At 38.8% G+C, this 72,089-nt stretch overlaps 1 long non-coding RNA gene and 1 pseudogene across 2 annotated transcripts in view; one reads left to right on the top strand and one right to left on the bottom strand.

Annotated features, from left to right (window-relative positions):
• Positions 1-21,426: 21,426 nt before the first annotated feature.
• Positions 21,427-48,073, bottom strand: LOC309664477 (large ribosomal subunit protein eL31 pseudogene; annotated as a pseudogene). The gene has a single exon. The product of its transcript is annotated as a large ribosomal subunit protein eL31 pseudogene (transcript).
• A 12,814-nt stretch (positions 48,074-60,887) lies between these two features.
• The window catches only part of LOC309664543, an 18,790-nt gene continuing 7,588 nt past the window's right edge, over positions 60,888-72,089 (top strand). Inside the window, exons 1-2 of the long non-coding RNA XR_014265911.1 lie at positions 60,888-71,111; positions 71,162-72,089. The exon at positions 71,162-72,089 is cut by the window's right edge and continues 7,588 nt beyond it. This is a non-coding gene — a long non-coding RNA (uncharacterized lncRNA). The remainder of the gene's footprint in view (positions 71,112-71,161) is intronic.

The raw sequence follows: 72,089 nt of genomic DNA, 5'->3' as shown, positions 1-72,089 counted from the left end.
AAAACTAAAAGTTTGTTCTTTGAGAAGATAAACAAAGTTGATAAACCTTTAGCCCTACTCATCAAGAAAAAAAGGGAGAGGACTCAAATAAATAAAATTAGAAATGAAAAAAGAGAAGTTACAACTGACACTGCAGAAATACAAAGGATCATAAGAGACTACAAGCAACTATATGCCAATAAAATGGACAACCTGGAAGAAATGGACAAATTCTTTAAAAAGTACAACCTTCCATGACTGAACCAGGAAGAAATAGAAAGTATGAACAGACCCATCACAAGCACTGAAATTGAAACTGTGATTAAAAATCTTCCAACAAACACAAGCCCAGGGTAGATGGCTTCACAGGCAAATTCTATCAAACATTTAGAGAAGAGCTAACACCTATCTTTCTCAAACTCCTTCAAAAAATTTCAGAAGGAGGAACACTCCCAAACTCATTCTATGAGGCCACCATCACCCTGATACCAAAACCAGACAAAGATATCCCCCAAAAAGAAAATTAGAAGCCTATATCACTGATGAACATAGATGCAAAAATCCTCAATAAAATACTAGCAAATCCAACAACACATTAAAGAGATCATACACCATGATCAAGTGGGATTTATCCTAGAGATGCAAGGATTCCTCAATATATGCATATCGGTCAACGTGATACACCATATTAACAAACTGAAGAATAAAAACCATATGATCATCTCAATAGATGTAGAAAAAGCTTTCAAAAAAATTCAATACCGATTTATGATAAAAACTCTTCAGAAAGTAAGCATAGTGGGAACCTACCTCAACATAATACATGCCATATATGACAAGCCCACAGCAAACATTATTCTCAATCATGAAATATTGAAAGCATTTCCTCTAAAATCAGGAACAAGACAAGGGTGCCCACTCTCACCACTATTATTCAACATTGTTTTGGAAGTCCTAGCCATGGCAATCAGAGAAGAAAAAGAAATAAAAAGAATCCAAACTGGAAAAGAAGTAAAACACTAACTGTTTGCAGATGACATGATACTATACATAGAAAATCCTAAAGATGCCACCAGAAAACTACTAGAGCTAATCAATGAATTTACTAAAGTCACAGGATACAAAATTAATACACAGAAATCTCTTGCATTCCTACACACTAAAAATGAAAGATCAGAAAGAGAAATTAAGGAAGCAATCCCATTTATCACTGCAACAAAAATAATAAAATACCTAAGAATAAACCTAACTAAGGAGGTAAAAGACCTGTACGCAGAAAACTATAAGATACTGATGAAAGAAATTAAAGATGACACAAACAGATGGAGAGATATACTATGTTCCTGGATTGGAAGAAACAATACTGTGAAAATGACTACCTAAAGCAATCTACATATTCAAAGCTATCCCTATGAAATTACCAATGGCATTTTTCCCAGAACTAGAACAAAAATTTTTACAATTTGTATGGAAACACAGAAGACCCCGAATAGCCAAAGCAATCTTGGGAAAAAAATGGAGCTGGAGAAATTAGGCTCCCTGACTTCAGACTATACTACAAAGCTATAGTAATCAAGATAGTATGGTACTGGCACAAAAACAGAAATATAGATCAATGGGACAGAATAGAAAGCCCAGAGATAAACCCACACAACTATGGTCACCTAATCTATGACAAAGGAGGCCAGAATATACAATGGAGCAAAGATAGCCTTTTCAATAAGTGGTGCTGGGAAAACTGGACAGCTACGTGTAAAAGAATGAAATTAGAACACTCCCTAACACCATACACAAAAATAAACTCAAAATGGATTAAAGACCTACATGTAAGACCGGACACTATAAAACTCTTAGAGGAAAACATAAGCAGAACACTCTGATGTAAATCACAGCAAGATCTAAAAACGAAAATAAACAAATGGGACCTAATTAAACTTAAAAGCTTTTGCATAGCAAAGGAAATCATAAACAAGATGAAAAGAGAGCCCTCAGAATGGGAGAAAATATTTGCAAATGAAGCAACTGACAAAGGATTAATCTCCAAAATATAGAAAGAGCTCATGCAGCTCAATATGAAAAAAACAAACAACTCAATCAAAAATGTCGACCTAAACAGACATTTCTCCAAAGAAGACATACAGATGGCCAAGAAGCACATGAAAATATGCTCAACATCACTAATTATTAGAGAAATGCAAATCAAAACTACAATGAGGTATCACCTCACACCGGTCAGAATGGCCATCATCAAAATATATATAAACAATAAATGCTGGAGAGGGTGTGGAGAAAAAGGAACTCTCACACATTGTTGGTGGGAATGTAAATTAATACAGCCAATATGGAGAATCATATGGAGTTTCCTTAAAAAACTAAAAATAGAACTACCATACGACCCAGCAATCCCACTACTGGGCATATACCCTGAGAAAACCATAATTCAAAAAGACACATGCTTCCCAATATTCAGTGCAGCATTATTTACAATAGCCAAGACTTGGAAGCAACCTAGATGTCCATCAACAGACGAATGGATAAAGAAGATGTGGCACGTATAGAGTACTGTTAGCACAGTGTATCTTTCTCCATCCCTTAACTTTTTACCTATGGTGTTTTTCAATTTAAAATGGGTTTCATGTAGATAATATACAGCTGGATCTTTTTTTTTTTTTTAATTAATTAATTAATTTATCTTTGGCTGTGTTAGGTCTTCGTTTCTGTGCCAGGGCTTTCTCCAGTTGTGGCAAGCGGGGTCCACTCTTCATCGCGGTGCACGGACCTATCACTCTCGTGGCCTCTCCCGTTGCGGAGCACAGGCTCCAGATGCGCAAGCTCAGTAGTTGTGGCTCACGGGTTTAGTTGCTCCGCGGCATGTGAGATCCTCCCAGACTAGGGCTCGAACCTGTGTCCCCTGCATTGGCAGGCGGATTCCTAACCACTGCGCCACCAGGGAAGCCCTGGATCTTGTTTTTTGATCCACTCTGACAACATCTGTCTTTCGATTGGTGCATTTAGATCATTGACATTCAGAGTAATTATTGATATAATTGGATTAATATCTACCATATTTTTACTGTTTTCTATTTGTTGCCCTTGTTCTTTGTTCCTTATAGTCTTTTTTTGCCTTTCCTGGTTTTCACTGAGAATTTTGTATGATTCCATTTTCTCTCCTTTGTAAGCATATCAGTTAAAGTTCCTTTCATTAAAGTTTTTAGTGGTTTCCCTAGAGTTTGCAATATATATTTACAACTAATCCAAGTCCACTTTCAAATAACACTATACCCTTAGTGTTATGTGTACATAAGCATACATAATTGAATACACACTTACCATTGTTATTTTGCACAAATTGTTATCTGTTAGATCAATTAAGGATAAAAAAAATGAAGGGTTTTTGTTTTACCTTCACTTGTTCCTTCTTTAATGTTCTTTCTTTATGTAGACCTGAGTTTCTGTCTCTATTGGTTCCTTTCTCTGTAAAGAACTTTTGTTAACATTTCTTGCAAGGAAGATCTACTGGCTACAAATTCTCTGAAGTTTTGTTTGCCTGAGAAGGTCTTTATTTCTCCTCACTTTTGAAGGATAATTTCAGAGAGTACTGAATTCTAGGTTGGTGGGTTGTTTTACTCTCAACACTTTAGATATTTGACTCCATTCTCTTCTTGCTTCCATGATTTCTGAGGAGAAGTCAGGTATAATTCTTATCCTTGTTCCTCTATAGGTAAGGTGCTTTTTCCCCTCTGGTTTCTTTCAGGGTATTTTCTTTTTGTTGTTGTTGCTTTTCCTGTTTTTTTTTTTTCTTTCTTTCTTTTTTAACATCTTTATTGGAGTATAATTGCTTTACAATGGTGTGTTAGTTTCTGCTTTATAACAAACTGAATCAGTTATACATATACATATGTCAGGGTATTTTTTTAATCTTTAATTTTCTGTGGTTTGAATATGCAATACCTGGGTGTAGTTCTTTTCTTGGCATTTATCCTACTTGGTGTTCTGAAAGCTTCCTGGATCTGTGGTTTGGTGTCTGACTTTAATTGGGGAAATTCTCATTCATTATTGCTTCAAATATTTCTTTTGTTCTTTTCTCTTTTCTCCTTCTGGTATTTCCATTACATGTATTTTGCACCTTTTGTAGTTGTCCCACAGTTCTTAGATATTCTGTTCTTTTGTTTTTTTCCTTTTCAGTTTTTGTTGTTTTTCAGTTTTGAGGATTCTATTGACATATCCTAAAGCTCAGAGATTCTTTCCTCAGCTGTGTCCATCAAGAGCATATTTTTTTTGTTATTTCTTTTTGGTTCTTTCTTAGGATTTCCATCTCTCTGATTATATTGTCTATGTCTTCTTGCATTCTGTCTACTTTACCTATTAGAGTCCTTAGCATATTAATCATAGTTGTTTGAAGTGCCTGGTCTGATAATTCCAGTATTCCTGGCATGTCTGGTTCCATTGTTTGTTCTGTCTCTTCAAACTGCTTTTTTTGCCTTTTGGTATGCCTTGTAATTTTTTCTCGATAGTTGGACATGATATACTATGTAAAAGGAACTGCTATAAAAAGACTTTAGCAGTGTGGTAGTAAGGCATGCAGGGGAATTCTGTGTATGTGTGTGGTAATCACTGCCCTGTGATTAGGTCTCAGTCTTTTAGTGAGCCTGTGCCTCTGGATCGTGAACTACACAAGTGCGTCTCAGTTTTTTTCCCACCCCTTAGATAGATTGACTACAGTTTGCTGGATTTGGATTTTTATTTCCCCCCAGGTCAGTTAGGCTCTGATAAAATCCCAGCTGGTTAAGCTCTTGTTAAATAGTTTCTCCTTGCTAAGAAGAACAGAGTACTCTGGTATATTTGAAATGGTTCATTTTTCTTTCCTCCTTCCAGAAGCATGAGGTAATTTTTCTCTGATATTTACATGGGAACCTAGTGGAGCCCCAGGAGGTAACACAAAAGTGACTAGGTTTTTATCTCTGCAACTTGTCCACACTGAGCCTTGAGCAATTCATCATTTACAATTCTGGTTTTCTTACCTGGCCCTGGTTCCCAGAGATATTTCAGCTCCTGAGTTTTTGCTCCAGTAAGTTGTGATTTTTCTGTTTACCTGTTGGTTCCTTCAGTTTTGGGGGTAGCAGGTTGCCTTGTAACCTCACTTCTTTATGTATCCAGGAAGAGTTGTTGATTTTTCAGTCTGTTTAGCTTTTTACTTGTTAGTATGGAGTGGTGACTTCCACACTTCTTATATGCAGAACCAGAAACCAAAACTACCTGACAAGCATTTTACAGATTTTGTCTATTTAATGCTCAAAGCAACCTTACAATGAAGATGTCCTTGTGCTCTTGTTACTGATGAATAGACTTCCCCTTGGAGCAGACCACGGTCTCGTGGGGGGTTAGGGATGGTGCCTGGATATTAAGCTGGTCCACTGGCCCTCAAGCCAAGCTGTGTAGTGAAGAAGGTCTGGAAAAGCATCCTAAAAGCTCTGACCTTTCTCCTCTCCTGGTCTCAGTGAGGTTACACTAACTTTCAAAGGGAAGAGTGGCTGGTCATTTCTTTTTTTAAAATTAATTAATTAATTAATTAATTAATTAATTAATGGCTGTGTTGGGTCTTCGTTTCTGTGCGAGGGCTTTCTCTAGTTGTGGCAAGTGGGGGCCACTCTTCATCGCGGTGCGCGGGCCTCTCACTATCGCGGCCTCTCTTGTTGTGGAGCACAGGCTCCAGACGCGCAGGCTAAGTAATTGTGGCTCACGGGCCTAGTTGCTCCGCGGCATGTGGGATCTTCCCAGACCAGGGCTCGAACCTGTGTCCCCTGCATTGGCAGGCAGATTCTCAACCACTGCACCACCAGGGAAGCCCCTGGTCACTTCTTTTTGTTCACCATCAATAGGTAACTGACTTATCTGGTATCTGGCTTAACAGGCAAATGGTGAAAGTCTTTTTAGATTGGCAAGATGAATCATTTGTTTTCAAGCTGACGTTTTCTCTCCTTGAAGCTTCCCAACCCCTTGTTTTATAGTCAGTCAATTCTGCTGAGAATTTTCAAGAAAGATTTCTTCCTTTATTATTCTGGAAATACTGTATCAGTCTCTCCCCCTAAGCACTTCTGAACTCACCAGGGACTGACAAAAATTAAACTTCTTGAAGACAGAAGGTAATTAAGTTTCTCCTCTAGTGCCAAAAATGTAATTGAAGATTTTAGACAACGACTTACATTTTTTTTCTTTTCAGTCTACCTACAACATCTATAGAAACATAGCTTGTTTTTAAATAGATTATCACATGACGCCAACCACTTCTAGTACTTTAATGGAAAAACATTCTAGATTAATATGCTTAAGATTGTTGGCTATGGTATTTACTGAAAGGTGTACTGATAGAGTAAATGTGTTAAGTCAATAGCATCAACCAGAAGTATGAAACAAAAATTTGTAAAAATCTAATGGTGTTATTGTTTATAAATTGATCAGGTACTGGAGCAGGGATCTCCAGAAAAGAGCTCTCAAACTTACTTAAAATAAGTTTTATGCCCATAAGCTAAATCAAAATACAGTGGAGAAAGAAATGGTTGAGGTCAAGTATCAATCAATTGCTTATAAAATCCTAAGCCTGTTGAAGGAGATACTTTTAGTTTCTCACATTATAAAAAAGGGAAGCTTGGAACACAGCAGAGATGAGCAATGTGACCTTAGTAAAACAATGAGGTGAGAGACCAGGAGCAGAGATATAGTGTGTAGTTTTCTGAATTAGTGAGCTATCATGGGAACAAGCTAGCGATATGCACCAAAATGCCTTCTGTGCACATTGGGGTCAGTGTCTCTATGGTCCCTCTTCTGAATTCCAACAAAGATGTTAATGCAAGATATTTAGTTGGTTTAAACTTGAAGCTGTCATCTTCCTCTGTGTCTTATTATAAAATAATTCTTATGGGCAAAGAGAAGCCCATAAATAACCCCTCAAAATCTCACTATATTTCATCCATCTTTTCTAGATCAAATTTGACTCCTACTGCTTTTTCCATGGGTCTGTTTGGTATGTATGATGGCAAGCAGAGCATGTTGTCTTCTGGGCTATCACACTGGAACTGGGTTGTAGATTGCACTACAGGAAGGAAAATAAAATACATTTTATGGTGGCAATACGGTGCCCTTTTGGTCTGGCTATTGGGACAAATCAGGGCACGTCTATGTGGCTTTACTTCTGAAAGACATCTTAAATTCGTTATATGGATTGATAAATTATTTAACTTACAACATGAACTGACTACTATCAATTTTTATGGCTGAGGTGCTCTGGAGTGACATATGTCTGAAGTCTGAAAAACTTGAAGTCATTAACTGGCAACCTGAAAACTGTAAAGGTATGTTCTCAGCCCCAAGAGAGCCTGAACTCTTCATAAGATGCAACTTTACTTTGCTCTCCTTGATATTCAGTGTGGCAAAGGAAAATGGCACATATAATTCACACAGTGCTGTAAAAATTCCCACCTTATTATTTTTATTTTTTTATTTTGTTTATTTTTATTTTTTAAGAAGGCACGCTTCAAGGCAGTTTTCTCAGCATTTGAAAAGGTTGGTCAGCATATCATTTCTCCTTTACAACCGAGTGAAATATATTAAGATTTGTTCCACAGCATGAGAGACAGGGTAGCATAATGGGTAAAATCATGGATTCTGGAGTCAGCCAACTGAGGTTCAAATTCCGGCTCCACCAGGCACTATCTCTGTAACTTTGGGCAAGTTCCTTTACTTCTCTGTGTCTCAGATTAAATGAGTGTGTGTGTGTGTGTGTTTGTGTGTGTGTGTAGTAGTCAGCTCATGATAAATACTATGTGTTTGCTATATATTTCATAAGCCAAAGTAAAGTTTTGCATGTTTAGTTCAGAAATTTTAAAGACTGACTTTGAGTTACTGTACATAAATTTCTGAGCAAAATCAGTGATCATAAATGAAACATAAATGACTCTTAACTGGAAGATAAACAAACATCGGAGAAAGAATTTCAATGTCCTATGTATGTTGGCAATTCACTTCTGATTCCTTGAAGAGATCTGCTCATTTCTGATCTATTTATCTTCTAGAGGAGTTAAATCTTTTCTAAGTATAGATTCAGCGAACTCAATTATAACATATAAAAACTTTGCTATAATAAACAAGTTTATCTTCTCTTCCAATTGCTACTCATATTTCTTCTCCCACTTCAGCAAATTAACAGATCTTAAAATTTCATCATGTTTCTCTAACTTTGTTTCTTAACTTTGCAAACACAGAACTACTAAAAAAACAAAACAAAACAAAACAAAACAAAGAAACAACACATTGCCACAAAACAAAAACAAATGAACTTTTAGTGCTTTCCATTCACAAAACTGTATTTTTCTCTTTCTCCATTCACTCTCTTTGGTGTGTTAAACACCTAGCATGTTGCAGATGCTGACCAAGAAGCTACTACAAATGTTTCTCATGAGGCTTCTTATAGAGCTCTCAAGCTGAGAGATTACCTTAGGAAAAGAAATATGGGATTTAATTTCTCCAAGAAGCCTCAATTCCTGGAGCATACCGTAAGACACCAAACAATTGATATCTAGTCTCATAGCATTGTGGTCAGAAAAGATACTTGATACGATTTCAATTTTCTTAAATTTACCAAGGCTTGGTTTGTGACCCAAGATATGATCTATCCTGGAGAATGTTCCATGAACACTTGAGAAGAGAATACATTCTGTTGTTTTTGGATGGAATGTCCTATAAATATCAATTAAGCCCATCTTGTTTAATGTATCATTTAAAGCTTGTGTTTCCTTATTTATTTTCATTTTGGATGATCTGTTCATTGGTAAAAGTGGGGTGTTAAAGTCCCCTACTATGGTTGTGTTACTGTCGATTTCCCCTTTTATGGCTGTTAGTATTTGCCTTATGTATTTAGGCGCTCCTATGTTGGGTGCATAAATATTTACAATTGTTATATCTTCTTCTTGGATTGATCCCCTGATCATTATGTAGTGTCCTTCTTTGTCTCTTGTAATAGTCTTTATTTTAAAGTCTCTTTTGTCTGATATGAGAATCGCTACTCCAGCTTTCTTTTGATTTCCATTTGCATGGAATATCTTTTTCCATCCCCTCACTTTCAGTCTGTATGTGTCCCTAGGTCTGAAGTGAGTCTCTTGTGGACAGCATATATATGGGTCTAGTTTTTGTATACATTCAGCCAGTCTATGTCTTTTGGTTGGAACATTTAATCCATTTACATTTAAGATAATTAAAGATATGTATGTTTCTATTACCATTTTCTTAATTATTTTGAGTTTGTTATTGTAGGTCTTTTCCTTCTTTTGTTTTTCCTGCCTAGAGAAGTTCCTTTAGCCTTTGTTGTAAAGCTGGTTTGGTGGTGCTGAATTCTCTTAGCTTTTGCTTGTCTGTAAAGGTTTTAATTTCTCCATCAAATCTGAATGAGATCCTTGCTGGGTAGAGTAATCTTGGTTATAGTTTTTTCCCTTTCATCACTTTAAATATGTCCTGCCACTCCCTTCTGGCTTGCAGAGTTTCTGCTGAAAGATCAGCTGTTAACCTTATGGGGATTCCCTTGTATGTAATTTGTTGTTTTTCCTTTGCTGTTTTTAGTATTTTTTCTTTGTATTTAATTTTTGATAGTTTGATTAATATGTGTCTTGTACGTGTTTCTCCTTGGATTTATCCTGTATGGGACTCTCTGTGCTTCCTTGACTTAATTAACTATTTCCTTTCCCATATTAGGGAAGTTTTCAACTGTAATGTCTTTTAATATTGTCTCAGTCCCTTTCTTTCTCTCTTCTTCTTCTGGGACCCCTATAATTCGAATGTTGGTGCGTTTAATGTTGTGTCAGAGGTCTGTAAGACTGTTCTCAATTCTTTTCAGTTTTTTTTCTTTATTCTGCTCTGCAGTAGTTATTTCCCCTATTTTATCTTCCAGGTCACTTATCTGTTCTTCTGCTATTGATTCCTTCTGGAGAATTTTTAATTTCGTTTTTTGTGTTGTTCCTCATTGTTTGTTTGCTCTTTAGTTCTTCTAGGTCCTTGTTAAACATTTCTTGTATTTTCTCCACTCTATTTCCAAGATTTTGGATCATCTTTACTATCATTACTCTGAATTCTTTTTCAGGTAGACAGCTTATTTCTCTTCATTTGTTTGGTCTGGTGCGTTTTTACCTTAATCTGCTCTGTGTTTCTCTGTCTTCTCCTTTTGGTTGACTTACTGCATTTGGGGTCTCCTTTTTGCAGCTGCCGGTTTGTAGTTCCCATTGTTTTTGGTGTCTGCCCCCAGTGGCTAAGGTTGGTTTAGTGGGTTGCGTAGGCTTCCTGGTGTAGGGGACTAGTGCCTGTGTTCTGGTGGATGAGGCTGGATCTTGTCTTTCTGGTGGGCAGGACCGCACCTTGTGGTGTGTTTTGGGGTGTCTGTGACCTTATTATGATTTTAGGCAGCCTCTCTGGTAATGGGTTGGACTGTGTTCCTGTCTTGCTAGCTGTTTGGCATAGGATGTCCAGCATTGTAGCTTGCTGGTTGTTGGGTGGAGCTGGGTCTTAGAGTTGAGATGGACATCTCTGGGAGACCTTTCACCATTTGATATTACACGGAGCCGGGAGGTCTCTGGTGGACCTATGTCCTGAACTTGGCTCTCCCACCTCAGAGGCACAGACCTGACACCCAGCCGGAGCACCAAGACTGTCAGCCACACAGCTCAGAAGAAAAGGGAGAAAAAAAGAAAGAAAGAAAAATAAAATAAAATAAAGTTATTAAAATAAAATAATTATTAAAAATAAAAAAATTAAAAAGTAATAAAGAAATAGAAAGAAGGAAGAGAGCAACCAAACCAAAAAACAAATCCACCAATGATAACAAGCGCTAAGAACTATCGTATAAAAAACCAACCAAACAAACAAACAAAAAACGGACAGACAGAACCCTAGGACAAATGGTAAAAGCAAAGCTATACAGACAAAATCTCACAAAGAAGCATACAGATACACAGTCACAAAAAGAGAAAAAGCAAAAAAAAAAAAAATTTATATATTAAAAAAAAAAAGGAGGAAGACAGGAACCAAATCAATAAACAAATCTACCAATGATAATAAACTCTGAATACTAAACTAAGGTAACCATAACACGAGAAACAAATTAGATGCAGAAAGCAAACCCCAAACCTACAGTTGCTCCCAAAGTCCACCGCCTCTATCTTGGGATGATTTGTTTTCTATTCAGGTATTCCAGAGATGTAGGGTACAATAAGTTGACTGTGGAGATTTAATCTGCTGCTCCTGAGGCTGCTGGGAGAGATTCCCCTTTCTCTGCTTTGTTCACACAGCTCCTGGGGTTCAGCTTTGGATTTGGCCCTGCTTCTGCTTGTAGGTCTCCTGAGGGCGTCTGTTCCTCGCTCAGACAGGACGGGGTTAAAGGAGCGGCTCATTAGGGGGCTCTGGCTCACTCAGGCCAGGGGGAGGGAGGGGTACTGAATGCGGGGCGAGCCTGCGGCAGCAAAGGCCAGCATGATGCTGCAGCAGCCTGAGGTGTGCCGTGTGTTCTCCTGGGGAAGTTGTCCCTGGATCACGGGAGCCTGGCAGTGGAGGGCTGCACAGGCTCCTGGGAGGGGAGGTGTGGAGAGTGACCTGTGCTTGCACACAGGCTTCTTGGTGGTTGCAGCAGCAGCTTTAAAGTTTCATGCCTGTCTCTTGTGTCTGCACTGGTAGCCGCAGCTCGTGCCTATCTCTGGAGCTCGTTTAAGAGGTGCTCTGAATCCCTGCTCCTCTTGCACCGTGAAATGATGGTCTCTTGCCCTTAGGCAGGTCCAGACATTTTCCTGGACTCCCTCCCAGGTAGCCGTGGTGCATTAGCCCCCTTCAGGCTGTGTTCGTGAAGCCAACCCCCCCACTCCTCTCCCTGCGATCTGACTTCCGAAGCCCAAGCCTCAGCTCCCAGCCCCCACCCGCCGCAGCGTGTGAGCAGACAAACCTCTCAGGCTGGTGAGTGCTGGTCGGCACCGATCCTCTGTGTGGGAATCTCTACACTTTGCCCTCTGCACCCCAATTTTTGTGCTCTCCCCCGTGGCTCCGAAGTTTCCCCCACCACCCCCGTCTCTGCCAGTGAAGGGGCTTCCTAGTGTGCGGAAACATTCCCTCCTTCATAGCTCCCTCCCAGAGGTGCAGGCCCTGTCCCTATTCTTTTGTCTCTGTTTTTTCTTTTTTCTTTTGCCCTACCCAGGTACGTGGGGAGTTTCTTGTCTTTTGGGAAGTCTGAGGTCTTCTGCTGGTGTTCAGTAGGTGTTCTGTAGGAGCTGTTCCACGTGTAGATGTATTTCTGATGTATTTGTGGGGAGGAAGGTGATCTCCACATCTTACTCCTCCGCCATCTTGTAGGTCTCCCCTCTATGCTCAATATCTTGTAATAATCGATAATAGAAAATAATCTGAAAAAGAATATATATTTATATGTGTAACTGAATCACTTTTCTGTACACTTGAAACTATGACAGCATTGTAAATTAACTATACTTCAATAAAAGCACACACACACACACATACACACAAAATCCAGTGCTTCTAGTGTAATAGGCATTCAGGATTGACTAAAAGTCCTATAAAAACTGGAGATGAATATATTAAAAATAGTTTTTAGTATTACTTTCCAACATAGGTTTGAAGCAGTTTATGAGGTATTGACAATCTGGTGGGATTCCACAGAGGATGACCAGCAAAGACTGAAGTTTGGAATCTTGTCACCTGAAGGGTTAGAGGCAGGCAGAGATGTTAAGCCTGGTGAAGAGGAGGGGAAATCAAAGCTGCCTTGTTATATTGGAAGTGATGATTTGGAAAAGGGGAAGTACATTTGTTCAGTGTTACTTAAAGAGCATAATTAGCATACAGGTGGAAGTTATAGAAAATTAAATTTCAACTCAGTATAAGAAAGAACCAAGTAACAATTAGAAGTACCCAGAAAGTAGATTTGTGTTGCTTTGGGACATAGTTAATGTTCTTGTCAAATTAGCTAATCTGACTGACATTGTTTAGTCATTTACCATGGATTCTTTACTAGATCACATTGAATGGAAGTTAAGTCTTGCTAATCTCTCAATTCCCTTGCAACTATAACATTCTGTGCATTAAAAAATCATATTAAAAAAATCAAGATTCTAAGTCAGGAACAAACACATTGCAGCCCAATTTGCACAGAGGAAAAGAAATGCATATGGCTCTCCCAAAGAAGAATAGAAAGAAAGAAGTTGAGTGTATTTTCCCGGACTTCACTGGTAATGTGTAGACTTCCTCTATGAGCACTTATTAGACATGTGTTACATCATAGCACCATGCTAGACTCTGTACAAAACCTCCTGCAGGGGTCAGGAGTCATGCTTTTTGGGTGACCCCGCATCTGAACTCCTTCTGTATGTTTTGGAGGATTCCTTCACTTTATAAGCCTGGGAGAGAGGTAGATCTCATTTCTTTTTACATAATCTGTTTTCAAGTTTTTTCAGACTTACCTGTGACAAAGTCATGGGGATCCGTAAATTAGAGGCATCTGTTGGACTTTCAAGGGTTGTGAGGATTCTCCTCGAGGGGAGTAATAGTTTTGGGAAGAGGTACTGGAGCAGCAGAAGCTGTGGTGCTCAAGGTAGCATCCAGGATCCAGGCTGGAGATCTCCATGGGGCATGATTTAGCCTCTAATGTCTGGTGGCCATGGCCGGGGCATCCTCACCAGCAGTTCTACAACATGATGTCAGGCATTGTTCCTGATCACATATTCCTAAACCTTGTTCTCTAGCCTTCTTAAAAATCCTATGAAATGTGTAATATCTTTTTTTTAAATTTATTTTTATTTTTTTAAACATCTTTATTGGAGTATAATTGCTTTACAATGGTGTGTTAGTTTCTGCTTTATAACAAAGTGAATCAGTTATACATATACATATGTCCCCATATCTCTTCCCTCTTGCATCTCCCTCCTTCCCACCCTCCCTATCCCACCCCTCTAGGTGGTCACAAAGCACTGAGCTGATCTCCTTGTGCTATGCGGCTGCTTCCCACTAGCTAGCTATTTTACATTTAGTAGTGTATATATGTCCATGACACTCTCTCACCCTGTCACATCTCACCCCTCCCCCTCCCCATATCCTCAAGTCCATTCTCTAGTAGGTCTGTGTCTGTGTCTTTATTCCCGTCTTGCCACTAGGTTCTTCATGGCCTTTTTTTTTTTTTTTCCCTTAGATTCCATATATATGTGTTAGCATACTGTATTTGTTTTTCTCTTTCTGACTTACTTCACTCTGTATGACAGACTCTAACTCCATCCACCTCATTACAAATACCTCCATTTCATTTCTTTTTATGGCTGAGTAATATTCCATTGTATATATGTGCCACAACTTCTTTATCCATTCATCCGATGATGGACACTTAGGTTGCTTCCATGTCCTGGCTATTGTAAATAGAGCTGCAATGAACATTTTGGTACATGACTCTTTTTGAATTATGGTTTTCTCAGGGTATATGCCCAGTAGTGGGATTGCTGGGTCATATGGTAGTTCTATTTTTAGTTTTTTAAGGAACCTCCATACTGTTCTCCATAGTAGCTGTATCAATTTACATTCCCACCAACAGTGCAAGAGTGTTCCCTTTTCTCCACACCCTCTCCAGCATTTATTGTTTCTAGATTTTTTGATGATGGCCATTCTGACCGGTGTGAGATGATACCTCATTGTAGTTTTGATTTGCATTTCTCTAATGATTAATGATGTTGAGCATTCTTTCATGTGTCTGTTGGCCATCTGTATATCTTCTTTGGAGAAATGTCTATTTGGGTCTTCTGCCCATTTTTGGATTGGGTTGTTTGTTTTTTTGTTATTGAGCTGCATGAGCTGCTTGTAAATCTTGGAGATTAATCCTTTGTCAGTTGCTTCATTTGCAAATATATTCTCCCATTCTGAGGGTTGTCTTTTGGTCTTGTTTATGGTTTCCTTTGCTGTGCAAAAGCTTTTAAGTTTCATTAGGTCCCATTTGTTTATTTGTGTTTTTATTTCCATTTCTCTAGGGGCTGGGTCAAAAAGGATCTTGCTGTGATTTATGTCATAGAGTGTTCTGCCTATGTTTTCCTCTAAGAGTTTGATAGTGTCTGGCCTTACACTTAGGTCTTTAATCCATTTTGAGTTTATTTTTGTGTATGGTGTCAGGGAGTGTTCTAATTTCATACTTTTACAAGTACCTGTCCAATTTTCCCAGCACCACTTATTGAAGAGGCTGTCTTTTCTCCACTGTATATGCTTGCTTCCTTTATCAAAGATAAGGTGACCTTATGTGCATGGGTTTATCTCTGGGCTTTCTATCCTGTTCCATTGATCTATATTTCTGTTTTTGTGCCAGTACCAAACTGTCTTGATTACTGTAGCTTTGTAATATAGTCTGAAGTCAGGGAGCCTGATTCCTCCAGCTCCATTTATCGTTCTCAAGATTGCTTTGGCTATTCGGCGTCTTTTGTGTTTCCATACAAATTGTGAAACTTTTTGTTCTAGTTCTGTGAAAAATGCCTGTGGTAGTTTGATAGGGATTGCATTGAATCTGTAGATTGCTTTGGGTAGTAGAGTCATTTTCACAATGTTGATTCTTCCAATCCAAGAACATGGTATATCTCTCCATCTATTTGTATCCTCTTTAATTTCTTTCATCAGTGTCCTATAATTTTCTGCATACAGGTCTTTTGTCTCCTTAGGTAGGTTTATTCCTAGATATTTTATTCTTTTTGTGGCAATGGTAAACGGGAGTGTTTTCTTAATTTCACTTTCAGATTTTTCATCATTAGTGTATAGGAATGCAAGAGATTCCTGTGCATTAATTTTGTATCCTGCTACTTTACCAAATTCATTGATTAGCTCTAGGAGTTTTCTGGTAGCATCTTTAGGATTCTCTATGTATAGTATCATGTCATCTGCAAACAGTGACAGCTTTACTTCTTCTTTTCCGATTTGGATTCCTTTTATTTCTTTGCCTTCTCTGATTGCTGTGGCTAACACTTCCAAAACTATGTTGAATAACAGTGGTGAGAGTGGGCAAACTTGTCTTGTTCCTAATCTTAGTGGAAATGGTTTCAGTTTTTCACCATTGAGGACAATGTTGGCTGTGGGTTTGTCATATATGGCCTTTATTATGTTGAGGAAAGTTCCCTCTATGCCTACTTTCTGCAGGGCTTTTATCATAAATGGGTGTTGAATTTTGTCGAAAGCTTTCTCTGTATCTATTGAGATGATCATATGGTTTTTCTCCTTCAGTTTGTTAATATGATGTATCACGTTAATTGATTTGCGTATATTGAAGAATCCTTGCATTCCTGGAATAAACCCCACTTGATCATGGTGTATAATCCTTTTAATGTGCTGCTGGATTCTGTTTGCTAGTATTTTGTGGAGGATTTTTGCATCTATGTTCATCAGTGATATTGGCCTGTAGTTTTCTTTCTTTGTGACATCTTTGTCTGGTTTTGGTATCAGGGTGATGGTGGCCTCGTAGAATGAGTTGGGGAGTGTTCCTCCTTCTGCAAAATTTTGGAAGAGTTTGAGAAGGATTGGTGTTAGTTCTTCTCTAAATGTTTGATAGAATTCGCCTGTGAAGCCATCTGGTCCTGGCCTGTTGTATGTTGGAAGATTTTTAATCACAGTTTCAATTTCAGTGCTTGTGATTGGTCTGTTCATATTTTCTATTTCTTCCTGGTTCAGTCTCGGCAGGTTGTGCATTTCTAAGAATCTGTCCATTTCTTCCAGGTTGTCCATTTTATTGGCATAGAGTTGCTTGTAGTAATCTCTCATGATCGTTTGTATTTCTGCAGTGTCAGTGGTTACTTCTCCTTTTTCATTTCTAATTCTATTGATTTGAGTCTTCTCCCTTTATCTCTTGATGAGTCTGGCTAATGGTTTATCAATTTTGTTTATCTTCTCGAAGAACCAGCTTTTATTTTCATTGATTTTTGCTATTGTTTCCTTCATTTCTTTTTCATTTATTTCTGATCTGATCTTTATGATTTCTTTCCTTCTGCTAGCTTTGGGGTTTTTTTGCTCTTGTTTCTCTAATTGCTTTAGGTGCAAGGTTAGGTTGTTTATTTGAGATGTTTCCTGTTTCTTGAGGTAGGCTTGTATTGCTATAAACTTCCCTCTTAGAACTGATTTTGCTGCATCCCATAGGTTTTGGGTCGTCGTGTCTCCATTGTCATTTGTTTCTAGGTTTTTTTTGATTTCCCCTTTGATTTCTTCAGTGATCACTTCGTTATTAAGTAGTGTATTGTGTAGCCTCCATGTGTTTGTATTTTTTACAGATCTTTTCCTGTAATTGATATCTAGTCTCATAGCGTTGTGGTCGGAAAAGATACTTGATATGATTTCAAGTTTCTTAAATTTACCAAGGCTTGATTTGTGACCCAAGATATGATCTATCCTGGAGAATATTCCATGAGCACTTGAGAAAAATGTGTATTCTGTTGTTTTTGGGTGGAATGTCCTATAAATATCAATTAAGTCCATCTTGTTTAATGTATCATTTAAAGCTTGTGTTTCCTTATTTATTTTCATTTTGGATGATCTGTCCATTGGTGAAAGTAGGGTGTTAACGTCCCCTACTATGATTGTGTTACTGTCGATTTCCCCTTTTATGGCTGTTAGTATTTGCCTTATGTATTGAGGTGCTCCTATGTTGGGTGCATAAATATTTACAATTGTTATACCTTCCTCTTGGATCGATCCCTTGATCATTATATAGTGTCCTTCTTTGTCTCTTGTAATAGTCTTTATTTTAAAGTCTATTTTGTCTGATATGAGAATCGCTACTCCAGCTTTCTTTTGATTTCCATTTGCATGGAATATCTTTTTCCATCCCCTCACTTTCAGTCTGTATGTGTCTCTAGGTCTAAAGTGGGTCTCTTGTAGACAGCATATATATGGGTCTTGTTTTTGTATCCATTCAGCCAGTCTGTGTCTTTTGGTGGGAGCATTTAATCCATTTACATTTAAGGTAATTATCGATATGTATGTTCCTATTCCCGTTTTCTTAAATATTTTGGGTTTGTTATTGTAGGTCTTTTCCTTCTCTTGTGTTTCCTGCCTAGAGAAGTTCCTTTAGCATTTGTTGTAAAGCTGGTTTGGTGGTGCTGAACTCTCTCAGCTTTTGCTTGTCTGTAAAGGTTTTAATTTCTCCATCAAATCTGAATGAGATCCTTGCTGGGTAGAGTAACCTTGGTTGTAGGTTTTTCTCCTTCATCACTTTAAGTATATCCTGCCACTCCCTTCTGGCTTGCAGAGTTTCTGCTGAAAGATCAGCTGTTAACCTTATGGGGATTCCCTTGTGTGTTATTGGTTGTTTTTCCCTTGCTGCTTTTAATATGTTTTCTTTATATTTAATTTTTGATAGTTTGATTAATATGTGTCTTGGCGTGTTTCACCTTGGATTTATCCTGTATGGGACTCTCTGTGCTTCCAGGACTTGATTAACTATTTCCTTTCCCATATAAGGGAAGTTTTCAACTATAATCTCTTCAAATATTTTCTCAGTCCCTTTCTTTTTCTCTTCTTCTTCTGGGACCCCTATAATTCGAATGTTGGTGAGTTTAATGTTGTCCCAGAGGTCTCTGAGACTGTCCTCAGTTCTTTTCATTCTTTTTTCTTTATTGTGATCTGCAGTAGTAATTTCCACTCTTTTATCTTCCAGGTCACTTATCCGTTCTTCTGCCTCAGTTATTCTGCTATTGATCCCGTCTAGAGTATTTTTAATTTCATTTATTGTGTTTTTCATCGTTGCTTGGTTCCTCTTTAGTTCTTCTACATCCTTGTTAAATGTTTCTTGCATTTTGTCTATTCTATTTCCAAGATTTTGGATCATCTTTACTATCATTACTCTGAATTCTTTTTCAGGTAGACTGCCTATTTCCTCTTCATTTGTTAGGTCTGGTGTGTTTTGACCCTGCTCCTTCACCTGCTGTGTGTTTTTTTGTCTTCTTATTATGCTTATCTTACTGTGTTTGGGGTCTCCTTTTCACAGGCTGCAGGTTCGTAGTTCCCGTTGTTTTTGGTATCTATCCCCAGTGACTAAGGTTCGTTTAGTGGGTTGTGTAGGCTTCCTGGTGGAGGGTGCCTGTGTTCTGGTGGATGAGGTTGGATCTTGTCTTTCTGGTGGGCAGGTCCACGTCTGGTGGTGTGTTTTGGGGTGTCTGTGGCCTTATTATGCTTTTAGGCAGCCTCTCTGCTAATGGATGGGGCTGTGTTCCTGTCTTGCTAGTTGTTTGGCATAGGGTGTCCAGCACTGTAGCTTGCTGGTCGTTGAATGAAGCTGGGTCTTGATGTTGAGATGGAGATCTCTGAGAGATTTTCGCTGTTTGGTATTACGTGGAGCCGGAAGGTCTCTTGTGGACCAGTGTTCTGAAGTTGGCTCTCCCACCTCAGAGGCACAGCCCTGTTGCCTGGCTGGAGCACCAAGAGCCTTTCATCCACACGGCTCAGAATAAAAGGGAGAAAAAATAGAAAGAAAGAAAGAAAGAGGATAAAATAAAATAAAATATAACTACTAAAATAAAAAATAAGAAAAAAAATTAAGAATAAATTTATTAAGAAAAAAATTTTTAATTTTTAAAAATAAATTTATTAATTTTTTATAATAAAAAATAAGAAAAAAATTAAGAAAAAATTTATTAAGAAAAAAATTTTTTTAATTTTTTAAAAATAAAAAATATGAAAAAACTTATAAAAAATTTTTTTTAATTTCTAAAAATAGGAAATGAGGAAAAAATTATTAAGAAAACATTTATTAGGAAATAAAAAATTTTTTAAGTAAAAAAAGAAAAAAAAAAACGGACGGACCTAACCCTAGGACTAATGGTGAAAGCAAAGCTATACCGACAAAATCTCACCCAGAAGCATATACATATACACTCACAAAAAAAGGAAAAGGGGAAAAATTAATATATCCTGCTCCCAAAGTCCACCTCCTGAATTTGGGATGATTCGTTGTCTATGCAGGTATTCAACAGATGCAGGCACATCAAGTTGTTTATGGAGCTTTAATCCGCTGCTTCTGAGGCTGCTGGGAGAGATTTCCCTTTCTTTTCTTTGTTCGCACATCTCCCGGGGTTCAGCTTTGGATTTGGACCCGCCTCTGCATGTAGGTCACCTGAGGGCGTCTGTTCCCCGCCCAGACAGAACGGGGTTAAAGGAGCAGCTGTTTCGGGGGCTCTGGCTCACTCAGGACGGTGGGAGGGAGGGGTACGGATGCGAGGCGAGCCTGTGGCGGCAGAGGCCGGCGTGGCATTGCAGCAGCCTGAGGCGCGCCGTGTGTTCTCCCAGGGAAGTTGTCCCTGGATCACGGGAGCCTGACCGTGGCGGGCTGCACCAGCTCCCGGGAGGGGTGGTGTGGAGAGTGACCTGTGCTCGCACACAGGCTTCTTGGTGGTGGCAGCAGCAGCCTTAGTGTCTCCTGCCTGTCTCTGGGGTCCGCGCTGATAGCCGCAGCTCGTGCCCTCCTCTGGGGTCCGTGCTGATAGCCGCGGCTCGCACCCGTCTCTGGAGTTCGTTTAGGCGGCGCTCTGATTCCCCTCTCTTTGCGCGCCACTAAACAAAGAGGCAAGAAAAAGTCTCTTGCCTCTTCGGCAGCTGCAGACATTTTTCCGGACTCCCTCCTGGCTAGCACCGAAGCCAGAGCCTCAGCTCCCAGCCCCCGCCCGCCCCGGCGGCTGAGCAGACAAGCCTCTCGGGCTGGTGAGCGCTGCTCGGTGCCGAGCCTCTGTGCGGGAATCTCTCCGTTTTTCCCTCTGCGCCCCTGTTGCTGTGGGATCTGCGCTGATAGCCGCGGCTCGCGCCCGTCTCTGGAGCTCGTTTAGGCGGCGCTCTGAATCCCCTCTCCTTGTGCGCCGTGAAACAAAGAGGCAAGAAAAAGTCTCTTGCCTCTTCGGCAGCTGCAGACTTTTTCCTGGCCTCCCTCCCGGCTAGCACCGAAGCCGGAGCTTCAGCTCCCAGCCCCGCCCGCCCCGGCGGGTGAGCAGACAAGCCTCTCGGGCTGGTGAGTGCTGCTCAGTGCCGAGCCTCTGTGCGGGAATCTCTCCGCTTTGCCCTCCACACCCCTGTGGCTGCGCTCTCCTCCGTGGCTCCGAAGCTCCCCCCCTCCGCCACCCACAGTCTCTGCCCGCGAAGGGGCTTCCTAGTGTGTGGAAACCTTTCCTCCTTCACAGCTCCCTCCCACTGGTGCAGGTGCCGTCCCTATTCTTTTGTCTCTGTTATTTCTTTTTTTCTTTTGCCCTAACCAAGTACGTGGGGATTTTCTTGCCTTTTGGGAGGTCTGACGTCTTCTGCCAGCGTTCAGTGGGTGTTTTGTAGGAGCAGTTCCACGTGTAGATGTATTTCTACTGTATCTGTGGGAAGGAAGGTGATCTCTTTGTCTTACTCTTCCGCCATCTTGCCTCGTCCGTAATATCTTTTAATAATTTTCTTTTCTACCTATATCAGTCAGAGTTGATACTGTTTCTTTCACATGAGAACCCTGAATGATACCTGAACTGGTACCAGGAATGATTGAAAGCAACTGACTTTACAGGAAATGGAAGAGTCTGGATTTTTTTATATGCTCTGGTTGGGGCTGAAGATTGTGAAAATCCAGCTAAATATTAAGGCCTAGACTCTTGCAACTAATGACACATAGTTGTAAAACAGTTTTGAAACAATTGTGGATCATGTAATATCTGGGAAAAGCACTGAAAGACTTTGCCAAGTTATAGATCTTCCAAAGTCTGAAAATGCAGGAGTGCATTTTTAGGTAGTTAGATAAAGGAAGAAAGAATATAATATTAAATAAAGTTAAATCTATTAATATGGGAGCTCTGAGCAAGTATTCTTGATTTAATGTGCTAGCTCAAGTGGTGGGGACTAGTTCCAATTGGTTGCTTGTTTTAGTGTCTGGATTCTGATTAAGTGGTAGCCATGTTAAATGAAGTTGAGATGCCAAAATTCCATGGGTACTATGTAGAGGAAGAAATCCCAACTCTTGCAAGATGAGGATGTTGGAGTGGATTTATCATGTTTAATCTGCAAATGCTAATTATGTCCCATTGATAAATACATTGGTAAAGGAAGCATCAACACTTTTATCGAGTCCTTTACTGTCTGTTCTCCATAGGCTGAAGATTTAGAACAAGATGTAGAAGTGTAAATGAATCCTCTGTTTTGAATGTGGAAACCAGAAGGTGGTCATGTAGGTACCGCACTAGACAACAGACATGGCATTGGAACTAGAATTTTCTGATCCACAAGAATATTTGATGGTAGTTAATTGATCCTGGGGCAGTAGGATAGAAATGGATGGGTAGCCCACTGAAATAGAATTTGATTTGTAGTACTGATAAAACAGTAAACCGGGAGAAAGGAGGTTTGAATTGAGCTACCAGAATGAGGCATAGCCCTGTTCTGTGCCTGGGTCTTAATTTAAAAAGCTGACTGTGTGATGGCACAGAGAAGTCAGCACCATTGAGATATCTTCATCCCATAACATTTCCTGATAGAAGGGGATGCCACGCAAAGCCATGGGGGAAGCATGAGGCTGTTTTTCTTTTTTTCCTTTTTAAAATTTTTAAAATTGAAGTATAGTTGATTTACAATGTTGTATTAGTTTTTGGGGTACTGCAAAGTGATTCAGTTTTATATATATATATATATATATATATATATATATATATATATATTCTTTTCCATTATGGTTTATTATAGGATATTGATCAGGAGGCAGAAGCTGGGGTAAGGGGGAGGCCCAGACCGTGGCCTTTATTGGGGTTTCTGTGGGAAGGGCCAGGCAGGCAGGGTAAACAGTTTGAATAATGTCATCATTATTCAATGGCTCTGGACTATAGGGGTGGTCTCTAGTTGTCTGGTAACCTGCCCTGTGTTGGTTGGGGTGATTTAGGGCAGAAGAAATCTTGGTTTGGTTTGTGAGATTTAAAGGGCTAGGAAGGGGTATAGACTCACTGGGATTAGCTGTTTTGCATATGAAAGACTACTCCAGGCTGAGCCCTTTGCTATTTCTAACAACCTGGGTATCCCTGGAAAGGGCAGTCTCTCCAGGCCAGCCAAATATTTTAAGATCTCAAAACATCAGAAAATACAGAAAAAGAAAAAACAAAACCTTGATTAATGTAAGCCCCTTATCCAGTTTTCAGACTTGAGTCTGTGCACAGACATAGAGATTGCAGAGTAAAGGGGGGACAGCTGCTCTAAGGGAAGAACCTGCTAGAGTTTGTAGCATGATGCTTCTTCCGAGACTTCAGTGAAGGCACCAGCAGATATTTATTGGGGCAAATGGATTGTGTAAATGAAAATACCCTAACACTTTGGGGGTTATTGGACACTGGACAAAGCCAACACTGATTCCTGGGGACAAACCATGGTCAAAATAGGGCTTAGGGGGAGGTGGAAAATAAGGAGAGCTTCTGTCCTAGTTCTTCTCTGTTGTACACTTGTTGAGACCTCAAACACACTTGGTGGTTATGTACCCACTTATATCTGTAATACACATGTCTGTTGGCAGAATTCCTATAATGGCCTTTTGTCCTGGAGCAGTGGCTATACGGTAGAAAGAACAGAAAGGAAATCCTTACAACTCCCTCTCCCTGCCCAAATAGCAAACCAATACACTACCTCTGGAGTAAATTAGAGTTGAAGGCCATCATAAAATCCTAAAAAGTACAGAGATGATAATTCTATTACATACCCACCTAACTAACTAATTTGGTTTCTGCTGAAGATGGTTTGTTGATTAAGAATAGTCACTTGCAGCTCTGTCCCAGATGAGGTCTCCTAATATAATCAATCAATGCATCTTCTAATTATAGGTATGCAATTATTAATACAGTGCAATCATTTTTTCTCACAGAACACAGCAAACTTTTTCTTAAAGAACCAGATAGCAAATACTTTAGGCATGTGGTGCCTTACGATATTTATGGCAACCACTCTCATCTCTGACACTATAGTGCAAAAGCCACTGTAAACAGTGCATAAGTGAATGGGTATAGCTGTTTCCAATAAAGCTTTATTTATAAAAACTGATAGCCAGACCCTGAGCACAGTTTGCCAACCACTACTCTATCTCAATAGCCAGGGAACACCAAAAATAATTTGCTCTAATCAGGATAGGACAGTGGTACATTATTACCAGTGAGGCTAGGACAGGGGGTGTTTCAGTAATAGATGCACTGAAACCAGAGCAAATCTCCTCCAAGATAAATTTGGCCCTAAGAGTCCATGAGTCTTACACAAATATTTCTACCCCTTTTTCATCATATCCCAAGGGTGAAGAAAGAGACACTACAATACCTCATTTGCTTACTAAGAGTCTCAAGCTTCCATCACAAGCTAAAAAAGTCCAATTACTGACTTATCTCACATTATTGGGTGAAAGTTACATTGCATCAATATAATTAAAAGATTCAGTGACTTTCCCAAACAAAAAATTAACCTGATATGAGGTGACTCAGTAAGTTCACATCTAGAAACAAACTTTTAGCAACTCATTCTCCTAAAATTAAAATAATAAAGTTAGCACTTCACACCACATCCACAATTCTTTTTCTGTGCTTTTCAATAGGGTAAAGATAGATCATAGTCAATTCTGATATTTCCTCGGAGGACATCAGATATGTTTTCTTATTAGTAGACCTCAAGACTCAGGTTTGAATGGGGATAAAGTGGAGTTTTTATTTAGCTATGCATTTCTATTGATAAATTTCAGATATGAGAGTTTTGCTCTGTAAAGGAATGCCCAGGCTATCACTGCCTTCCTAATAACTTTTGTCTGTTGAAATCTGATCTCTCCCCACACAGACATGCCACGGGTTCTGAATTACTGTGTGGCAATCCTATCAGTCACCGTAAAACTGCTAATGTGCCCCATTTAAACAGGCACAGTGGGTTTCAGAGCGGCACAGTGATAGAAAGCAGAGCTGACAGCTGTGCTGTCAATCATTTTTCTAGGCTGTGCCCTGCAGCTGTTTACCATTATCACTTATTTACTGTTTAAAATAGATGCTTTATAACCATAACTCAAAAGCCAACATAGCCACAAAGGGGAGAAAACTGTCCCTTGAGATCTGGGGAAACTTTGTGGTTGGATATATATTTAAGCTTATGTTGTTTGAGTACATCTCATTTCTCACTCCGAGTGACCCTTAGTCGGCCACATTAAAGTGATCAAGTTCACCGCATTTCCATAAATGGAAATATACACCGCATTTTGCCTTCAAACTCTTCTCATGAAACTAAAGTGCTTAAATACCTAAGAGAGATTTCCCGGATTCCAGAACTCAATGGCTATAGCTTAACTGGTTTAGCGTTCAGTCTTGGTCTTTATATCTTAAGTTTGCTGAATGCTGGATCCTTCCACAAGAAGTGTTGTGTCAACCCAGTAAATTTTTCTCTTAAGCCAGTTTGTGGCAAAATGCAGCAAGTAAATTATACACAGAGAGAATGAGAGAGAGACAGAGTGCTGACAATGACAATAATTAAGGCTTGGTTTATGTATAAGCTGGCTTAGGAAATTCGAGCATTTCAGTCATTGTCATGACTGCTATAAGTCAACATGGGTGAATAGGTGGTAGTGAGATCCATTTTTCTCATTAAAATCGCTCTGCCCTAGTCCAGCATTTTCTAAATATAAACTGGACCTCATATATGAATTGTTTTTGCAGGCAGACTTGTTAATGATGTAAACTGCAACTAGGTTATGGAACCTCAAATAAGATATTCTAAAGATAACTTCCCATTCATTGACCAAGGTAGGGCAAAGGGAAATGTAATGGAAGAAAAAGAGAGAGAAAATCTTCTCTTAATCTGCTCCAGAGACAAAGAGCTTTGCCTGGTTTCTTTCAACGACAGGACTAGAAATGAAAGTGCACAAAAATTAAGGGAAATTCCATGGCATTATCAGGCAGTCACCCTTGCTCAATCTATGTGAACTATAAGAATAAAATAGGGATTTGGGAATTTTACATATAAAAGTCAGCTGTTTGTCATCTGAAAAATTATTTGTGAATGGGTCAGACAAGGATTTATGGTATCTATTATCTATGAAATGTGGTTTAAATTACCTTCTCTTTACACTTCAATGAGATATCTGTTTTGTTTTTCTCAGTGGATTTAGTTGTCATCAGATGGTTTTCTTTTGTACTCTGAAACTTGAACTTAAAAAAAATGTAAAGATCCTCAAGAAATCTCTTGAAAGTTGAATATTTTTCAAATTAAACCTATGAATATTTTCAGAAAGAGGAAATTTACTTTGAAAAAAAACTCAAATGAAATAAACATGTATAAATATCCAGAGTTTTAAAACACATTCTCATTTGATGACAGTCTAACATACAATTAGATGAATATTCAAGCTCTTTTGGGTGGGGTTTTGGGAAGCCATGGAAGGGGGAGGACTAGGGGATGGGAAGTTTTGTGCTCACTTCCCGGAGCCTTGTCAGCACACTTCCTCTCATACTTCCTATTGTCTCGGGAGTAGAACCATCGGTGGCTAAGGAAAAGAGTATAGTTGCCACCCCTGTACTGAAAACAAACTTAAAAGTGTGGCCAAGGGCAATTAGGACTGTTGAGGGTGAGAGAGAACAGCAAGATGAGAGAGTAGTGGGGTCACAGCAAAAAGGAAGTCTCTGCCCCAAATTCAGCCTTTCTGTGAGCCAGGCCCCTCACACAGTTACCAAGTTCAAGTTCATACTGCTTGCAGCACGAAGGTCAATAAATTGAGAGATGAGTTGTTGGGGGCAAGGAATAGCAACTTTATTCAGAAAGCCAGCAGACGGAGAAGATGGTGGACTAGTGTCCCAAAGAACCATCTTACCTCAGTTCGAATTCAGGATTCTTTTACACTAAAAAGGGGAAGGGATGTGATTGGTTGCTGCAAATTTCTTGGTGTTGGAATCCTTTATACTTGCAGCTTTCCACCTAGGTCAGGTCACGATGTTCCTGTAAACCTCCAACAAGACAGTTATTCTTTGTTTTGCAACGTTTTATCTCTATATGAATGGAAAAATCTTATACCTTTAAAGGTCAGAGCCTTGAGAATGGGCTATCCTGTATATTTCAGGCTATAGGCAACATTCTTAACTTGTAGCAAACCAATAAAATGCAAATATTAAAGTAAAAGAAACAGACCCATTATGGAGTCAGATTTGTTCTTCCCTATTACAGCACATCAGATGTGCAGCTTTAGTGCTCCAGTGAGGACCGAAGTGATCACATGGCATGTTCAGGACTCATGGATCCCATGGTCATGTGATCTACGACCTCTGTGCACAGAGGGTCAGAACCACTCTCGAGCCCATTTGTCTGCCTCCACACAGAGAGGTTCTTGGTTAGGCTGCAAAAATGGACCCAGGAAAACATCTCCATCCTTGAGTGCCTTGGAAAGGTGGCAGGACTCTCCCCTTTCACAGGCAAGAAAATTAAGGCCCAGAAAAATGGCACACACCAACCTAGCCAATGGAGATGAAGAGGACTATTTGGGGATTCTGAGTCCTAGCCAGAGATGGCTGGCAGGGGACAGGGGCACATGGGGTGGCCCAGACTGTCTGTTGCCCTGGATTGGCTAAGACTCTTTGAATCTGTTTCCCTCTCTGGAAGTGGCTGGAGCTTGTCATTCTAGGAAGCCCAGAGAAAATAGCCTCAGAAAAGGCCTTGGATGAGGTTGGGAAGGTCCAGACCTGGGTCAAATTGCCTGATATTCTATCTCCAGATTCACTTCAGATCTCTCCCTCTCTGCTTCTGAAAATGACTTTGACTGCAAATGGCTCTTCTGAGGTGCAAGGAGGTGTGCAGTTCCCTCTAGAACGTGACTGAGGTTTGGGCCATCCCTAATGTTTGTGGGGTCCCAGGCTAGAGTGCAAATGGCAGCCCAGCAACCTAATACCTGTGTGCTCACAATGGAAACATGAAGCTACAAACTATAAAGTAAAAGACTGAAATTAAAATGAGTCAGGGAAAGATCTGGCTGTGGTCTATCTCTCGTTGGTGCTGTACTCCTGGGAAAGACATATCCTTCACATCTGCAGTGTGTAGATTAGCATTCCTCCACCCTGATTGCAAATAAGAATTACCTGGGGGCACTTTAAAAATTACTGTTGCCTGGGCACCAATCCAGAACAATTAAATACAAATATTGTGGGTAGAGTTTGTGTAAGACACTTAAAAAAAAGACTTAGGGGATTCTAAGGTGCAACCAAGAGTGATAACCTTTGATCGATGAAAGAAGGTATTTGTTTGTTCTCTCAGAACACTTTTGGATCATAATATGTCAGATTCTATGAAAATTTCATTTCACTGTATCAAAGCTTGATTTGTTCATATGCTTCTCCCTGTAGCTAAATCATTCTGTATTTTAGGGCCACCTTCGTACTCTAAAGGCCTTACAATTCTTTTGGAAGAAATACTGTAGCCTGATGCTCTGTTCATCTAGTTTCACAGAATCTGTGTATACTTTTCTTGCCAAAATTCACTTCATCTACTTAACATCCAGCCTCTCTTAAGTCAATCAATATAATTTTTCCTCTCTAAAGTTTTTTTCTCTTTCTGTCCTAAAATGCATTCCTCACTCCTGTCTGGCCAGGCTCCTCCTTGTTAAGCTTAATCAATAAAATTAATTCATTTGTTTATTTGTGCATTGAACATATATTTAGACAGGGTCCCATCTATGTTCATAGTTGTCTCTGAGGGTGATTTCAAATGCTTGATACACATATACATACACTTCATACCTGTCCTTCTAATTGCCTAGGATGTTAGTCTGCCAACTTCTGTAAGCAGGAAAATGGCTGTTATTCTCAGCTCAGAGATGTAGGGGTGGTGTTTTGGCAAAAGAACAAGAGCAGAGAAGTATTACTCTTCTGGATTCTTCTATGTTTTGTGTTAATTGGAAATAACTTCCTAACTTCCATTCCCCTCTTGCTTTCTAAGAATTGGAGGAACAGTTTATCACAGGTCCATGCAGATTAATAAATAAGGGTCCAGGTGTCTTTGGAATGGCAGCCTTTTGATTCTTCTGAAACCAAAAAACTGGTTAATTCAAAGAAATCGTTGCTTAATTCAAAGAATTAAGATCAAGGGTGAGTTTGCTCCCCTCCCCATCTCAGCAAAACACCTTGAAATCCCAGTTTGGCTGTGCTCTACCAGATGGGTCTTGGGCTTTCAGTGATTGTATAGCAAAAGCAGGAAGCAGCAGGAGCTTGGAGTGGCTCTGAATCTGCCAATACTGGGACCTAAGCTTTGATGATGCACGGTATTCTTGTTGGAAGAAGTGTTTTTATGGTTAAAGACAATACATCTCTTCTTCCTTAAGTGGCAGTTTGTTGGCATTACTTCCTTTGATTTTTATTAAATTCATAAGAAGAAAAGCAAATCCACGTGGTCTAGAGAAGAGAAACTTGGTTAACTGCTCAGACTTAGAGTGAGAATCTTGAAAGGTACATAAGAATTAGGAATTGAATACAACCTCTCCTACCATAATATAATGTTAGCAACTGTCTACAGAGATGATGCAAGACAGTGAGACATAGTTCCCAGACAGTGAGCAACTTCATGTTGAGTGGGTGAAAAAAAGAATACTGTTAGCAGATCATCTCAGAACATGGGAAGGGAGAAAATGAGGTGCACAGGGTACTTAGAGATCAAAGGGCTGGGCACTTAGTCTGTTGTGTGTCTTGAAGAATTAAGTGGATAGGTGAAGTGGTGGCAGTTGGGGGACAGGAAGGGTACCCATTCCTACTGAGTGCTCAATGTTGTTGCTTCTAGGACCTCTCAGCTGACAGAGCAAGGCAATATATATGTGTATATATACTTATGTATATACACGCATCTGCAAATATTTTTAATGTAAACATCTATATCCATTTTAAACTAAACATGAGTTCCTAATGATGTCACCAACTCTAATTGACTGATACATGGATCAATCTATTCTTCTTCCCTCGTTTGTCCAAACCTCCCACTCTAAAAGGGAGAAACCTGGCTCCCACCATCTGCCAATCATTTACTTAACTGTCCAATCCAGTACACATGTATAGTACTTTCAAGATTGTTAACCCATGTCCTCATGAGAAACAACCTTGTCTACTAGAGTACAGTGCTGATGTACAGTTCTTTTGCCTTTTGTGTCTTAAAGACACTACTCTTTTCCAAAGTGACTTAGGTCAGCATTTTCTCCCCATCCCTTTTGGTGAGGTTGTTTCATACATTTTTAACACAGATTATTTTGTCACATTTGGTATTCCATCCTGGTATCCTCTGACAACCTAAATGATTTTTTTAATATTTTCATATATTAAGACTCACTCTTTATACTATAAAGCTCTATGCATTTTAACAAGTTCATAGAGTCATGTATCTGTCATTGCAATATCATATGGAGTAGTTTCACCAGCCTAAAAATTCCTTGTATTTTATGTATTCAACCCTCTCTTACCCTCCTCCCCTCCAGGAAACTTGGCAACCACTGATCTATTTACTGTCTCTGTAGTTTTGTCTTTTCCAGAATGTCCTAGAAATGGAATCATATAATATATAGCCTTTTCAGGCTATTTCCTTTCACTTAGCAATAAGCATTTAAGATTCATCTATGCCTTTGCATAGCTCGATAACTTATTCTTTTTTATTGCTAAATAGTAGTCCGTTACATGGCTGTACTAGCTTGCTTATCCATTCCCTATTGAAGGACATCTTGGTTGTTTCCAATTTTTGTAAAGTATGAATAACACCGCTACAAACATTCACATGCTGGTTTTTGTGTGGCTATAAATTTTCAAATCAATTAGGTAAATAACTAAGAGTGTGATTGCTGGAATTCATGGTTAGGTTATGTTTAGCTTTGAAAGAAGCTGCCAAGCTGTTTTCCAAAGTAGCTATTTTGAATTCTTACCAGCAATGAATGTGAGTTCCTGTTGCTCTACATCCTTACCAGCAATTAATGTTTTTTTTTTGATTTTAGTTTTTTTAATAGATGTGTAGTTGTATCTCATTGTTGTTTTAAGTTGCAATTCCTAATTACAAATGATGTTGAACTGTTTTTCACATACTTTATTTACCAGCCGTATATCTTCTTTGGTGAGGTTTCTGTTCAGATCTTTTGCCCTTTTTTAATTGTATTGTTTGTTCTCTTATTGTTGAGATTTAGGAGTTCTTTAATTATTTTGGATATGAGTTCTTATCAGATATGTGTTTGCAAATATTTGTCACAATATTTTTTCAAAGTTTTGTCCTTTCATTATCTAAGTAGTGTCTTTCTTGGAGTGACAGTTTTGAATTTTAATAAAATTTACTTACCACTTTTTTTCTTTCATGGATTGTGCTTTTGATGTTGTATATAAAAATAAGGTCACATATATTTTTCCATCTTCTAGAAGTTTTATAGCTTTGCATTTTAAAGTTAGATCTATGATCTAAGTTGAGTAATTCTATTTTGTGGAACATGTGAAGTCTGTCTAATTTTACAGTTTTTACATATGGACATCTAATTTTTGTAGCACCATTTGTTGAGAAGATTATCTGTTCTCCAAACAATTGCCTTTGCTCATTTGTCAAAGATCATCTGACTATATTTATGGCAGCCTGGTTCTAGGCTCTCTATTCTGTTGTATTGATCTATGTGTCTATTATTTTGAGAATAGAATGCTATCTTGATTGCTGTCTCTTATAATAAGACTTGATATCAGGTAGTGTCAGTCCTCCAGTTTTATTTTTCTTTTTCAATATTATGTTGGTTATTCTAGGTCTTTTGCCTTTCCATACAAACTTTAGAACCAGTTTGTCAGTATCTACAAAATAATTTACAGAGATTTGATCGGGATTATGTTGAATTATAGTTAATTTGGTAAGAATTGAATTTTAACAATATTATGTCTTCCAATCCATGAACGTAGGATATATTTCCATTTATTTATGTCTTCTTTGATTTCTTTCATCAATGCTCTATAGTTATCTGTACATAGAATCTTATAATATTTTGTTAGATTCATGTCTATTTCATTTCTTTGTCCTAGTATAAATGGTATTCTGTTTTTAATTTCAAATTTCTTATTTAATTTTAGTAAATTGTGTCTTTCAAGGAATTTGTTCATTTAACTAATTTGTCAAATTTATTGGCATGCAGTTGTTCACAACAGTTTTTACTATTTTTAAAAATGTCTGTGGAATCTGGAATGATGTACTCTCTTTCTTTCATGAATGAAATTTGTAATTTGTATTTTCTCTCTTTTTTATTGATAAATCTAGATAGAGACCTGTATTTTATTAATCCTATCAAGAGACCTATTCTCAGTTTTGTTGATTTTCTATCATTTGTCTATTTTTTATTTCACTGATTTCTACTTTGCTTCTATTTTATTGTTTTGTTCCTTTTGCTTTAATTTCCTCTTCTTTTACTAGCTTCTTAAGATGAAAGTTTAGATCAGTGCTTTTAAATCTTTCTTTTGTCTTTTCTAGGTATTTCCCTTTAAGCATTGCTTTAGCTGCATTCCACAAAGTTTTGATGTATTTTGCTTCCATTATCATTCAGTTCAAAATATTTTCTAATTTCCTTTGGAATTTCTTTTTTGGTCCATGAGCTATTTAGAACTTTGTTGGTTAGCTTCCAAATGTTTAGGGATTTTCCTGACATCTTTTTGTTATTGACTTGTTGTGTGAAAGATCATATTTTTATTTGTTTTATTATTTTTAGAGAATATGCTTTGTATGAATTCAGTTCTTTAAAATGGATTGAGACCTTTCATGGCTCAGCAGCTGATCTATCTCATGTATATTCCACATACACTTGGAAAATATGTGAATTCCACAGTTGTTATGTGTAGTGTTCTATAAATGTCAATAAGGTTAAAATTGGCTAATAGTGTTCAAGTTTTCTATATATTTATTAATTTTTAACTTTTTGTGGTTCTATAACTTTATTTGACAATCAACAGTTAGTTCTCATCCACATTAAGTGTCTGTAGATTTTTGAAAGTGGTGACAGGTATATAGGTGACCAAGGTATAGAGCTCGTTTGGTGAATCTTCATGTTCATTACGATTTCTGCACATGGGCATGAGATGGGACATTCCTTATTCCTTTGGCCCAGACAGCTTTGCTAAGCTTGGTGTCAATGCGTACATCTGGAGTTCTCATCTCCTTCGTGGCAAATTTCAGGATTTCTTTGAGTGCCTGAGGGACACGTTTCTTGAAACCCACTCCATGGATGCTCTTGTAAATGTTGATAGTGTATTCTCTGGTCACCACCTCATTGATGGCGGACCGGCCCTTCTTCTATCCACCCTTCTTTGTGGGAGTCATTCTGCCGGGCTCTGGTTGGAAAACAATCTTTAATATATATGTTTTAATCAATTACTGGAAAAGAAATATTAAAATCTCCAATTTTAATTGGAATTTGTCTTTTTCTCCCTTAGCTCTGTCAGTTTTTGCATTATTTTGAAGCTTTGTATTAGATGCATGCACATTTAAGATTGTTATGTTTTCTTAATAAATTGTTTATTGCATCGTTATGAAATGCCTACCATTATCTCTGGGAATACTCCTTATCATGAATTCTACTTCTTGTGATATTAATGTAGCCCCTACAATTTTCTTCTGATTAGCTGTTTGCATGGTATAATTTTCCCAATCTTTTATTTTTTAAGCTGTGTCTATACTTGAAGGCCATTTCTTGAAAGCAACATATAATGTGTGTTTCCTACTTGTCTAGTTTGACAATCTTTACCTTTTAATTGTAGTTTTAGTCCACTCACAGTTGAAGTAATTATTGATATGTTTGAATTTAAGACCACCACTGCCTTGTCTGTTCTTTGTTCCTCTTTTCGTCATTTCCTTCTTTTTAAATTAACCAAGTATTTGAAAAACTTATTCCATCTTAACTCATCCATTGGTTTTTAGCTATTTTAGTGATTGCCATAGGGATTACAATACGTGTCCTTATATTACCATAGTCTTCCTTGAATTAACATTATACTTCTTTAAGTATAATATAAAAAACTTATTATAGCATATTTTAAACGATCTCTCCCATTCTTAGTGCTATTATTGTCTTTCATTTTACCTCTGCATTTTTATAAACCCCACAGTACATTTTTATGTACTTTGAATAGTAAATTGTATTTTTAAAAAAGAAATGAAGGCTTCCCTGGTGGCACAGTGGTTAAGAATCCGCCTGCCAATGCACGGATGCAGATTCGAGTCCTGGTCCGGGAAGACCCCACATGTCGCTGATCAACTAAACCTGTGTGCCACAACTACTGAGCCTGTGCTCTAGAGCTCATGAGCCACAACTGCTGAGCCCATGTGCCACACTACTGAAGCCATGTGCCTACAGCCCATGCTCTGCAAAAGGAGAAGCCACTGCAATGAAGAGCAGCCCCCGCTCGCCGCAACTAGAAGAAAGCCCATGCACAGCAATGAAGACCCAATGCAGCCAAAAATAAATAAATAAAAATAAAAATAAAAAAAGAAATGAGAAAAATACTTTCAGTTTACCTGCATATACATACTTCCTGACATGCTTCATTTCTTTATTTATGTTACTGTTTCTATCTGATATCATTTCCCTTCAGCACAAAGAGTTTTCTCTTATATTTCTTTCTGCTGGGGAAAATTCTCTTGGCAATTGTTTTTGTCATTTTTCCCCATTATTTTTAGAGAATATTTTCACTTGATATAGAATTCTAGGTCAACAGACTCTCTTTTTCCCTTTAGCACTTTAAAGATGTCTTGTCATTTTCTTCTGGCTTGTACTGCTACGGATGAGCTGTCTGCTCTCATTCTTCTCATTGCTCCTCTTTAGAGAACATGTCTTTATTTTCTGGTTGCTTTTAAGATTTTTCTCTTTGTCTTTGGTTTTCAACAAGTTGAATATGATTTGCTTAGGATTTGTTAAGCTTCTTGGGTCTGTCCACTGGTATTTTTCATCAAATTTGGAAAAAAAATTTAGTCATTATTTCTCCAAAATTATTTTTACTCCCATGCTTCCTCTCATTTTGGATCACCTGTCTTACATATGTTGGACCACTTGATATAGTTTTACCATCACCGGTACTTCTACTTTTTTCTTTTTCTCACCCAATCACTGAGGCTTGGAATATTCTGCACTGGCAGCAAAAGCTTGCACAGTTAGAGTCAGGACCTAAAACACTGGAAAAGCTAACACATAGATTTGGAGTCTCATCAAGGTATAAGTAACCCCAGATGTTTTTATGAGGGTAAGCTATTGTGGAGAAGGATGAAGATGAGCTGAAGCTATTTTAGAGAGGAGGTAGAAAGAGAAAAGGCAGGGAGTAAAGGGAAAGACCCTATGATTAGCAAAGATAAGCTTTGAGGATGTCACAAATTGGCTTCCTAGTGTTTATTTTCTGAGTGGTAAAGGAAGGAGTAGAAATATTTGACAAACAATCTTTTATATTGCCCACCCATTTCTGGTGAATAAATTCAAAGAGGCAACTGAGCAAAGTTTGAGAGAGAAAGTGTATTTTCCACCTCCAATGCTCTCGTTTGGCTAACATAGGTTAGAAAAAGAGTTACCAGAGGAACTGATACCCTGACTTATTGTATCAGATGGGGACTTCTCTGGGTCTCCCAAGATTCACCCCTCTGTCAAGTCTCCTGCCTGGAGTCTCTTCAAAAATCTGTGAAAGACCTCCAGCAAGTCAGGTAGCAATGACTTTTAAAGTTAAACAACATGTAGTCTATTTACATTCTCTTATCAGGGGTAAATCAGAGCAATTAATGAAATCAATTGATTATTTTTTTTAGCATCTTTATTGGAGTATAATTGCTTTACAATGGTGTGTTAGTTTCTGTTTTCTAACAAAGTGAATCAGCTATACATATACATATATCCCCATATCTCCTCCCTCTTGCATCTGATTATTAACTAATTAACTAGCTTAAGTTAATTAATTAAAATTAAATTGGAATGTAATTAAAATTTTCTTCTTGGAGGGAAATTAAAAAAAGAAAACACAAAAACGTTGAGAAACTTTGCCTTGAGCCTCCTCAGATGACCCATAAGAAGGCTTGTTCGATGATGCTCCACAATTAATTTTAAAGAACTCCCAACCATGTTTTTGTCTTATTTTAAAGTAGTAGATACTTTTTCTTAAACTAAGAGAGCCATAGAGTAGAAATGGCTGTCCAGCACATCTATATAGAGAGGGCCAGAGGCATCTAGCTTCAGACTCCCTGGAAAGGGTGGGAGCAGAAACATATCTTCTGCAGAATTCAAAGACCCCAGTATTCAGCTAAGGGGTAGTCAGACCTGGGGTAGACCAGAAGCTGGAAGTGAGAGATGCAGTGACAGCAACCATACTCAGCCTAATGTATGCCAGAGCAGATGGACCACGTACAGTCCAGCCATGTAGAGCATCCCAGCATTCTCACATCCTTTTGGACTGTACCTGCACCCGTAGTGGTAGGGTCAGAACTGGCTGTGAATTGAATTCGATTACATTTCCAGCAGACGGCCCAGTGGGAACTCAAAGTGGAAATAAAGTTCAGGTAAAGAAGAATATAGCACATCACATTTCTTATATCCCTGCATTTTTGGCCTGGGATTTTGTCTACTATGTGAACTTATGAAGAAACGCACATCCGATAATGTGATGCGGACAGAATGCTGGATCCCCTATATTTCTTGAGAACCTGAAACAGCTGATGAGCAGAGCCGCAGAAGAACATACACTGGGTATAGGTGGAAATTCTTACACGTGATATGGGTTCATAGGAATTGTTAACTTCTTCAAGCAAAAGCTAAAAATTCTAGTGTTGAATTGGCAGAGATGGTGGTCTTTCTCCAGAAATTTCTGCTGGCTGCCTCTTCTCTTTTCCCCACTTGTCATCTTTCCAGGTGGTAAAATCCTGTCTGAATTTTAGTGCTTAGCATTTTCCTTCATGAGCTGCTTGAATCCCAGAAAAAAAGCCCTGAGCACTGTAAAGTGAGCTCCCATGAATAATCCTGCAAAATTTTATTGCCAAATAAGATATTCAGTTCTGTGGGCTGAGTTAACCAGCTCTGCATAGATGACAATGATGGCCCAGGGCCCGTGTCAGCCCCTGCTGCCCTCAGTTTCTTACCCCCAGGAAGTTCCACTGGAGTCTTTGTAGTGTCAAAGTGTAATTTTTGAAAAGTTGAAAATCTAACTCTCATAGAAATATAGAGGAAGCTTGTATCAAAGATTTACTCAACTCATTAGTGAGGAAGCCAGTAAGAAAGAAGCTGGTTCAAGGAGAATTTGAGGAACTGAGTATTTACACGCATTTTAAAAATGTTAGAATGAATTGCCAGGTTAGATACAAGACTTGTTGATACCCTACAGGACAAATAAAGCCAAATCTTTGGGGTTATTTTATATCACAAACAGAAATCATTAACAGTTTTCTTGGACAGAAATCTATAAGTTATGAAACTTCACAGGACCTAATTACTAGACAACAAAATCAAACACAGGTGTGTTCTCCTGGATAACTGAATAATCTTTTGGTCAGCTTATTAAGCCATGTCCCAGTATGACATTGAAAGGACATGATTCCTCCCCCTTTGCCTTATTTCCATGTTTTAGATAGTATATCTTAACAGCAGCTCTTTGAAATGCTGGTGACAGTGTCTAGAACTTATCTCTGAGCTATGAGCCCTGCTTAATCAGCATTTTGGGACATGAATATATATACAGCAGAATTGAAGAAAACAAGCACATTGCAGGAGGGCTCTGGCTTGGAGAGGAGAAGGGGACAAAATGGGTGGTGTGGGGAATTAATTTTTTAAAAATATTTTCTGTTGTTAAACATTTTTTTAGTCACTGAGCTTCATGTGATTAGTACTTTGGATTCAAAAAAAGATTTTGGCTCTGTTCAGGTTAGGATGTGGAGAAAAGGGAATCCTCTTGCACCGCTGGTAGGAATGTAAATAGACACAGACACTATAGAGAACAGTATGGAGGTTCCTTAAAAAACTAAAAATAAGATTACCATATGACCCAGCAATCTCACTACCGGGCATATACTCAGAGAAAACCATAATTCAAAAAGGCACATGCACCACAGTGTTCATTGCAGCACTATTTACAATAGCCAGGTCATGGAAACAACCTAAATGCCCATCAACAGATAAATGGGTAAAGAAGATGTGGTACATATATTTAATGGAATATTACTCAGCCATAAAAAGGAACGAAATTGGGTCATTTGTAGAGCATGCATGGACTTAGAGACTGTCATTCAGAGTGAAGTAAGTCAGAAAGAGAAAAACAAATATCATATATTAATGCATATATGTGGAATCTAGAAAAATGGTACAGATGAACCTGTTTGCAAGCAGAAATAGAGGCACAGATGTAGAGAACAAACGTATGGATACCAAGGGGGAAGAAGGGGTGGGATGAATTGGGAGATTGGGACTGATGTATATAAATTAATATGTATAAAATAGATAACTAATGAGAACATGCTGTATAGCACAGGGAACTCTATTTCATTTGGCTGTACAGTAGAAACTAACACAACATTGTAAAACAACTATACCCCAATTAAAAAAAGAATAAAAAGGGAAAAGAGAGTGAAGAAAACAGGTTGCTTGAATTCTGGTTCAGCCACTGACTAAATGCATGACTTGGTCAAGTCACCTAAGATTGCTGTAGGTGACAGCTGGTCTCCAAAGATGGCCCCCAGTGAACTCTGCCTCCACTTTAATACCCTTGTGCAATCCCCTTCTAGGGTGGCTTGGACTGGCCCTATGCCTCCTTTTTAAGCAATAGAACATGGGCTAAGTGACACCAGCTAAGCCTTGGGAAGTCCTGACAGCCTCTGCTTTTGTGGTCTTTTAGAAGTCAGTCTGTACATAAGAAGTCTGACTGTCCCACCGGAACGAGAGGCCATGCGAAGGGGCCCTGGAGGATGAGGGGCATGTGGGGAGGGAGATCTCAGTGGGAAGCTCTCCGGTTCTGGACATGTGATTGATGACAGCATCCTGGACACTCCAGCCTACATGATGTTGAAAGCACTGGAGTTAAATGCCTTAAAAACAAGTAAACAAAAAACCATTTAAAACAAAGCTAAAGATGACATTGCCAAGCAAAGGTAGACTGTGTGCGGGGCTTCCTGGTGGGAGGTGAACCTAATGAGAAAGGAGGGGTTTAGGGAGGAAAGTAAGCTTAATTGCAATGTTCAAAAGTTGTGGCATATTCTTTTAAAAGAAGCCAAAGATGCGCCATTTTTGAGTTATTGCAAAGTTGTACAAATCACTGGAGAAGATGTCTTAGGGAAGAATCCTGTGTGATAGGTAGGGAGAGAAAGGGAGACCCCAGATAACCAAATAGGTCTTTTTCATCCGATATGAATGGTTTTATAGCTGCATAGCTGGGAGCTTGGAGTAAACCTCAAAATGAAAGAATTACTTAAGGATGAGATTTACTATAGCAACAGAATATTTGTCATCTAAGGAGACCTAGTTGAAAACAAGGTTTACAAGACTTTAAACAGAAACATACTTTATTTTCAATAGTTTCATGATTGTTTTAAAACATTTGAGCCTACCCTAAGATAAACCATACCCTCCATAAGTCTTGTCTTCAGAGTAATTTTTGAATTCAGAAGAGCTAACCTTTGAAAATGTGTAATTCAATGTAAAGGAAAACTTAGCTTTCTTTACCTTGAATTCTTTAGAATAGTGAATTTTAGTATATACTGACTTTGTAAATACTGAGGGTTTTCAAGTTCTCCAATATGATGTCAATAAAGAACATAAGTATCAAATGCAGCCTTAGATGTGGTTCTTAGTTTTTCCCCCCAAACTTGAAAATGTCCAACCTCAAGTGGTTTCTTTATGTACACTACTCGTTTCTGTGTTAGGGACTCCGTTTATGTCCTATGAGCATCTGCAGATCCCATGGGGTGCATGTTGTATCTCTCTTTTCTTGAGATCCAGGAGCAAGGCAGGAAAAGATTTCAACAAGTCCTGAAATAGGGACTGTTTTATATTACAGGAATATAGAAAATGAGAACAGAAGGTCACGGAACTGCATACAAGAAGAACAGCTGTTGCAAAAGAGATGCAAACACAAACTATTCTGAGCTGACTCTTCTTCTCAGCTCTCAGCACTTTTAATCTGGAAAGCTCTTCAGAAATCATTAAATCTCCATTCTGATAGCCAAAGACAAAGATGGAAATAATATCCGATGTTGGAAGGAATCTTTTAAAACTGTCTAACATTATAGGTAAGGACTCTAAGGCTCATAGAAGTGAAGCAACTGGTCTAATGACCCATGATGGATTAATGGTAGAATTTGGAAAAGGGTGTGAATAATGTTCGGGTAACACTTAAGAAAATATTTTTCGGGCAGGGACATCATGGACAATGTTTACGTCATGGCATTATTTGTTTCTGTATATTTGCCTAACTGCAAAATGTTTTGTACAAAAAAGCATTTAGGTGCTTTCAAACTATTAGGATTTTTTGACTCTGAGTTGAGAAAATAGACATAAAGGAACTTCTGTACATATGAAAACTAGTACATGGGTGTCTCTTTTATAGCTAATTTTATTATATGATAGATTTATACACATAGTTCATAACAATAAAAAAATATTCTCTGTCTTACTTATCACCATGTCATTTTTTTCCCTAAAGGAACCACTTTGCTTCTATTTCTTCCACAATTTACACCAATGTTTCTATATAATATGCTATTTTATATCAATAGAAGCAGCACTATAAGCTAACTCTCATTAATTTTAGACATTATTTATTAACTTTCTATTGTGGCATTAGAGGATTTAGCTTAGTCCAAATGTTACTTATAACAGAACCTGAGATTGAATTTTTCAACCCCTGGTGAGTAGGGACCTGGGATCAGATTTATTAGTTTTGAAAAATCAATGACATTTCTTTCAACCATGACATTTCTTGCAACTAAGTGTTGTGAGGAAGGTTCATGTCTGTCCCACTATTATGTGCACAGGTTGGAGTTCTTTACAGATGCAAAGTCACTTATGACCCACATCTTTTGAGATATGTATTATTCCTGTTTTCCAACATTCTATAATGAGCCTAATCCAAGGTTATATCCCGTGTAATTAGAAAAGCCAGGATTTAAACTCAAATCTCTTCGATTTCAAAGACCAATCTTTTCCTAATGTTTCATACTCTCCCTAAAAGAAAGTTTCCTTCCAACAGAACTTTCTCTGTACCTTTAGGTGCTGTGACTGCTGCTACCTTCTTCTTGTACAGGAAACCTTCGAAAAAAGAGTTCTGTGGGTCTTGAGGAGAAATATAGTGTCATGAAGAGGTATGAGTGGAATAGAAGGGGGCACCTGGCATCTGGTGATTGGAGGAAAGGATCAGGCTCCCAAGTTGATTTTGTGAGAGACGAGGACAAAGCTGAGTCCAGTAGGCAGCAGATCTCAAGCATTTTGCTCCTGGTGCAGGTTGATTTTCTCCCGAAAATCCTTTGAATCCAGCTGATTGGGGAGAACTCCAGATATAAGAGAGGTTTCTCCAATAAAGGAGAGAAAAATTCTTTTCGTGTTGTCCTGTATTTTCAGTAGCAAGGATGAGGAAATGCTATGATGGGCATTTGTTAGTGTTAGTGTAACTGGAAGAATGAAAGTCACTTCTACTCTTCCCTTCTTCCCCAGACTGGGGAGGAAGATGGCCCTTGACTAAGAACATGATTGCATTCCTTAAAAGAGCTATTTCAAAGTTTTGGCAGCATCTTTGGTCAGCTAAGGGAAGGACGATTGTGAAGTGTCTCTCTCAGTGACAGGCTGTTTTCAGCACCAGCAGGTCTGTGTGTGTGTGTGTGTGTGTGTGTGTGTGTGTGTGTGTGTGTGTTGGTCTGTTTGATTGACTTAACAGTTACTTCTTGGGCAATCAGAAGAACACAGAAGCAAACCTGCAGCTCATATGGTGGAAAGACTTGGAAGAGCATGGTGCTTTGGGCACTTCTACCCACCAAACACTGAATATACGTTTGTTCTCGGTTCTGCTGGAAACCTCATAGTTTATGCTAACATAAATATTTGAGCATTGAGGAAATGTAGCTCTGTGAGGCCACTGGAAAAATTGATTGCTTTGGGTAGGGTGTGAGGTTTTCTATAATGTTAGTGGAAATTCACATGAGGATTAGAAGAAGTTACTTTTGTAAAAAGGTACAAAATAGCAAAGTTAGGAACCGGAAGTATCCATGGAAGCTCTTTGTGAAGTTTTGACTCCTTGGGTGCTGTTTTCTTTTGACCAACAGAAAAACCTTAATTAGGATACTGTTCTGTAATTCCCTTGGTAGTTCAATTCTTCAGCCCTGTGTGTGATGTTGGTGGAGAAAAGAGGGTCAGAACAGTGAAGGTGGGTGTGTTGTCCCCTCATTCAGCCCTTTTGTGGAGTCCTGCTGAGGAAGGAGGCATTCTGGGAAATGACAGGCCACGGGGTTGGAGGTAGCAGGGTGAAGGATGGAAAGGACTGATTGCCAAGTGAGCAACTCAGAAGAGAGCCACATAAATCTCCTTCCTTTCCTTTCTTACACTGTGTTAAAGGAAGGTGAAGGGAAGAGAAAAGAGAAAAAAGAAGAGGACAGGAAAGAAAGGAGGGAGAAGAGAGGAGAAGACAAAAAAAGAGAGTTAATAATGAACTGTGGCTTTCCCTTGAAGACCAGAGTTAGGCAAGCACCCTACTGTGGGTTTGTTAATGTCAATATCTCCAAATCAATCATTGTGATACACCACATTAACCAACTGAAGAATAAAAACCATACGATCATCTCAATAGATGCAGAAAAAGCTTCTGATAAAATTCAACATCCATTTATGACAAAAATTCTCCATAAAGTGGGCATAGAGGGAACATACCTCAACATAATAAAGGCCATATATGACAAACCCACAGCTAACATTATTCTCAATGGTGAAAAGCTGAAAGCATTTCCTCTAAAATCAGGAAAAAAACAAAGATACCCACTCTTGCTACTTTTATTCAGCATAGTATTGGAAATCCTAGCCAGAGCAATCAGACAAGAAAAAGAAATAAAAGAAATCCAAATTGGAAAGGAAGAAGTAAAACTGTCACTGTTTGCAGATGACATAATACTATACATAGAAAATCCTAAAGATGCGACCAGAAAACTACTAGAGCTCCTCAATGAATCTGGTAAAGTTGCAGGATACAAAATTAATATACAGAAATCCATTGCATTTCTATAAACTAACAATGGAGTATCAGAAGGAGTAATTAAGGAAACCATCCCATTTACCATTGCATCAAAAAGAATAAACCTACCTAAGGAGGTAAAAGACCTGTACTCAGAAAATTATGAGACACTGATGAAATAAATGAAGACAACACAAATAGATGGAAAGATATACTGTGTTCTTGGACTGGAAGAATTAATATTGTTAAAATGACCATACTACCAAAGGCAATCTACAGATTCAATACATTTCCTATCAAATACCAATGGCATTTTCCACTGAACTAGAACAAATAATTTTAAAATTTGTGCAGAAACACAAAAGACCCTGAATGGCCAAAACAATCTTGAGGAAGAAGAACAGAGCTGGAGGTATCATGCTCCCTGACTTCACATTATATACAACTCTACAGTAATTGAAACAGCAGTACTGGCACAAAAATAGACACATAGATCAATGGAACAGAATAGAGAGCCCAGAAGTAAACCCATGCACTTATGCTCAATTAATCTACAACAAAGGAGGCAAGAATACACAATGGAGAAAAGACAGTCTTTTTTTTTCATTTTTCTTTTATTTTTTGGCCACACAGTGCAGCATGTGGGATCTTAGTTCCCTGAACAAGGATCGAACACATGCACCCTGCACTGGAAGCATGGAGTCTTAACCACTGGACCACCAGGGAAGTCCTGAGGCAGTATTTTCAATAAGTGGTGCTGGGAAAACTGGATAGCTACATGTAAAAGAATAGAATTAGAACATTCTCTAATGCTATACAAAAATAAACTCAAAATGGATTAAAGACCTAAATGTAAGGTCAGAAACCATAAAACTCCTAGAGGAAAACACAGGCAGAACACTCTTTGACATAAATCACAGCAATACTTTTTTGGATCCCTCTCCTAAAGCAAAGGCAATAAAAACAAAAATAAACAAATAGGACCTAATTAAACTTAAAAGCTTTTGTACAACAAAGGAAACCACTGACAACTTGAAAAGACAACCTACTGAATGGGAGAAAATATTTGAAATTGAGATAACAGATAAGGGCTTAATATCCAAAATATATAAACAGCTCATACAACTCAACATCAAAAACCAAATCCAAAACCAAAACAAACAACCCAATTAAAAAAAGGGCAGAAAACCTAAATAGGCATTTTTTCCAAAGAGGAAATGCAGATGGCCAACAGGCACATGAAAACACGCCCACCATCACTAATTATCAGGGAAATGCACATCAAAAACACAATGAGATATCACTTCACACCAATCAGAATGGCTATCATCAAAAGGAGCACAAATAACAAATGTTGGTGAGGATGTGGAGAAAAGTGAGCCCTACCACACTGTTGGTGGGAATGTAAATTGGTTCAGACACTGTGGGAAACAGTATGGAGGTTTCTCAAAAAACTAAAACTAGAACTACCACATGACCCAGCAGTTCCACTCCTGGGTATATATCTGAAAAAAACAAAACCACTAATTTGTAAAGATACATGCACCCCAATGTTCATAGAAAAGTTATTTACATTTGCCAAGATATGGAAGTAACATAAGTATCTATTAACAGATGAATAGATAAAGAAGATATGATATATATATGTAACATTTTACATATATATAAAATGAAATACTCCTCAGCCATGAAAAAGAATGAAATTTTGCCATTTGCAGCAACATGGATGTCTTGGAGGACATTATGTTAAATGAAATAAATCAGACAGAGAAAGACAAATACTGTATGATATCACTTATATGTGGAATCTGAAAAATACAACAAATAAGTGAATATGACAAAAAAGAAGCAGACACAGATATAAAGAACAAACAGGTGGTTACCAGTGGGGAGAGGGAAGGGGGGAGGGGCAATATAGGGGTGGGGGAGTAAGAGGTACATACTATTATGTACAGAATAAGCTACAAGGACAAAACAGAGAATATAACCAATATTTTATAACTATAAATGGAGTATAACCTTTAAAAGTTGTGAATCACTATATTGTACACCTGTAACATATAATATTGTACATCAACTATAACTCAATAAAAATAAATAAATAAAATGCATTGCTCCATTAAAAAAAAATGTGTGTTGCCTCTTGGTCTCAGGTCAGTCTTCAAATTGCTTCCTTATAGTGCTGACTTGGTGAGATAGCAAATCTTCTCTTCATGTCACCATGACCCCATGACCTATATTCTGGTAGTTGTACTCATAAGACAGGAGAGGGACCTGGGGAAGGGTTTCTTAAGGCTGAGACAGTCTTCATTTCCATGTGGACCCCCAGTGGGGACAGATTGGTGACCCTGCATGCACAGCTATGAGAGGGTCAATTCAGGGCTGAATATGCTTCTGCTTGGCTCCCTACTACACTCAAGAAGATTATTTCCCTTAAGAATTCAAGTTCCTGCATTTCTATCTTCCCTGTTATTGATGTCCTGACAACTCCTCTTGTCTCCTTTAAAATCTTTGATGTTTTTGTCGTTTCTGTGAGTAAAAAACTAATTCTGGACTCTTCCTGTCTCATGTTATTCCTGACCATTGTTTGTGTTTTCTCAGTGGATGACTCACATCTGTTCAGTTACAGGGAGGAAATAATTCCTCAGGATATAATTGAAAGAATTTGGTGGGTACAGAGTGGGGTTGAAACACAGATTAATATTTAGAAAGATTGCCCCACTGCCCTGACATTATACAGACAGGGTCTTTGCTCCGTCACTTCTTTACAAGTGGGAGCCATTTACAATTCTCGATAAGAGAAGGTGATAGCATCACCTTGATAAACTGAAGATGGATCTAGAAAAACAAAGGAAGCCAAAAAATATGTAACAAGAAGGTACATCTGGGAAAATTCCCCATATATGTGCAATACCTTTGCTAAGTGTGCACAAGAGATCCAAATTTGTGATGTTGGCAGAACCCACATCTTGACCTCTGAGGCTAACATGTTTGGGTTACTACAGAGTTTGCAAATCTAAGTTGCTCTAAGTTGGTACACTCTGGCTGCTGGCCAACCTAAGGTCTCAAGTCCAGACCTCCCAGTGACTGAGCACAGAAAACTCTTAATGCTTTGGAAATGTTTCAAATCTTTCAGGCCATTAGGGGACTATTTGGTATTCTAAGAAGGATAATTTACTAAAACAAATTGTGATAGTATGAAATAGCTAATGCAGCTCTCCCAGGCAGTTTTTAATTTCTTATTCCCTAGCAGGCTAAGGGCACCCCAGGTGGCATTCATCTCTTCCCACCAACTCTCACATTGTCCTTTGAGTGTTACTGTATTGTCACACTTGGACCAATCTGCCTTGTGTTAAAGTTGTTTGGTACTGAAGGAAAATAAGACTGTGTCATAAGGGTATCATATGAAGAAGGCTGAGCTGGAGGAGGAGGTGGGCCCAAGGAGACAGCGAGACAGAAATGGGCTCCCTGGTTGAGGCAGGAAGAACAATTGAGGGAAGGGAAGTTAGATGGTACCTGCTACCTAAAGTATTTCAGCTCCTCTCTTTTTTAGTAATACCCAGCAGAGTTTGGCATCATGTGTACACTAGGTAGCAAATAGCTTAGACAAGCAACAGCTAACACCTGACATTGGGATTTCAGGAAGGAGGGCAATGAGGAAACTGGTGTCATAACAAATAGGGAAGGGACAGAGAGGAGAGATGATGATGTGGCAGGGGTTGAATTAAGAAATACTTTTCTAAAAATTTCAAGAGTCATGACACACTGTTGAGCCAAGAAGCCTGGGAATCTAACTAAGAGCACGTCTCAGGGTCTCCCATGTCCCTTCTAGAAAACTCTGAAGAGACTTGTCTAGCATACACATTTACCCCAACACTTTGGAGAAGTCTCTAAATCTGGATTGATTTCTGGCGGTTTCCCAACCTTGTTGCTGTTTACATTTTGGGTCAAAAATTTCTTTGTTGTTGGCTGATATGAGCACTGAAGAATGTTTAGCAGCCTCCCTGGCCTCTACTCACTACACACCAGTAGCACCTCCCCATTGAGCTGGGCTACTGCTGTTCCTTCCTCCTGCAGGCCCTTGAGATGTCCAGGTGAGGCTGTGGCCTCTGGACACCAAGTTTGGAAGCCACAGTGCTCTGGACAGGAGTGGAAATGCTGTGCCTCCTTCTTTTTTATACCTTATCATCTGAGGCATAAAGCATATTGTGGTACCTTATATTTTTCAGAAGAGTTCAAGAAATATTGCACAGAGTCCAATAAGTTCATTATCTCTCCTTGATCTGGAATACAACTTGAGCCAATTGGGGCTGCCCCATAGGACCACTTTCAGTGACAGACACCATTTTGTTCTTCTGATCTCCTTCCCCTCTAAGGATCTTGTACTGGACCATACTCTTTCTGTTATTCTCCCCACCCTTCCTTCTCAATCTCAAGAAAACGGACCTTGGTGTTCCCAGGTCTCAGGGGGTTGCAGAGCAGGAAAACAAGTTTCATGAAAACAACCTTCTTCCTGATTTTTTAAATTAATTTTTATTGGAGTATAGTTGATTTACAATGTTGTGTTAGTTTCTGCTGTATAGCACAGTGAATCAGTTATAAATATACATATATTCACTCTTTTTTAGATTCTATTTCCATATAGGTCATCACAGAGTATTGAGTAGAGTTCCCTGTGCTATATAGTAGGTTCTTATTAGTTATCTATTTTATACATAGTAGTGTGTATATGTCAATCGCAATCTCGCAGTTTATCCCTCCAGCCTCCCCTTTCCTCCTTGGTAACCATAAGTTTGTTTTCTACATCGTGATTCTATTTCTGTTTTGTAAATAGGTTCATTTGTACCATTTTTTTAGAATCCACATATAAGCAACATCATATGATGTTTGTCTTTCTCTGTCTGACTTACTTCACTCAGTATGACAATCTCTAGTCTTTCTCTGTCTGACTTACTTCACTCAGTATGACAATCTCTAGGTCCATCCATGTTGCTGCAAATGGAATTATTTCATTCTTTTTTTATGGCTGAGTAATATTCCATTGTACATATGTACCACATCTTCCTTATCCATTCCTCTGTCGATGGATATTTAGGTTGCTTCCATGCCCTAGATATTGTAAATTGTGCTGCAATGAACATTGAGGTGCATGTTTCTTTTTGAATTACGTTCTTCAAAAATCTCAACCCATGGAAGAGAATATGCTGGGTCCTCTTGAGAGAAGGGAGAAATATTTCCCAAGCCAGAAGAGCAGTAGAGATCTGTGGTTTCCAGGGGCATTCTTTTCCCTGGCAATGCCCCCAGGGAGGTTGGAGAATCTCAGAAAGGAGGTGTGCCAGGTGTACCTAAAGAGTTTTAGATTCTACACACCAGGATTCCTGCCTTGACAGTGATTTCCATGCAAGTGTAGAGCCACCTGCCTTCAGAACTCTGGCCATGTGACCCTCAGGGGCAGATTTTATATTCCAAAGATGGTCACAATGATATCTTCTATCTTGCACACTCTTCTACAATGTGGCTTTGCCTATGCCCTATCAAAAAGTGGGATCGATTTCCTCTCCCCTTGAATCTTGGCTGGCCATATGACTCTACTGTAACCAACAAAATGTGGCTGAAGTGATGCTGCCTGATATCCAGAGTTAGGTCAGAATAAGCTGTGCAGCTTCTACCTGGTTGCCTTGTTCAGTGCGAAGTTCGTGTAGAAAGCCCAACTACCTTGTGATTTCCATACATGGAAAGACACATGTAGATGTTCCAGTGGACATCCCTGCTGAGCTCCCCGCCACAACTGCCTGTGGCATCTTGGAAGTCCAGCTTGGAAGTCCATGCTGTGGCATCTTGGAAGTCCAGCCCAGTGGAGTCTTCATATGCCCAAAGCCCAAGTCAACGTTTGACAGCAGCCACGTGAGAGAAGAAGAAAGAATGGCCCATCTTAGTCCTTCCCAAATACCTGAACCACAGAATCATGAGCGAGAGAAAATGGCTGTGTTAAGCCATGAAGTTTTGGGGTCATTCATTATGCAGCTATAATAACTGGAGTAACCTCCCTGAATTTCCAGCTCTCTTCAACAACCCTAGAGTTTCCCCATGGCCCTTAGGGTGGGAAACAGGAACCTCTTTATAACTCACTGGCGTTTCCCAGCAGCCCATGTAGGACAGAAGTCTGAGTCAGATTGATAAGATTTTTACTTTTGATGTAATAATGGAACTCTCCCTGCATACATAAGCTTGTGAAGAAGAATTCATACTTGCTATATTTACTCAACTCTCTTTTCCTTTAAGATGAGTTCTTTCCTTGCATCTCCTCATCCTTTCTGTGTATGGGCTGCTGGATGGCAGACATATCTGAAATATGCACTCAACACCACTGAGACTCCAGCTGGAAACTCACCTGCTCTCTCCACTCATGGGTTAAATAAAGAACTGGCACAGTTAGTCTATCTTGGGATGCCAGAACCTGCGTGCCCAGTGGGTCACTGAACCAGACCACAACAGGGTCTCTGGCCATCATCACCCTGTCCACTGAGTGTTGTCTGCCCCTGGCACAATGTCTAACGCTTAGTCGCTACTCAGTAAATATTAGTTGAATGCATAAACTAATGTTGAGAAAGAGAGCAGAAAACATGGAATAAGGAATTTAGGTTAAATTGAGGATTTAGAAGTGAGGGCAAGAGAGTTAACAAATGCTATATTTTTTAACTTGCAATTGCTTTAGCACAAAAAAAAGTTTTAGATCTCTGTACTTCAGCCTAGAAGAACTTTAGTCTTCATCCGAAAGGGAAAAAAATGAATCCTTCAACCTCTAGGATTAGTCATCAGTTGAGTGATCCAGAAGTTACTTCAGATTTGTACTTCCATTTCTATTTCTATTTCTCCCTCTGTAAAGCTGATTGCTTTACCAGGTCCTTTCAACTGAAAGATCACGTTTCCCTTTAGAAATTGCCCTAGGTCTTCATATTTATTATCAAACTTAATTGAAAAATAATACACCAGGCTTCTGAAGAGTTCTGGTTCCTACTTGTATGAAATTTAAATGAAATATTTAAGTTTTCTCTCTATAAATTTCCTGCTTAGCGAATAAGTCTGGGTCAGTCATGTGCTGCATTCAGATCAGGTTCCTTTCAGAGTGTTGATTCTAGGTCTGGAAATAAAAGTTAGCATTTATGCAATGAAATGTTATTCACCTAATTTTTCAGAGTTTCCTAAACAATTCTGTACAAACTTTTTACAATCATGGCTTTCATCACTTCTATTATTGTCAAAAATAGTTCAGTTGGAATTCCTACTATTGCCTCTTTATTTTCTTTCTTTTTTTAAAAATAAATTTATTGGGCTTCCCTGGTGGCGCAGTAGTTAAGAATCCACCTGCCAATGCAGGAGACACGGGTTCGAGCCCTCATCCAGGAAGATCCCACATGCTGCGGAGCAACTAAGCCCGTGCACCACAACCACTGAGCCTGCGCTCGAGAGCCCGCGAGCCACAACTACTGAGCCCGTGTGCCACAACTTCTGAAGCCTGTGTGCCTAGAGCCCGTGCTCCACAACAAGAGAAGCCACTGCAATAAGAAGCCCGCGCACCACAACGAAGAGTAGTTCTCGCTCGCCACAACTAGAGAAAAGCCCGTGCGCAGCACTAAAGACCCAACACAGCCAAAAATAAATAAATAAATAAAAGAACCACTGCTATTAAAAAAATATATTTATTTATTTATGGCTGAGTTGGGTCTTTGTTGCAGTGCGTGGGCTTCTCATTGCAGTGGCTTGTCTTTGTTGCAGAGCACGGGCTCTAGGTGTGCGGGCTTCAGTAGTTGTGGCACGGGGGCTCAGTAGTTGTGGCTCACAGGCTTAGTTGCTCCGTGGCCTGTGGGATCTTCCCAGACCAGGGCTCGAAGCCGTGTCTCCTGCACTGACAGATGGATTCATAACCACTGTGCCACCAGGGAAGTCCCCTCTTTATTTTCAAGTTGAAAGTAAATTAAGTAAGTCAAGGACAGGTTTAAGACAATAGCTACAGGGATGCCCTCTGTATGAGTAGAATTTGCATTATAGTATTTTCATACTTGATATTTTGTGTATATTCTATCAAGAATGGGGATAATAATACTTCATTCATAGGGTTGTGATATTTGTGTATAGAAGTTAATTTCTTGATATTCTCTGGCCAATGTGCCAGATAAATCAAATTTCTGTCCCTTGAGTTCTTTGCATTTTCCTGTCCTCATTGGTCTTACTCAATGCATTTATAGCCAGCATTGCACCATTCTATGCTTAATTAGATACCATTTTGTATTGTTTGTAATATTTTAACTTCGTCCATCTTATTTTTGCAACTAGATTATAAAGTTTTAGACTTCTGTAGTCTCAGGATGGCCGGTACATTGATGAACAATGTCAGACCTCAATAAATACTTGCTGGTTTTTTTTTCTTTCTATCTTTTCGCTTTCCAATCTGTAGGCTTGAAATCAAAAGATATTCTTGAATTAACCAATGACTCACTTAATCAGACCATCTTTTATTTTGGTAAGCCTGGGGGAGGCTGTGCCTTGTCTCCTAGCTCTTAAACACATGTTAAAGAGAGGACATTTTCCAGTGGAGTCATTGGTATGCTTCACAAAACAAACAGAATTTTCATTAGGAAAGTGTTTATTAAATGAACATGTTTTGAAGAAAGCTGAGGAGACATATGAGCTAACTCTCATCATTAGTAACAAAACCTCTGGCCCTGGAAGGGAGGAGCCAGAGCCTTCAGCCTGCCAAGAAGTGCTGAAAGTCAGCTCCAGAGCAAAAAGTTAGAAAGGAAATGTGTGAACAGTGTGTGCAGCCAGACCCATTTCCAGATGACGAGACTTCTGAGGAAAACACGTGTGGTGAATTTAAGCACATCTTGACATAAAGAAACAGACCTTTCACTTGCTGTCTGATGGCGGGGACTCTCTCATAGGGATGGTCTCGGGGACATGGTGGCAGTGGTGAGTACTAAAATCAGTGTTGTTACACTGCTGCATTTTCACTTGGGCTCTCCCGTTGTGATATGATATGATATTCTCCCCAGAATATCATGTCTGATTTGAGACCTGTTCCCATGGCACAAATCAGTTTTCTCACGCAGTGTCTCCAGTCATCAATCATCAATTTTTTTTTTTAATCAGTCATCAATTTTATACACATCAGTGTATACATGTCAATCCCAATCGCCCAATTCAGCACACCACCATCCCCACCCCACCGCGGTTTTCCCCCCTTGGTGTCCATACGTTTGTTCTCTACATCTGTGTCTCAACTTAATTTCAATTTCTTATTCAGACTTTATTACCCAGAACACCTGCATGGAAATAAGCATTTGAGTTTTAAAAGATGGGAGCATTTAGTCACTAAAGCATTTAGTCACTCCCACTCAGCCTCCATGGAACCACAGATATAACTCCTTGGAGGGAAATCCCATCTCTTCTTAATTCCCAGGCAGTTTAGCAGGACAAAATGGTGCCCTCCTTTTCTCTGAGTTTCAAATATAAGCTCCGTGTTTTCCTTTTCATCATGTCTACAGAGATCATGGGCAAGCAGGTGCTGGGTACACTCTCTGGGGAGATACTGGAAGTCTTGGTAATGGGTAGACTAAACCCCAAGTTTGTAGGGCCCTGGGAGGGGGAAGAACGGAGGCTTTCTGTCTATGTAGACTCCTTGTCTTTGGTAGGTATATCCTATGGAGTTTCAGGCAGGGTGAAACCACATTAACTTCTTTAGAAAATGAGGAGGATGCCATTAGAGCAGGATGACTTCAGAGTGAGAAGATGTGGGGAGAGTAATGGGCCAGTGGAAGCTATGGGTCATTCTGTGTGTACTCTGGAGGCCCTCCTAAGGCATTCTGGAGAACGTTTTATTGTGCTTCATGAAAGCAGCATCAGTTATTGATTCCTGCTTTCTCTTGGGTAGAGAAGACCCGCCATCTTGGCTCACATTATTTTGTTTTCAGCCTTTGCTCAAGTGTAAAAAGCCCTGGATGTCTCTTTGCTCTTCTGTCTCTTTCTTACTAACTCCACAAGCCTCCTTATGCTTCTCTGTCCCAGGTATTCAGGGGTCTATAAGAGACATTGATTGGGGGAGTGGTCATCTCAGAAAGCATTTATGAAAGAAACAAAGCCTCCCCAGGACAAGGCAGGAGGAACCCGGAGCTTCCCTGACTGGGACTCAGATTGTAGAGCATCTTGGGTCCTCTGACCTCAGCCCAAGCTCTTCTTCCAGCTAAAACATAGTCACTGACCTATTGATTATTGAGATATGTTTTTAAAAGCATCTGGAATTGGGCAATTAGTTCCTGCTTAATGCAGAATGTTAAGTCAGAGCCTCTGATTCTTTCTTTAATTGATCGAGGATTCATTATTTCCCTTACATAGTTGTATGTAGACTCGGGCCAATGGGAAAAATAAAGTAGAAGAAAAAGTTGAGAAAGTGAATCCAAAGATTTATTAGCCCCACAAAGAAATGCATTGTTTATCCATTCATTTCCCAGTAATTGCTTGTTTATTAAGGTGACCACTCAAACAGAAAGCCAATAGCAGAGATTGTCAATAATAAAGAGGGGTTATGTGTTTACTGTAAGTAGATGGTGTTGTGTTTCAGATATTAGAGCTCCCGGATCAGAAAAAAAACACAGTGAGAGTGCTTACGCTACAAAACTAAAGGTGGGCTATAGTCCATTATGAAAGGGAATTTCACTAGAGCCTATGGGCTTTCAGAGAAAACTGCTCTGGGTAAGGGGGGTTACCAAATATGATAGTTATTTTCTGGAACTTGAGAGATAGTGTGTTGCACTGCAAAGAGTGCAGGCTTTTAGGTCAGTCAACCATGGTTTCAAACATAAGTGTGTCATGTATGAATTGCATTAATAGTTGTGTAACCTTGGACTTATTTTTTATTCTTATCTGAGAGGTAAAATAGCATCCTAGTTAAGAATGTGGATTTTGCAGCTAGGATGCTGAGTAGGACTCCTAGCTGCAAAAAGCTCTAAAATCCTGGAACACTCTGCCCCTTTCTAGCTATGTGATCTTGAGCAAGTTATTTTACTTCTCTGTGCTTCTGTTTCCTCCTCTGGTCAAATAAGGGTGACGGTGGGTAGCAGAATTGATACACAGACCCAGATTGCCCTGGCTGACCTAAGTTTACCTGCTGGTGAGCTTCCTGTGCACAACTTCCCATCTCAAGCACCTGGTCTTTCTTCCCTAGAAGGCTGAGGGCTTTTTTCTGGTACCAGGCAACATGCTCCACTGGCCTTGTTGGAGGTGATGACCTTCGGGCAACCTTCATGCAATGGGAATGGGAGTCTTGGATAAATATCCCAGCTGCCTCGCTCTCTGGTGGAACAATTCTAAGAGCATCTTACTAGGTTTCTCCGAGGGTCCCCAGGAAGATTGAGCCCACTTTCCCACAGCAGTGACATTTCCTTTGTTGAGCAATCTCCCATTTGTTTGTTCACCTCCCTAAATCAACTCCCTCCACCCAAGCCCTTGTCTCCAGTACTGTTTTCTAAGGTAACTGTACCAGTTTATATTCATACCAACAGTGTACAAGGGTTTCCTTTTCTCCACAAGCTCACTGGCATTTCTTATCTCTTATCTTCTTGATAGTAGACATCCTAATAGGTGTGAGGTGATATCTTGTTGTGGCTTTGATTTGCATTTCCTTGATGATAAGTAATATTGAGCACTTTTTCATGTACCTATTGGCCATTTGTATGTCTTCTTTGGAAAAACGTCTATTCAGGTCCTTGGCCCCAAATTGGGTTATTTGTCATGTCATCTACAAACAAAGAACATTTTATTTTTTCTTTCTGATTTGGATGCCTTTTGTTTTATTTTTTTCTTATCTATTTGCTCTGGCTAGGATTACTGGTACCATATTGAATAAAAGTGATGAGAGTGGAGTGGGCATGCTTGTCTTGTTCCTGATCTTAGAGGAAAAGCTTTCAGTTTTCATCATTGAGTATGATGTTAGCTGTGAGCTTGTCATATATGGCCTTTATTATGTTGAGGTAATTTACATCTATACCTAATTTGTTGAGAGTTTTTATCATGAAAGAATGTTGAATTTTGTCAAAGTGTTTTTCTGCATCTATTGAGATGATAATATTACCCTTCATTTTGTTTATGTGGTGTATCACATTTATTAATTTGTGTATGTTGTGCCATCCTTGCAAAACAGGAATATATCCTACTTGATCATGGTGTATGATCCTTTTAATATATCACTGAGTTCAGTTTGATAACATTTTGTAAAGGATTTTTGCATATGTTCATCAGGAATAGTGGCCTGTAATTTTCTTTTCTTGTAGTGCTCTTACCTGGCTTTGATATCTGGGTAATTCTAGCCTTGTAAAATTAGTTTGGATGTGTTCCCTCCTCTTCAACTTTGGTAATAGTTTGAGAAATATTTATATTAATCTTCTTTAAAGGTTTGGTAGAGTTCACTAGGAAATTATCTGGCCCTGGACTTTTCTTTGTTGGGAAGTTTTTGATTACTGAATCAATCTCCTTACTCATTATTGGTCTGTCCAGCTTTTCTACTTATTTATGATTCAGTTTGATAGTTTGTATGTTTCAAAGAATATATCCAATTCCTCTAGATTATCAAATTTGTTGCCATATACTTGTACACAGTAGTCTCTTATGATCCTTTATATTTCTGTGACATCAATTGTAATGTCTCATCTTTCATTTCTGATTTTATTTATTTTAGTCTTCTCTTTTTTTCTTAGTCTAGCAAATAGTTTGTCAATTTTGCTTATCCTTTCAGAAAACCAGCTCTCAGTTTCATTGATCTTTTGTCTTCCTAGTCGCTATTCATTTATCTCTGCTCTGCTCTTCATTATTTCCTTCCTTTGATAACTTTGGATTTAGTTTGTTTTACTTCTTCTAGTTCCTTGAATTGTAAGTTAGGTTGTTTATTTATGATCTTTCTTCTTTCTTGATGTTGGCATTTATTACTATAAACATCCCTGTTAGAGCTGCTTTTGCTGCATCCCATAAGTTTTATTGTGCTTCAATTTTCATTTGTTTCAAGATATTTTTTATTTCTCTTTTGATATCTTCTTTGACCCATTGGTTGTTAAGGAGCGTGCTGTTTAATTTCTACATATTTGTGTATTTTCCAGTTTTCCTCCCGTTATTGATTTCTATTTTCACACCAATATGGTCAGAAAAGATATTTGGTCTAATTTCAATCTTCTTAAATTCGCTAAGATTTGTTTTGTAACATATCATATGATCTATCCTGGAGAATGTTCCATTTGCACTTGAAAAGAGTGTATATTCTGCTGTTGTTGGATATATATGTCTGTTAGGTCCATTTTATTTATTTATTTATTTATTTATTTTTATTTATTTTAAAAAAATTTTGTCTGCATTGGGTCTTCGTTGCTGCACGGGCTTTCTCTAGTTGCAGTGAGCAGGGACTACTCTTCGTTGCAGTGCATGGGCTTCTCACTGTGGTGGCTTCTCTTGTTGTGGAGCATGGGCTCTAGGTGCACGGGCTTCAGTAATTGTGGCATGGCAGGCTCAATAGTTGTGGCTGTGGGCTCTAGAGCACAGGCTCAGTAGTTGTGGCACACGGGCTTAGTTGCTCCACGGCATGTGGGACCTTCCCGGACCAGGGCTCGAACCTGTGTCCCCTGCATTGGCAGGCAGTTTCTTAACCACTGAGCCACCAGGGAAGTTCTAGGTCCATTTGATTTAAAGTATAGTCCAAATCCAAACTTTTCTCATTGATTTTCTGTCTGGATGATGTATCCATTGTTGAAAGTGAGGTATCTTAGTTTCCTATTACTATTGTATTGTTGTCTATTTTTCCCTTCAGATCTACTAGTATTGCTTAGTATGTTTAGGTGTTTCAATGTTGGGCGCATGTATATTTATGATCATTATATCTTCTTGGTGAATTACCTCTTTATCACTATATAAAAACCTTCTTTGCCTCTTGTTACAGTTTTGGACTTAAAGTCTATTTTGTCGTATATAAGTATAACTACCCTTGTTCTCTTTTGGTTTCCACTTGCATAAGATATATTTTTCCATCCTTTCACTTGGAGCCTATGTATGTCCTTAGAGCTGAAGTGAGTCTCTTACAGGCAGCATATAGTTGGGTCCTGTTTTTTAAGCCATTCAGCTACTCTGTGCATTTTGACTGGAGAATTTAAATCCATTTACATTTAGAGTAGTTATTGATAGGTGAGGATTTACTAATGCCATCTTATTAATTGTTTTCTGACTGTTTTGTAGTTCTCTTTTTCTAATGAGATATTTTTCATTTGTTTTCATACTAGTGTTTGAAAGTCGATAAGCTTTACAGTATGTCTCAATTCACAGTAGCCACATTTCAAGTACTCAATAGCTACAGGTGGCTGGTGACTATTGTATTGCATGATTATATTGCAGATCGCTACCTTTGTATGTGTTGTTCCCTCTTCCAGTAATACCTGTCCCCTCTATGTCTGCTCAATGAGCTTCTTTTGTCCTTCAAGAGAAAGTTCAAGTTTGTTCTCTCTAATTTGTTCATTAGTTGACTTAAGAAACAGAATCAAGAGTGTATTCTTTGGTACCAGACCACCAGATTCCAATACCCTGGGAGAGTTACATTAGTGTCTCTGTTTTATCTGAGGAATCTAGATTGCAATGGCACCCACTTAAATAAGTGAGTTATGTAAATACAGAACATACAAATAAATGCCTAGTAAGTGTCAGCAGTTATTTCCATCATTGTTATTTACAAGACTCCATGTTAGATACTACACTGATAAGGACTAGTAAGACCCATGACCTTCACTTAATGAGCTTTGAACTAAAGGCGGTATGACATAGGAAGAAGTGTGAGGAAGTTTGCAGGCTCTTTTTACTTATTCCCCCCACCCAGCATTGTGTCTGGCACATAGCAAATCTTCAATATATATTTGAGGAATTAGTGGATCCACTAAACAAAAGATTTTCAACTGTGAAAAATATGATTTCTTTGTCACTTGTTCCCTCTTCTTTCTAGGAAGAATAAACAAATTCAGATATCAGGAAGCATGTTTAACTTCAATTTTGTATTCTTGGCTAGAACATCTCTATGTTTTGTTTTGCACATATGCAGTAAAAATCACATATTTCATAGAGGTTTTCATGATAAATGACAGTGATGCATTTACTAATAGAAAGCATTATCTCCAAAAATTAATAGTAAGAGAGTTCTTACTATTCCAAGAATTAACTTTTAAAAAATTAAAAGGACTATCTCCACTTAATTATTGCCGGCCTGTTTGCTCTTAGGCTAAGCAATTGCCCAGCAACTCATATTTATTTCTGGTTAAAACACACTTCAATAGTAGCAGCTTGTTCCTGACTGGAGACCAAATGGCTATGCTGTATGTATGTAGCTAACAGGTGACTCTCAGAGAATAAATATGCAGAGTGTGTTTGGAGGGAGGGAGTGGAGGAAAAGAGGAACTGGCTTAAGCCAGTTATGGAGAAAACATTTTGCTGGTTCAGAGACACATCTGCCTGTGGCTGTTAACAAGTAAGCTGTGACCCTGTTTAGTCTTCAGTGAGACTTCTGCCTCAGTTCCCCTTCTAGAACAGGCCAGGTGAGTCTGAGAAGGAGATTAGGAACAAGGATTGTACACAATCATGAAAATATTTCTGGAGCCCACACCTGCTGTCTTGCAATGCTTTACTCACTAGTCTTGTAATATAAGCACAGTTTCCTGGTTGTTGTCAGAGATGACTAACATGTGGTTTTAGTAGCCCTCCCCCTGGTCATTTGTGTCATGTTCCTTAGACGGAAGCTATTTAACATATGGAAATACTTCCCCCCTTTGACACTCTGTAGGGTTATTGAGTTCAGTTATCTTGAAGGCAAATAACTCCAACCATGGGGTAAAAAATCTCATCATACTTCATTAAATGGCTTATGAGATAATTATTTAATGGTATGGAATTTTTTATAGCATGCATTCTTGCAAAATTGTCCCACATTTTTGACTTAACTATAGATGATTATGGAAATACTATTCTTAAAAGTCAAGAGTTAGTACAGTAGATAATAAATTACAGTTTTTAAAGAGAGAAAAGACCTTTTTTCCCCCTATGTGGCTTGTTATAATTTATTGCATTTAGGTTGAGATAATCAACAATTATGACCAAGTTTACATCTTTACAGTGAGTTCCACTGAGTAGTAGCCATTTAAATATTTACAAAAAGCTATATGCTCCAAGGCAGTGTTCCTCAAGTATGTCTATGGTGGGCCATGAAAATCTGCCGATGGACCATAAAATGAATCAAAATATTATTATGTTTCCTGTGTAAGTCTTGTAAGTGAAAGCGTACAATTCCATTGATGTTTTTTTCTTTTCAATGGCAATTGGGAATGGATAAGTAAAGTAAGCCATTGAGGTCTTTTTCTTTATTATTTTGGCTCTGTTGATATGTGTTACAGTCAATATTATTTGAGAATCACTAGTCCGGGGTAGCATTTCCAACCAAAACCACAAATAAGTCTGGGAATGCTGCTCCATGTGTCCTTACTTGGAGATGCCTTATACATCTGAGACTCCAAATGGTCAAAACAAGGTTTTAACATCGTTTAATTAATCCTTTTCTCTCAATTACTTTGAAGCAAAGCCACTTTTGTTTTTTGTTCATAAAACATCTAATAATACCTTAGAGATTACTGTGGTTCCAAGGGATGCAGTTTGGGAACTGGGTGCTTTAGGGGAACTGAAGAAAACACCATCTAAATCTGTGTATGATCACAGCCAACCAGTAACAGACCTGCAAACATGGCTACATTGACTGTAAAATGTGACTGCCCCCTTTTCAGTCTGTTGTTTGGTGATTTTAAACTATGATTATTTCGACTGTGGTTATTAAAGAATATGTACTGAAACCTCAGTACTATAGTGGAAGACCTATAAATGGCTATAATACACATGGTAATTTAAACACAGACACACACACATGCATGTGATTTCTCAGGGGAACAATTCATGTTGTATTCTATGTGAAAGTCACCCCCTAGAGTAAGTCATATATGTGCAAGTGTGCATCAATTAACACATGTGTGCACATACACTAAAGGAATTAGGAAGTAAAAGTGAATTGAATGAATATTCCTGACCAGAGTAGGGGTTGAAACAGAAGTACAGCTTCATCTCACCCCAACAGGTGAGGGTGAGGGAAAACATTTTCTCTCTGCCTCTTTCCACTTCAAAACTCTTTTCCATATGAAAAACCTCTTTCTGGTATGCAGTGCTGTTTAAAATAATTTAATAGATTTTTTTTGTATCTTTGGGAAATACACCTTTAAGATCCACTCCATTATTAAGGCAAGGAGAAGCTTCTGATGGTGGTGATCATGAATTTAAGATAGTCTTAGGTTTCAAGATTCCTTGAAAGAGGGTTTTAGAACCTGGAGTAATCTAAAGCATTTTTTTCACCTGGAGATAACCAATGCCCTGACTTTCATGTAATTTCTTTCTTGCTTTACTTTTATTATGCATCCCTAAAAAATAGAGTAGTTTTGCCTGACTTTGACTTTAATATAATTGGAATAATTCTATATGACTTCTTTATTTCTTGCTTATTGCATACAACATTGTTTGTAAGATTCATCAAGATGTTGCATGTAGTTATAATTTGTTCATTTTCATTGCTATGGATTATTCCCAAGTATGAATATACTATAATTTATTTACCCATTCTACTATTTTTTTTTTCCATTCTACTATTGATGCATATTTTGGTTTTTCCACTTTTTAAAAGCAGCCTGAATCACGGAGTGGCAGCTTGGAGGGTAGCCATCAAAAAGATCTGCCCAGCCTGTATTCAAGTGTGATGTGAGGGAGAAATAAGCCTTTGCTGTCTTATACCACTGAGACTCTGAATGTACTTGTTACTATAGAAGAGCCTATCTTATCATGAACAATATTACTAGTCATAAAAACACAAAAACATTTTCACTAAGGAAATTTTAGACTCCTGTGGCTTTGCTGAAAGTTTCATCGAACATTCAAGGAAGGAAAAAAAAACATTAACAGTTTCAGAGACTAGAAGAAGAGAGTAAACTCCCTGGTTTACTGGTTGTAGTGGGCAGAATAATGGCTCCCCATAGACGTCCATGGCCTAATCCTCAGTATCTGGGAATATGTCACATACTTGGCAAAAGGGACTTTGCAGATATAAATAGGTTATTGTCCCTGAGAAAGGAGATCGTCCTAAATTATCCAAGTGGGTTCAATCTAGTCACATGACTTTAAAAGCTAATAAGCTTTCCTGGCTGTTGACAGAGCAAGATGTGACCAGGAAGAAGGAACAGAGAGATGTGACAACAGAGGACTCTGACTGGGTTTGAAGATGGAGCATGAAGGTTTCCAGACAAATATACAGAAGCCTCTAGAAGCTGGGACTGACTCTTTGTTTACAGCCAGCAAGAAAACAGGAATCTTAGTCCTACAACTTCAAGGAACCGCATTCTGGCAACAATCTGAATGAGTAGGAACCAGACTCTTCCTTAGAGCCTTCAAAAAGGAACACAGCGCTGCCTCCTTGATTTTCCTTTAGCCCAGTGAGGTCTGTGTCAGAGTTTTGACCTCAAAACTGTAAGAGAATAGATTTGTGTTGTTTAAACCACTAGATTTGTGGTGATTTGTTATGGCAGCAACAGAAAACTAGTACACTTGTATAACCTTGATATCAAAACCTGGCAAGGACATTATGAGAAAGAAAAATATCAGGCCAATCTCATTTAGGAACATAAATGCTATACTAAAAATATTAGCAAACTAAATCCAAGAATATATAAAAAGAGAAAAGCATTATGACCAAGTTGTGTTTATGCCAGGAATGAGAGGTTGCCTGAAAATCAATCAAATTATCACATTGACACATTTAAGGAATATATCATGTGATGTCCTCAGTGGATAAAAAACAGCGTCTGACATAATTTAACATTCATTTATAATTAACTTCTGAGGTATTAATGATGTGTTCTCCTACTAGAATTGCCACACTGAAGAAATGATGAAATTCTAAAAATGGAATTTCAAGGGGGAGGATGAGGTGATGTGGGGAAAGTGAGAAATTCTTACTGCGGATGCCCTTGAAATCTTACACTTCAGTGACCCAGACCTGTCCATACAGTTTGAGAATCAGTGCACACCTCTTTATTCTCCACTGTTCAAACACCACTGTACACCCTGGAACAGACCAGAACTCCTTTTATCAGGGCAATCTGTTGTTGACACCTGCAGCGGCCTGGATTCTATACCTCCTGTGATTTTAATCTTTTCAGAAGCCTGCAAAGTTCATTTCCAACTCTGAGTCTGACTCATTCTTGAGCCAACAGTTACAATTAGGAGCAGTGTTAGAATACACCCCCAGCCCCTCAAATTTCCATGCCATCTCACTTGTTTAAAAAACTAAAAAACAAAAAAGAAACTCCTTTCCTTTGTCTTGTCCAGTGCCTCCTTTTGACCTGTTTGCATGAGATGCTGTGGCATTGATCTTCCTTCTTTAACAGGCATCACTATTTCTTTTAGGATGGATAGATAGGCAAGCAGTTGGCCACTGACTTTCTTTCTAATTACACACCGTAGGGCATTATACATCATTCTGAGGGTGAGCAAGGCTGCCACTCTGCTTTTATACTTTATACTTTACTTTCAATGGAGTCGAAGACTTCCAATGTCTAATTCCTTTCTCTTTTCCTTATTAAGAAAATAATTGATGAATCAAGTTGGGTCCTTGGTCAAAACCTTAACTAACGCGTTCTTATAAAATTCGGGAGTAATTCCTTCTATTTATTTTGGAAACACCATGGAATTTTGTAAAAGTTTTTGTCTCTAGGTGTTTCCAATTTTCCTTGTCCTAAAATTCTGAAGTTATTTATTTCTTGCATTCTTTCCCTTTAGATAAAAAATATATGGTGCTGCCAAAAGGTGGGAGGGGGAGGCAGAAAGGGAATGGTTATTATACCTAACTTTGTCTTGATTTGGCTTTGACATGTCCTTTGGTCATTGGAATCCTTATTGCTTTCTTGTGGGTGAAAAGGCAGCAGGCCCCAGTGTCCATAGTGCTGGTTTTGGAGCTGGTTTGGGGGTCAGTCTGGATCTTATCCCAAATCTTCAGCTTCCTACCTTTGCACCTTGAGTAAGCACTTTATCTCTCTGATCCCCAGTTGCATCATCAGGGAGAAAAGTCCGTGTCCCCCAAGGGACTGATGTGAGGAGTGCCTATGTGGTGCCCTGGGTACAGAGTCTGGAAAAGTGTAGTCTCCATCAATGCTCACCTTCATCCCTTCTAGCTCCTGTCTCAGGGCTGGAAGTGAGGACACCTGCATTTCTGTCCTGGCAAACTCACCATCAGCCAGGGCTCTAGTAGGTCATTTTACTTCTCTGAACTTTTGTTTCTTCCTTGAGAAAACGGAGGGGAGGGCTGAGCTGTCAGGAAGGCCACTCCAGCTTTCAGAGACCCAGAACCACAGGCTACACTTCATTTCCTGTCTGCCTTTCTGCGTCTGTGATCCATGACTCTTTCCTTTGCACCTGGCACAACTACCTGTTAATCTCTTCTCCAACTTCTCTCCACCAAAGTCAGCCTTCTTCTTCCTCCTCAGCTACACCCACCTCTTCTTCAACCTCACCCCAACCCCTTAAAGTGATCTTTCTCTCTCCTTTTGATTCTCTCCTTGGTTGACCCATATGTACCAGGCAGAATTGATGGGACTGGAAGATCTAATTTTCCCCACTGTAAAGCATCTTAGTTCTCCTGGCAACTGAGACCAACAGAACGGTTTTCACAGGAGGACACTGAATGGATGTGCTCTCTCTCCTTACCAGCCCCTTACCTAGAAGTTCCCTCAGGCATGTGTTCACCCTTGGCTCTTTATGTCCAAATAGCAGTGATCAGCCTCTAATTGTCACCTCTGATATTACAGGATCTGGCAACTAAGCAAACATCTTCCTTAGAGTCCCTATTAAAGTTTCAGTAAAAAGTTCTTATTTTGGCTTCTCTCTGAATTTTAAGATAAGATCTCTAAATACTTTCCCCCATCTGTAGTGTATTTTGGCATTTCCCCTCCCATCTGTCAGACAGTTTTAGTCCCTTCCCCTCTCTAAGGTGTGTGCAGGAAAAGGCCTCCTGTGTCCCCACCAACCATCTTTTTTCTTATCTTTTTTTTTTTTTTTTTTTTGCTTACTTAGATTTATAGTAATTGTCATCATTTATGTGTTTGAATTTTAAAATCACAACTTTCCAACTAGGTCAAAGAGAGATAGGTAGGAGTTTTTCAACTAAACAAAAGATAGAATTCCAGACAAAGAGATCACAGTTAGAATTGGGGATACATCTCTGCTATTACTTAAATGTGATTTGATCCTGTACAAATTACAGGACATTTGGAGCTTTCATATCCTCATCTGTAAAATCTTTTCCATGTCTAAGCTGGGAAGAGTAAATGAGATAACATAAAAATATAATTTGGTAAACTTGAATATGGATTCAAATGCAGGCTCTTATAATTGTCACAAAGGAAATTGGAGATAGGCTGTATCTATAGTGAAGTAGGCCCTGAGGATTTCACTTCTAAACATTAATGTCTGCAAAAACCCTCCTTGCCTAAGAGCTTGTTTCTGGCTGCTGGACCATAGCAAATAGGTGAGCAGGGAGACATATGAGTAAACCTAGCCCAGATTAGCAGAAACACCTGGTCAACCCACAGATGTGTGAGCTGAATTGTTGTTCTTTTAAGGCACCAAATTTTAAACCATTAAATATTATGCAGCAACAGATAATTAATGTACCATGTCTCTACTCTCTTGCTGCCTCAGACAGCCACAACACTAAGAGGTATGATCAGGGGCCCCTAGGTCTGTATATTTTCTCTTCTGAAGGCCCACAAAGCACCCCCTTCTCCAGAGCCACTCCTAATTGTGTATTAGGGAAGGAGATGATAAACAAAATGTTAGTAGAGGTTACTTTTCTTTTTGGAGTAAGCTCAGGCAGAAAATTGTGAAGCATCTGAGGGGTAAGGCATCATAGAATATTCCAATCTATCAGACAGGCTATAAATTTGCTTCCTATCACTCCAAAATGTTTTAAATAGGAAAATTTGGAAATTAAGTGAATTGTGGAGCCAAACGACTTGAATGGATCTGATGGAAATTTAACTTTTTGGTCCAACTAGAAACAGATAAAATAGTTATAGTTGAGGCTAGTTGCAAACTCATAACCAGTTGCAAAAAACATAACCATATGGGTTCAATGTAAACAGAATCTAATTCAATGTCTGAGTGTGTTGGCCACTTACCTCTTCCCCATATGACAGGGTTGGGAGTGGGGGCAGCAAAATTTAAATGACCTCTGAGGACAACATGTGCATCAGAGAAAAATGGACATGGTTATTGAAGCAGGCTTTCTCCCAGGAATGACCATTTCTCCTTCTTTCTGGTGAGCTATCCACTTTCGGGGCATAAACCAAGCTAGAATTTGTAGGAAGGAGTTATATTTTCTAAGCGCAAATCAGCCGGCATTCAGTGTTATTGTCACCGTGGGATGATGAGGTGTACGCATTTGTTGCTTTATCAAGTTCAGTCATGGCCTCTAATTCTACAGCAGGAACAGTGTCAAGTTGTTTCCTCCCTTTTCATAGGCATGTCACAGATTCTCTCAGAGAGATGGAAACATCTTGCTCTATTGTACCTAACCAGATATATGTTTCAATTGGAGGTTAATACTTTCATAAACCTTATGATTCTTTTTATTAGTGTGATCTAATCTAGAGGCATTCTAATTTCTGAACAAGTAAGTATATTTAGTAGTTCCAATATGGTTTTCTTAAAGCAATAGGAAAAATCAGGCTGGACAAAACATTTTAAAAAACATTACAGGCAAAAGCTGGAATAGAGCTTGACAGATGAGCAGCAAACAACTTCTATTTCTCAGATTCCTCAAGTATCCTTTGTTAATCCTTTGTAGTTATTCCAAAATATTTGGGAAAGAAAGGATAATGGTAAAAACATTGTCTTATTTTTAAATACTTGTCTACATTGACATTTAGTTTTCATTTGTAAACAAATGTTCATGATAATTGTCGAATCACTTATGATCAGCACTGGCAGAGAAAATCAAAGATTGTATAGATCAACCACGTAATGTTTAAATCCCTTCTGTAAATTCCAACTAAATTGTCATTCAATTTATGCTTGCATGCCTGCCAAGACAGGGAGCATCCTACCCTGCATGAATCTCATTATCTCTTTGGACTTCCCTAACCATTTGGAAGGCCTTTTATATATTAAATGAAATAAGTTCCTAGAAATTTCCAAAGATCAATTACTCTTCACAGAATTATCAAAGATCAGAATTGTAAAGGACTTTCTAGGTGTCATATTCCAATGGTTTCCAAACTGCAGAAACCACTAGTGGATTATAAAAAAGAAATTAGTAGGGTTCAACCAGCATTTTATAAAAGTGAAATAGAATAACATATCAGAGTACATCACCTGTAGCAAGGACACATTTTGTTTTGTAAAACTTTGTTATATATGTGTGTGTGTAGTGTGTGTGTGTGTCTGTTGGGTTGCAATGTAAAATTTATTTACCATTGATACTTTTAAAGACTTTAAAAGATACTGATATAGTTTACACTCATTTTGTAGATGGAAAAAGTTAGGCCCAGAAAAGCAAAATGACTTGTCCAAGATCCCACAACTGGCCAGCAGAGGAATCTAGCTGGAATTCTCTTGACCTATATCTAGTATTCTTTCTGCTATAACATCAATGCTTGGAACCTTGCTGAACAAATCTAGTTCCTTTTTCCGTATATTGGTCCTTCAACTATCAGTAGCCCTCTTGCCTCCCCACTCAGTTTTCTCTTCTTCATGAGATACATTCCAATTTTTAAAAATAATGCCTCAAATGAAATCATTTTGAAGCCCTTAATCATCTTCATTTGCCTTCTTCTACAAATGCTTCAAATAGTTTCTATCCCATTTTAAGTATGGTACTTAGAACTGAAAAAAAATTCAGATGTGTTAGTGTGGCCATCATCTCCATTATTCCAGACATGCTGCTTCTATAAAGGCAATCTGAGTTTGCATTATTATTTTGGGAAGCTATATCATATTATTGAGTCTTACTGAGTTTATTTTCAATTCTACCACCTAATTCCTTTTACTCATGATGGGACAATAAGGAAGGAAAAAAGAAACTAACATTTATTAAATGCCTACCATACCCCAGGTATGGTATTACATTTTCACAAGTGTAAATTCCTCTCAGAATAATTTTGTGAGATGTTCATTAGCATCATTTTTTAAATGAATAAACTGAAGTTATGGATGGAATATCAAGAACTTTCCAAGATCACTTAAATTGGCAGAACCAGGGATTGAGAACAGAGCTGAATGCGGTCTGTCATTCTATTGTAAATCTTAATTATCTCCACTGGGAACTTAGAAGGTCAGTTTCAGGAATAAACATCATGTCTTATTTTTCTCACTATACCGTGGTGGATGGGCTGGAGATGCCCCACCACTCAGTGTTCTGGTTAACGTTGGGTAGAATTCTAATTCTGTAACCTGGTACTGTCTTGATAACTCCTTAACAGTACTTTGCTTTCCTAGGCCCAGCTTAATCATGCTTTCTTCCACTATTGTATTCCCACACAGTGTGAACTATCACACTCTACCTGGGCCTTACAGACTACATAAATCAGGCTTTTCATTGGTTTAAACTAGAAATCCTCTCAGTGCATTTTATCACTATGGATATTTTAATGCTTTAATGTATATTAAAGTCCCCAGAGTGATAATAGGAAGGGTAAATATGGTCTACATAGTCTTCTCCATTTCACTAGCTTTATTTCAGCTTCCCCCTTCCCTAGCACAATCTAAAAAAAATTACAATCTTTGCCATGTAAGGAGGTTCTACCCACAATCAGGTCCCTTGGGGACCTCAGCTTCTTTCTCATGGAATTTATTCTAAACAAATACAGCATTCTCCTTTCAAAATTTCTAGTGAATATAATTTTCTCCCTCTCATTAGGCCATCATTAAATTTTATGTTATTATACAGTATTTAAAAGGAGACCTTTTTTGTTTCAGTTTTGGCCGAGTCTACAAAAGCTGTGAATAATAAAGTAGGCCCCAAACACCCAAATTTCCTAGACAGAGCGATTAGAGCACACATGCAGAATGCAGACTGCCCTAAGGTATTATAGAAATCTGGCCAGCACTAGCCTATCATCCATTACCTGGACACAAAAGAGGCAAGGTGGAGGAGTGTTGTTGCAATCCTTGGGCACTGACTTTCCGCCCCCATGTAGAGAGGTGTGGACTTATCTCTCTCAGTTCAAACTATGTGAGAGGAACTTTAAGGCATCCCATGGAGTTTGGGAACCCAAGGACTGGGGTTGGACTCTTGCCAGGAAAATTCTAAGGGCAGGAGGGCATGTGCAGATAAATGGGATGCAACAGAGCTACATGTGGAGAAAGCTACTCATTCAGTGAGCAAGGGTTAAGTCCATGTTTCCATGGCTCAGGTGTGGACCCTGCAATAGGAAATTGGTCTGGGTTGTCTTAAAAAGTGTCTTGTCCAATTGAAGTCCTAGAGGGTGAACAGAGAGACTAACACCAGAATGCCCTGGGGATGGGGGAGGAGTCTTAACAGATAAGCTGTGAGAAAGGCATTTCCTAGTCGAGGGACCTGCCAAGTGGAAGTCCCCAGCAGAGAATCTCTGAGGAACCCACAAAAGAGAATTAGCTTTGAACTTCCCTCATGCTCAGAGAGCAGCAATGACAATAATCAATTGCCAGTCACGACAGAACTCTTAGCCCACATTCCTCTTTTCATTCCACCTGCTCCATCCCCAGAGGGGCCAGAAACTAGAGGGACCATAGTCACTGAGTGGGAGTGAAGCTAGAAAATAGTGAAGAAGCTGACCCACTCACTCCCTCATTCTAGACATCTAAACCCAAATCAGACCTGAGCTGGGTGGAGGTAGGGAAAAGCTTTAATTGGATAAGAATTCAAAGCTTTGACAATTACCCTGGATTGGACTGAGAATTTTGTGGTTATTAAACTGGGTTGGACATTTTCATACCCTAGTCAAGTAACTATTTGATTATTTTCTAAGAGCAATCTGAAATGCTACAGGACAGGTCCAAGATTTCATCCATAGACAGTAAAGAATGAGTTAATGGAACAAGTTTAGAAGGGAGTAGTGAGGACAATTTAAATTGTTTGTTTTTGTTATGCATGATCAATGCCAGTTGTTCAGTTAGTAATGAACATAATAGGAATATTATGATAGCCAATAAAGATCTTTTGTGGTTTTGTTTTTCTCTTTCCACGTATTTGCTCTCCCATCTAGCTTCTTATCACTCACAAATTTGATAAGCCTTTTCCATTAGAGTTGCAAGGAGTTATTTCATGAGGCTGGCCATTGGCATTGCATGACATTGCATTCTGGTTGGGTTGTAAGGACAGGCTGCCTAGTGACAATGAATAAATTCCATTGGAGAGAGCCTATGTTTGTGTAACATACTGGTCACAGAGGTCTACTTGTTAGAGAAAGTACTTGCTAAATTAAGAAATGCTGTAACAAATGTTAGTACTAATGTGATTTTTCTTGTCATTGCTGCCACCATCTGAATGTAATTTGAAAGGTATATAGTCATTACTTAGTCTGTTTTGGCTGCTATAACACAATACCAGAGATTGGATAGCTCATAAACAACAGAAATATATATCTCACGGTTCTGGAGGCTGAAAGTCCAGGATCAGGGTGCCAGAATGGTTGGGTGAGGGCCCTCTTCTGGGTCATAGACTTCTCATTGTATCCTCACCTGGAGGAAGGAACTGGGGAACCATGTAGATTCTCTTTTATATAGGCATTAATCACATTCATGAGGGCTTCACCCTCATGATGTAAGCACCTCTCAAAGGCTCCACTTCCTAATACCATCACATTGGACATTAGGATTTCAACATATGACTTCTGGGGGGACACAAACATCCAGAACACAGCACCAGGACGCATTTTTATGAACTCTCCATTCCTTTATGTGAAGCAGTAGTAGTGAAGTGACTAAGATACAATCTTGATTATTTTTTTAGCTGAAAGTATAAATTTGGAGGAATAAGTGGCTATTTTAAGTCTATTTTAGAGTGAGTATTATATGTCTATTTCTTCAACTACAAAATCTATTTTGGCAAGAATCACAACTCTTATTTAACTACACTTAGTACTTGGCAGTGCTCTAGGCATGCCTTGAAGACGTTAACAGGAATTCTGCATTGAAATTAAACACTTAGCTCCCAGCACTATCCTGCCTTACTCAGAAGTCTCTCAAGCTTGTGTGCCTATTTCCTTTAAATCATGTCAACATCCCATTCCAGACAAACTACAATATTTAAAACTGTTGGAAGTTCCTTTACCAAGGGGTAAGAGTTCTTCTTTAAGGAAACATTATTACTGAATTTCAGAAGGGTGCTGTTCAACTTCAAAGACCAGTCTTGCACAAATACAGTATTAGAAGACATGATCCTAAGAAATTGCAAACATCACTGGAAATTGTAACAGAAGCTCAATTTTATTTATTTATATCTCGTTTATATCTTTGTTTGTTGTCTTAGTTGGGTTCTCTCAAAAGTAGACACCAAGACAAGGACTCAGTCAGAAGTAGTTTATATGAAAGTAGACTCCAGGAGACACCAGAAGGGGGGGTGAGGAGACTGGGAAGGGATGGCAATCGAACAAGACTGTGTGACTGAGCAGGTCCCTGGGGAGTTTAGGGAGTCAGTAAAGCACACCTCAGCCTGATATCCACAAGCTGGTGTCACCAGGTGGGGTCTGCTCCAGGGGCGCTAAGTCTCTGGCAGTTCTGGCCTGCCCTGGGTCAGCTGAGGGGACTCCCACTGTCAGAATAAAAGAGGTCCAAGTCAGTAGCAGGTCTTTGCTTTAAGCAGACTTCAGATCCTTCAGATAGGGGAAGGAAATGCCCAGGGAACATAGGCCAGATACTGACAGCATCTGCTATGCCTGGGCTAATAAGAAACGAAAAGCCACTGCTGAAATTGGCAGTGGTGCCCACTAGAAATCAAGAGACCAGGTTAGTTTCCTATCAGTATCACCTTTCTTGACGTGAATAGAATGGGCAAAAGTTATGTTCAGAAACTACTACATTTGGAATAATGGAGGTCATTGAGATCAGAGGGTACTGTGTGAGGACATTAAATCTGTGCAGTGAAACGTCACATGACCCCAAATTAAGGGAATAAAGGGGATAAAGCCAGAACTAGGGTTAAGTATGGGCATGGAGGAAGGTCTGTGAATGCCTGAGTGAGTGTGTCTGTTAACCCCACACTCAAAAGAGTTTGAAAAATCCGAAAGATTTTGTGTCCTATTGTGAAGAATTTTGGGAGAATATTTTTAATTTTAAATATACATTTAAGAATAGGACAAATTATAAACATGTTGGAAGTATTATGACCTGAGAATTTGAATCTTGACTACCTTTACAAACTAACAAATATCCACAAGCAATTGCTCATTCATTGCCAAGTTAACCTCTAGAAATCTCTGTTCTGTCCTCTGAACAACTGTAGCAACCCAAGAATCTAATTTGGTGCCTCATAAATGATTGTGTTCCATCTCCTGACATTTATTTTTAAATTCTACGAAAACACCAGCTCACAGGATGTTGTGTTTTTTTTTTTTTTCTCCAGTATTTCTGCTGTTCCCCAGCTGTTTGAAACATGTTGTGGCTTTGACTTCTTCCAACTACCTCCTGTGATGAAGATTACCTTAATTGCTTGTTTGTGGAACATTCAGTCAGAGACAGAATATGCTGTAACAATTACCAATAGATGAAGGCTGACATTTTACATTCCTTGTTATTCCATTAACAGTT

This window comes from Balaenoptera physalus, assembly GCF_965194825.1.
Source record: "Balaenoptera physalus genome assembly, chromosome: 7".
In the NCBI taxonomy this organism is placed as follows: Eukaryota; Metazoa; Chordata; class Mammalia; order Artiodactyla; family Balaenopteridae; genus Balaenoptera; species Balaenoptera physalus.
This window is presented reverse-complemented; position numbering and strand designations above follow the sequence as displayed.